Source organism: Chenopodium album, chromosome 14 (genome assembly GCF_948465745.1).
Source record: "Chenopodium album chromosome 14, dcCheAlbu1.1, whole genome shotgun sequence".
In the NCBI taxonomy this organism is placed as follows: domain Eukaryota; kingdom Viridiplantae; phylum Streptophyta; class Magnoliopsida; order Caryophyllales; family Amaranthaceae; genus Chenopodium; species Chenopodium album.
In genome coordinates, this window is record NC_137847.1 from 45426243 (window position 1) to 45498331 (window position 72089).

The following is a 72089-nucleotide window of genomic DNA, read 5'->3' on the forward strand; positions in this document are numbered from 1 at the left end:
CTTGAACTTTAGAGAACTAGAGCCATGGTTAGGTTACAAACTCATTGCATCATATTGTGACTATTTGACTACTTGTGCATTATTTGCTTGTGCATAACCTATATGTGTTTACACTAATCGTTTGTTTGACTTGTGAATGAATCTAAATGAACTAATTAATGACTAAAGGACTTTGCTAAATTAATTAATTAATTAATATAAATGATTAAAGTCTAAATAAATTGATCGAACTTGACTTAGTACGACTTTAGGCTTGTCCCTTTAGAGTAAAATACTAGAAACAGTCCCAGACTAATGTTCCAGCAATGGCGCAAAAGTTTGGGCTGTAGCGCCAAGCGCTAGTGATTAGCGCCAAGCGCTAGTGATTAGCGCCAGGCGACGATGTTGTCGTTTGGCGCTGGTCTTTAGCATTCGGCGATAATCCTATTGCTCGACGATAGTCCAGTTTTCTGCTCGAGTCTTCACGACGAGTCTAATTAATCAGTTTGCTTAATCGGTTTAACCAGTTTATTAATGACAGTAGTCATGTTTTTAATTGAGTCTAAGCACATAGTCCCATGGTCTCACACAAGAGTCAAAGCATGTCACTCACACTCACTAGTCTTAGCACACACTTTGTGTATATGTCACCATGACCATGTTTTAGGTTCATGCATGAGTCGTTTTTCCGTCATTTGAGTTGGGGGCCTATTCTATTCCTAATTCTCCCATATTTCTCTATCAACATCACTTTTTTCACACGTATCATTCTTATTTTTCTTCCACGATCTCTTCTCATTTATTGCATGTTGAGTAGAGCTTGAAGTCAAAAATAAAATTTACCCTCAATTTCCCTTTCCATAGCACTTGGTCAAGGAGAGAAGGGCGTTTAATCAAGGATAACACTTTTGTTCAAGTACTACTTCAGGAGAAAGTCGGTACCCTCCACGAAAATGACGGAAATTTTTGTTTTTCTGCGTTTTCGAGTCGAATACACACATAAGTCATGTACACATTGAGTCATAAGTCGACACTCTGCACACATGAGTCACATCGAGTTGAGTCGACCTCGAGTCGGTCAATCACATTAAGTCAAGTTTACACCTTGAGTCATGTCAAGCCATGTATGTCAAAACGCTTTGAGTCGAGTCATGACAAGTCATATGTGTATTATGCAATGAATCAAGCAACACTAAGCCTTAGGTCAACCTTAAAAAAAGACGAGCAAAGTCCTATAGTCCAAAATATAAATGTAGATACGAGCAACCTTTACAAAAGATTTGAAGCAAGAGGACGCAAATGGCTTAGCAAATCAACTAGAGTCGGCCTGTTCGCAGTTAGATTGACGATCAGCCTGATTGATTGAGCACATCCAGATTTTGATCAAGCACCTCGTTTGGAATAGTAATTGCTCATAATCGCAAATTTCCCAAGATGAAAAATCTCTACGGAAATTAACTTGGACTCGTTAAAATCTTGAAGGATAGGGTTTTCGACAGAGTTTAAAGGCATAAGAAGCTATCACTTCTAAAGAGAAAGCGAGCAAGGACATTCCCGGATTTTTCAAAAAAAAATAAAATAAACCGCCAATATAAACGCATGAAATTCTTCCAACATAAGAGGAGTTTGAGCAAAACTTACATGGATCGGTAAATTAGAGATGAAGAGCTTTAACTTGCAAAAGACTTGAGCGGATTTGGTTGAAAGGAAACGACCAAGTTGAAGGTTCGGAGCGAAACCGAGCAAACAAATAGCAGCAGCAGTAGAAATGGAGAAGAAAGGGGTTTTATTCGAAAAACCCGACTCCAGCGCAAGACGACAAGGTTGTCGCTAGGCACTAAGGTCTGTCCATTGTTTTCTGGAATGTAGCCCCTGCGTTTTTCAGCCCGAAGGGCATAGCTATGTGTAGACACCCAAATGTGTCTCCCCAAACCAAACCCAGTGATGAATACCTTTCACGTCATCTGATTATCAAACGAAGTGAAAGTGTGAAAAGTCTAGTGATGTGGTTGTTTTTGTTAAAAATACTTCTTTCTGTTTTTGAAAATATTTCTTTTATACTCTATTTATGAAAATAGCCAGTCCAATTTAGTTTGGTCCATGATATGTGTCCAATAATAGTTTAGTTGGATTAGGCTCAAAAAGGGCTTTCCAACGATATATTATAAGCCCAATTTCGATGAGTAATGAGGAAGTTATGGTCAAAATATTAAATTGGGCCCGAAATAAATTATATGTGGCCCAATGATCTTGAGGAGGGCCTATTAATTATTATTCCTAAAGTTATTAGGATTGATTTTAATCTTCTAGAATATCTAGAAGGTCCTTTTAAATTCTAATGAGATTAGGATTAATAATTATATTTAAAAGAGTTTTATTTTGAATAAAATATGTGATTTGTCACAAACATGATTTTTAATCAGATCAACGCGGAATTAGCTGCTTAATCGTATTAAGAAGAGGATTTCGCGTGGAAAGAGCGTTTTAATTCTGACTTAGCGCAAGACGACAAAGCTGTCGCCTGGCGCTAACAGTTGTCGCCTGGCGCTGAGCCTGTCGTTTGGCGCTAACTCCTGTCATTGGCGACATGAGGTATTTTATTCCGAATAGGACTTGATTTGGTTTCCGGACTATTTTTTCTATAAATAGGGGTCGTATCTCCCCGTTTTCATTCATTCACAATCATCATCTCTCTCTATTTTCTCTAAAGGCTAGAAGTTTTCTCTTTCTCTCTCTATCCCTCATACAAAATTCCACATTCATTAGTTCTAGATACACCTAGCCAAGTTCGAAGATGCCTTTGCCCTAGACGTGAAAGGTTGATAATTTCTGAGGGTTTGGTCCCAAATCCCTATTTCAATTATTTAATTTAATTGTTTGATTTATTATTTTCCTTGAAGTTACTAACGCGTGTATTTTGTTATTAGAAAGAGATACGAGGCATCCAAGTAAGTAATTTAATTACTTTATTGATCTTTTGATATAGAAAGCATGCTTAGATTATTTTGTTAATTCCTAGTATCATGTTAGGATGTTTTATTGCTTCCTAGTATCATGTTTAGGGTTAACTAATATTTCTGATATTATGAATGTTTATGATGCTTCCTATTTCTTTTCTAAAATCATGTTAGTATTATGTTAGGGTTAAAGCTTTGATTTTTTAATGTTTAGTGACATGCTAGGATTTGTTATTAATCTTGTTAGTATCATACCTAGGATCTTGCTAATATTATTATTCTTTGATGAGATTGAGGTTATTATTATGATGGTGATTGTTGTTATGTTGCTTGATATATATCATTTATTGTTATTGCTTGATTACGCCCTCTCTTGCAGGATTAAAGGGAATTTGTACTTGAATCACGCTTAATAAGATAATTAATAATCTTGTTTAGGCTAATATGATTATAATTCAAGTGATCACCAATAATAGGTTTGTTTGTGCATTAATATTCAACCAACATAGATTAAATAGGTTTAGAGTTAATCTATTGATTGTATGTTAGTCAGAAAGCGCACATGAATATGAGAAGAATAAAGTAGAGGCCTATTTTTAGGGCAGGTTCAACCTCTTTTAGGATGGATTTGTACCTTCATCCCCGAATATCCTGTCATGGTTCCAGACCACTATGGAGTTAGCGATCTCATGGATCGTGAAGGGTGTAACCTTCACCCTGTGGACGGTTTACAAGTTCTTAAAACTTGTTGGCGACTCTTTTACTCTAGCTTCCTTCCCTTTGGACGCCACCATGCTTAAGTGTATGATCACAGTGGGGCTCAAGTGTGGGATGCTTGAATTATTCCCTACACTATGTAAGTGTACACTCCCTCTTTGGTGATGAACGCAGTTTTCTGCTTGTCTGGTTTGTGCAAGCTGATCTGGTGATACTCTGAGAAGACATCCATGAAGCTCAGCAGGGCATGACCGCTGGTTGAATCTACCAACTGGTCAATCCGTGGCAGTGGGTAGCAGTCTTTTGGGCATGCTTTGTTAAGATCTGTGAAATAACCGCACATCCTCCACTAGCCATTTTCCTTCTTGACCATGACCACGTTAGCTAATCACTCTGGATAATCGCAAGGCTCAATGAACTCAGCTTCTAGCATCTTATCCACCTCTTCTTAGATTGCCTGATTTTTCTCCGTGGAGAAGCTTCGTTTTTTCTGCCTGACCGGCCTGATGTCTTATTTCACATTCATCCTGTTGATGGATGTTAGAACTGTCGCACATTCTACATTCAATCAAACACATTTATAAACAAACATCCCACAACCCAAGCACAATGATAAGTAAGAGTTCGGTCTACAAGGAATGGGATATGGTTGCTAAGGATCTTAACACTTAAGCTAATTCGAAGTCTTTAGTGATTTGGGGTTTGTCAAGTAGACAAACAAACTATAGTTCTAAATCAATGGATTAAAGACAGTAGGGAGTAAGATCCACTCAACCATGGCAATTAGGCAAATAGGGAGTAAATAGACAAGAGATAGCAAGGGCTATATGTAAGATCAACCTCATGCAATTAGGAAACAACTCACACTACTAAACTTATATTCCTCATTAGTTTAGCAATAGAAGATACATAATCAAATTACAATAAGTATGACACACTCAATTCACATTTCCATGTCAAACTAAGCATACTATGCTATCAAGCTCCTAAATCAAGGGTAGCTAATCCTATCACGAAGAACTAACAAGAAATCTCATACAATCAATTTAATTGCAATTCAAACATCAATACTTCTCCCAAATTTACATAACTAACCATTAGGTTGAGCTTCACCCAACCCCTAGCAAATATGACTACTCACAACTCATCTTAAGTGACATGCAAATGAGGGTTAGGGTTCTAACTACTTCAATAATTGGGGAAAAGTGATTAACTAATGAATAAACTATCATCCAACAACAAATTATCAAGAACTAAAGAGATTCAAGTGACATGCAAATACAAAATGAAATCAAAAATTAAAAAGATAAAGGTGGAAGAAATTACTAATTGAAGCTTCAAATGTTGAGTACAATGTGTCAAATCTTGAGAATAATCCTTGAAAATCACTATTACAATGATTAATTTGATGAAAACTAAGCTAAATTATTAAAATGAATTGTTTCAAACTAAGAGGAGCTGCTAAAAACTATGCTACTACTGTCTGTCCTACAAATGAACTAAAGGGAAAGTATTTATACTCCCCGAATTACATAGATTAATCTATCAAAATAAGACGGATTTCCAACGAGAAGCGCTCGCTCCTAAGCCAGGAGTGCCCGCTCCAAACAGCTGCGCGCCCGCTCTTGCTTGCCTCAGAAGAAGTCAGAATTCAAATAATAAGGGAGGAGCACCCGCTCCAAAGGCTCTGCACGCCCGCTCCCCTATTCTTTAGCATATGGCATATTCTACCTACTAGGGGAGGAGCGCCCGCTCCAAGGAGGGTGCACACCCGCTCCTCCCTACTTCAACGTTGTGGCAGAAAGTATTAGAGCAGCTAGGAGCGCCCGCTTCAGCTAAGGAGCACGCCCGCTCCTCACAGGATGGGATCTTAGGCAGAATGTCTTGATTTCAATGGAGCACCCGCTCCTAGAGAGGTGCATGCCCGCTCTACCAGAAGAGGGTTCTCCTTTCTCTATTTTCATGCCTTGAACTCCATTCCAAGCTTTGATTGCTTGTCAAAGTGAGTCATAACACCTGCAAAACATGGACAAACACATACAAAGAAGGGGCAAGGCCAAGACACAACTTTTATATACAAAACGGGTTAGAAAGAGGGGGAAAGGATTGCAAAACCGGGTTAGAATCACCACAATAAGTGGTCAAATAAACCACTTATCACTTGTGAACCATAATTCTGGGTCAATTCCTGGCATCTCATCTGCTGAAAATGCGAAGATGTCCTTATTCTCCCTCAGCAGCTCTATGAGGTGCACTTCTACTCCAGGGTCAATGCCTTTCCCAATGTTTATCGTCCTTGAACTATCGCCCTCTGTGAGCTCGACGGTTGCATGTTCTCCACTGGGTAATGGCCTGGCTACATCCTCTTTTGCGGGCTTAAAATTCTCCATTGTTAGATTTTGCTTATCTTTTTCCTAATGGTACTCATCTCGCTTCCTTTTTCTTGATTTCCTCTCAGCCTAATCCTTGGACCTTGGCTCTAGGTCAGGTTGTTGTTTGGTCCTGGCTGGCTGCTTCAAGGTTGTGATATAACATTGTTGGGCTGTCTTTTGGTTTCCCCTGAGCTTTGCATATCTTCCATCATTGGTTGTGTATGCCATGGCAAGGTGATAAGTGGAGACCACCCCGCCTATTTTATAGATGAGCGGTCTTCCCATGATCACATTGTAGGGCGACGGGGAGTCTATCACTAAAAATTCAGCTCGGATGTCACGCCCTCTTGATCTCTCTCATACACGGACTAACAGCTCTATTATGCCCTTAGGGACCAGTCTAAACCCATTGAACTTGGTGACTTTGTAGCTCACCTTTTTTAGGTCTCTCTCATCTAGTTTCAACTCTTTGACCGCGCTGATGTATATTATGTTGGCTCTGTCACCGTCAATTAAGACTCTATCCAACTCCCAATTTGCAATTCTCATTGTCACTACCAGGGGATCATCATGAGGGTAGATTATGCCTTTCTGGTCATATTCGTCGAATATAGCTCGTGGCTACGGGGGAAGTGGCGGCCATCTACGCGTTTCATTGTAGCCTATCTGGTGGATCATCGCTCGCAAGTCAGCCCTTGCTCTGTTTGCGGTTCCTCCATGTACCGGTCCACCATTGATGAAATATACCCTGCCCTCTGACTTAGTATCCCGATCTCTGCCCTCAGCTGGGCCTCTATGACCTCCTCTACGGTCATGGCCAAACCTATCTTCTTCTCTTCGCCCGGAGGAATCAGAATGTTGCTTGAACTGGTTCAGGTACCCTCTCCAGACTAAGTCCCCTATGTTTTCCTTTAAGTGTGTACACTCATCGGTGGTATGTCCATGGTCCTTGTGGAAGTCACACCACTTACTAGGGTCACGATTTCTGTTCACCATCATAGGTGGCCTCTGCCATTTGTCATCAGCTTTGTTCACGCTGAAGATATGGGATCTCGAATGAGTGAGCGGAGTATATTGATAAAACCTTCCAGCCCTGGCTCCACGCTTCTGGTCTAATCTTCTTACCCCCACTGCCCTGTCTGCATCCCTGCGACCTTGCTCAGCTATACTGGGCTGATCCACCCTGGCTATATTTTCTGCCTGGGTAGCTTCAGCCCGCTTGATTGGGTCACTTGGTGTTTTCCTGTTCAGCATGGCTCTGTCAGTTTCGTCTGCTTTTATGAACTCATGTGCTTTGCCTAGCGCTTCAGGCAGCGTTTTGAGGCTCTTTCGCCCCATGTACGCTCTGAATGGTGAGCCCGATAATAGGCCGCTCTGCATTGCCAGCAGCACTACTTCCTAGCTCATGTTTGGGATGGTTGTTGCCTCTTTGTTGAACCTGGTAATGAACTCTCGTAGGGGCTCATCTTTTCCTTGAACTAATGACATCAGCTTGGTGGTCATTTTTGTACGATCCACCAGGGTGACAAAGTGTTCCATAAACGGATCCTTTCGGGATGGCTCCGTACCACTCGGCTGCCAACCCCTCCAAGGTTGGTGGAAATGCCTTACACCAGATTGACTCTGTCATAGTGTATAGCACCATATGGTTCTCAAATGCTGAGACACGGTTCTTAGGTGTCGTGGTACCATTGTACTTGCAGCTGGGCATCTTGACTTTCTCCATCGACTCTTCCAGAATCTCCCTGCAAAATGGGGAATCATCCTGAATCACCTGGATTCGTGCTCGCTTCTTCCTGTCCAGACTTAGTCCTCGCTCAGAGGTGGGTGACCAGCTGCGAGCGACTCGAGTCTCCGGCTGCCCTTATCTTGGGCTGCCTCTTCTACACTCCACTCTCGATTCAGATTTCGAGCTTCTAGTTCCAGTACCTTCTTCCTCAGCTGGACCAGCTCTTTCTGCTCCACGGTGAGAGTTATAGGTGTTGCCTTCTTCGCGGCTGACTCCGTAGCGGTAGCTACTGGTGGAGAGCCCGTTCCTTTATCAAAATTGGTAAAGATTGTTGTCATGGATGCCAATTGCTCTTTACTGCACTTAGAGAGGTTCTGCAGGATGGATAACATGTTGACGGGCTGCGGTTTCTAGGTTATTGGTGTTGAGATGATGGGTTCATTATTCGCGCTTGTCATTGGAATCCTGAACTTAAAAGAAGAGCTAGACCCTACCGGATGTTCTGGTGTCAATATTGACAGTGACACCAGTCAAATCTACTGGTGTCACTGTAAAATTGTTAGGATGTGTCAATATTGCATGACTTTATTTCAATGATTTTTTATTTTTTTTATTTTATTTTTCACAGAGTTGCATGTGAAGATGTGATTTTAGATTTGCATATAAGAAGTTAAAAAGAGAATTTTAAGCTAAACCAATCATTAGTTATACCAAGCAGCCCTCAAATTTGTCACGTATTAATCCGTCCTATCTATATCTATATTATTATTAAAACTCCAAGGTAAGGAGTGTTATATTACCATGTGTCATTTTTTTTTGTTATTGTGCCACATCATATTCCAAGCTTGCCACATAATCGAAGTGTAGTAATGTTTAGTCTTCTTGGAAAAATCTTCATTGGTATAACGTCCGTGTATTAATGTTTAATTTAATTGAAAAAGTCTTCAAATGTATAACCACTACTTTATTTAAATTTCCTTCTTAAAAATTGCACAATAATATAATTTAATTGAAAATCTTTTCATATGTGTAACCACCCTATTTAAATTCCCCTTGAAATCCTTAGTAATTGCACATTATACTCCAAAAAGGCAAAGTGAAATAAAGTATAATTTATTTTTTTTACAGTGAGTACTTCATAAATAAAAGCAGAATTACATCCTAAAAGAACTAAGCAACACACCTAAACAAACCCACATAAGGGGCTTGCTACCTACCATTAGAAGAAGAACAAAGAGTACAAAAAACTGAAACAGCCGTGCAGCATTCCAATAACTGCGGAGCCTAGACAACCAAGAGGATCGAACCGCATCCATACTATGGACCAAGAAATGTCAAATTAACTGAAATAGTCGAGATGGACCAAGAGCACAGGACATAAGCATCGAAGGAGACCAAAACTGGCACTGACATCTAAGCAAAAACAAGATGGAAGATGTTGGGAGACGGAAGAACCGGAAATTGAATGCACCCTATTGCTGACAGACGAACCTTTGACACCATTCCACTCCTAGGGGTTGAAAACCATAGCTGCATCCTAGGAGTCTGGGAACCAAACCAATAAAGTCATATACTGAAACGACTCTACCCCGAGAAACCATGTGTCCAAATGCAGGTTCTCTTCTTGCACCTCTACCAACAGAGAATGTAAGATAATAGAGGACTTTTCTTAACCCAAACATTAAAGATGGGTAGTCTCCTACAAGATAATGATTAACAACGATGGCTGACTTTGCCATCACCAAAACCAACAAAGGGATGATTGCAGTTGCATGATGTAATACCCTGTATTTTTATACGTATTTTATTTTAAATAAGTATTTTGTGGGGTATTTAAATAATTTAAAATGAATTATTTATGATATTTTAATTATTTATTTTAAACAAGTTTGGAAATATTTTATAAAAGGAAAGTTTTATTTAATTTTATTTTTTTAAGAGGGGATTTAATTTAGGAAAGTTTTATTTTAGTAAAGTTTAATTAGGAAAGGGATTAGGAAAGAGTAAAAAGAGAAAGTTTAGGTAAGAAGGGTTTCTAGAGAAAGGGTTATAAATATTCAACACTTGGGCAAATTAAACTTTGTCCAGAGTGGAGAATACCCAAGGTAAACTTTCTCTCCCTTCTCCTTTATTTTTCTTTCTTTTTTTCTTTCTTTTTCCCCTTCCCCTTTTTCGTTCACCACCACCGGCCACCACCACTACCGGTGGGCCGCCAGCCACCACCAGCACCAGCCGGCAGCAGCGGCGGCGCCACTAGTAGGCTGGCAGCAGCTGCCTGTGGTGTCGGCCTGTTGTCCGGCCACCTTCTTTTAAAAAAAATAATAAATAATAAATCTTTTTGTTTTTAGTTTATTTAAATCCTAGATCTACTTATAAATTATGGGTTTTGTGTTAATTTTATGATGATTGATATTAAGTATGGTGCAAATTAATTTTCAGATTTTAATTTTAATTAAAAAGCCCCAATTTTGAAGCCCTAGATTCATAAATAATTGATTATTAAAGGATTATGATTTAGGGTGGTTTAAACCTTTAATTCAAGGGTTTTAAAGCATAATTACAGCAAGTTTTTATTAATATATATTGCTGGAATTTTTGGTAGTATGCTATAAATCAAGTTTCTTGAAAGAATTTTAATTACCCATTAATTGGGATTAAAGTATGAGGTTTTAAATAAATTTTCAGCTTGTTTTAATTAAATTATGAGTGGTTTAATAAGAGTATATATTGCTGGAAATTTGTGTAGAGTGGATTTTAATGTCGTATTATGATTTTGGTTTGTAGGAGACTTTGAAGTGAGTGATTTGTATTAGTCGTGGCGATTTTAAGATCGTATTCAAGGTACGTTCGCGTACTTAGCATATTTTTGATGATGTAGTAGCATGCTAGATGTGATTAATTAATTCCAAGTAGTATCATGCTAGATTATGATTGGAAATTGTGATTTGGTTGATATTGGTGATTGAATTATGAAACATGATTTATTTATGATGGATTATTGATTTGAAAATAATCGTTTGGCATGTTGAATATGAACCACACTTTTATTTATGGCATGATAGAAAGCATATTTAATTAAACTAAATGTTTAATTTGGTTTGGAATATTGAAAAGGAATTTTATTATGCTTCATATAATTTTTATTAATGCTATAAGCATGAGGAAGGAGCTATGTAAGTGTCTATGTACACGAGGAATAAATTGTATGTTGGTGCCTTAGTGCACTTAAGGTGTTTTTAACACCGAGGGATAGGATTTGTGGCGCATTATGCGTTTAAGGTGTCTTTGACACCGAGGTAGATTTAAAAAGGGTTCAACATTAAATATTATGTAGTCACTAATTATTCAAGAATTAAATTGGAATTTTTAATTATTTGAATAATTATAATGTTTGATTTTGTTATGGTTTGAGAGTCATCACCAAGTTTAATAATATGTAAATAACGTAAATTGAAAGAGAGTACGCACTAAAACTCTTAGAACGTATATACCTTGAGTATGAACATATAGGGGGAGTTATACGACTTTATATTTGACCATAACTTCTACTGGGAGTACAGGACCCTGTATTTTCCTTTTATTATTATGCGTAGAAATTCCGCCACTTACGAGTGGTTCTTTTATACTGGCACAGTTAGCTCCCGTGTTAGTACCCCTTCATTGGGGCAAGTTAGGGGAGAAACCCGTTCGATGCGTAATCAATACTAAATAAATTATGTAGTTACTTAGTTGAGAAGTTTTGTGGTGTGTTGTGTGCTTGTAAACAGGTGCAACAAGATAAGTTGTGTGTTGATAGGTAAAAGCATGTTAGTGTGTTTAACTACGCTTATGTACTCAGCTTTGCTGATTGTGTGTTTGTGTGTTCGTTGGCCTTGTCTTTACCTTGGCCCTATGATGACCCATTTTTAATGGAGAGTAGTGGAAACAAGTAGAAAGAAGCTTTTCAGGTGATGAAGCATATTCATGATGGGCATTGAGTGAAGAGCGATTCATGTTAGTTTCCATAAGTTTATGATATGTTTATCGCTTAAATTATTTTATGATATTAATGTTTGTGAGACTAACATGAAGGTTTTGAATTCGGTTTGGTTTTATTAAGGGCCTACAATGGTTCCAAGTTGTAGGTTGACTTTGTTTTACTTTGGTTTGACTTTACTTTTATTGGTTGACTTTTTAAGTTGAGTCGTTTTTAAATATTTCAAGGAGAGTCTTCCGCTGTGTGTCTTTGATAGTTGCCTTAGCCGTTTTCACGGTGGCGGTAATGTCTTAGATTTTCCTAATTTAAGTTTTAAACAAAGTAAACAGGTATTTTTAAAGAAAGGAATTTCTAGGGTGTTACACATGAATGCCCATATCATCCCATACCCAAGCAACAAGATCAACAAACAAACCTCTTTCCTCAAAACCACTCTCCTCCTGCAAACTCCATACGCAGGGAAACTCATCACCATCAACCTGTGCAAATAACTCCATCCCATGGAGAACCGTGTTGTACCAGGGGTACATAATCACACCCCGACAAGGCTATTAGAAGGACCACCGCCCAACTAACAAGGGATTGTTTAAACTAACAACCCTTAAAACCGACCCATAAGGCTCCAAAGACAACGGCAATACTTCGTTAACTTCCAAAACTAAAACTAACCCATGGAACTCTAACTCATAACCAAGCAAAGAAAGAGAATTATTTAAAAACAAACACCAAACAACAAAGCAAGCAAAATAAACAAGAACAACATAACTAAACTAAGGAAAACTAAAAACAACAGTTATAAGAAAACAAAAACCAAAACCTACGAGACGCAAGAGGAAGGCAGAACCCGAACAAACCTCACAGGCAGAAACCAAACCCTAACACCAAGAACAATCGTCAAGCGCACCATAATAAGAACCCCTCACTGATCCTACTTAACCTTGGGAACGCGAGGAAACCCTAGCCTTAACTTCACCTTTACCGTCGGGATATTAATTAACCAAATCCTTTCGACAACGGCGTTAAGAATAGCCTTTGGTTCTTGATTCATTAAGCCACCAAACACCTGACGAGACAACAAGTTCGACGAAACCACTAAAGAGGGAAAAGAAAAACAACTCTGCCAATTCCCCTATTATTCTCACCAAGAGACCAACAAAACAAAAATAAACAGAAGAAATAATAGGAAACTAGCTTAAAGGCTTTTCTTGCCGGCGATGGCTAGGCGGAGCGCGCCATTTGCCGGCGAGCAGGGGCTGAGTAAGAGGGAGGCAGTGAAGTCGGTGTAAGGATAGGGAAGGGTTAAAGAGAGAAAGAGTCGGTAAATAAAGTATAATTAATCGTGAACTAATTATTGATTTGTTTATGAACTAACTTTGTACGGCACAAAGCCAAATAAAATCAAAGCATACGAGATTATAATCCATGTGAAGACAATCATGGGAAATAGGCAATTTCTTGAAAGTTTGTTAGTGAACTCTCTAATTCTCTCAATTACATCATATTATCTCATATTAATATTTTAATGTCAATTTGTTTAAGTGTTTTTTAACATCATTATACTTTTTTAATAATATAAATGGAGGTGAGTGGGAATTTGGTTCCACTTGATGAGTTTTATTCAATGGTGCAAATCAAAGCTTTTACTTCCTTTTTTTTTCGTTCCTTTGACCTTTTTAATCCTTCTCTATCATTCATTGATTTAGTAAAATTCTTGCGCTTTTGCTTAATATATGTGATTTGGTGTATCAAAACTTAACTTGATACCCTAGAATTAGCACCTTTCTAGCTTCTCTCACCGTTACTATTGACAGTCTAAAAAAAACCATATTGGCAAGAGGAGAGGAACACATTAAAGTCCTTTATTTTATTTAGTTTATCATCAAGAGTTTGATTCATTACCTTTTTTATTGAAAGGTACGAAGTAAGTTTTAGTATATTTTAGAAAAATCACAACAATTTAAATTTTGTTGTATTCACACATTAACTTGATTATAGTATTTCTTTTTTACAATTTGTTTTTTTTAAAAAAATTAGTTATCATGTAAAATGTTGTAAATTATATATTCTGTACTAACAATGTATATAAATTAGTTCTCATGAAAAAAAAAAAACCTAGAGTAAGAGCAATTACTATACGCCTATACTAGTTATTGGCCCGGGCGATGCCCCGGATCACTATATATTTGTATATTTGAAAAAACTAAATTTAAAAGGGTAGTGTTCACCAATATTTATAAGTGAATAAGAATACAGTAATAATAATAAAATAATAATTTATGTAAATATTACGGAGTATTTTGTATAATTGCTTGGTTGGTGTTGAATCTAGGATTCTAGGAAATTAGCATCCAAGGAATCAACAAAATGTCTTAATGTGCAATAATTATTTAGGAGTTACATCTTATGGGGAAATTAAGTATAAATGCTATACATGTGAAGAGTTTTAGGGTAATGAATGATGACACATAAGGTGATACATATTGCTCATGTGGCGCCAAGTCATATGAAAGGAATGGTGACACATGACGGTAGCATGTTGTCCCATTGAGTTTTTAATAATATTATAGATAGAAGTGTATAATTTTATGTATTAATGATCATTTTTTGTCAAGATTTTTAAAGTTTGACCATGAGAACTTAAAATAGGAACAACAAAAAGAGACCAGAGAATACCTATTAACTTAATTTTTTTTTTTTAAAAAAAAATTATGAAATCTATATACTATGTATTAATTGATAATATCAATGATTTTATGACTGATATAGAAATATAAATTAACGAAAAAAATGATATCAAATATCAATAATGATATCATCATAATCATTAATAATAACAAATGTTGAGAAATGATTTTAAAATAAAAAAAAATAAAAAAAAAAACCCCTTAAAATATGACATATTAATTGAAAAGGTTGATATCAAAACTCTAAAGCTTTAATTATTAGTATCTTAAATTCAATAGATGCTATCTAATACCTTTGTTCTTTATTAAGAAAAAAAAAACTTTCATTCTTGAAAGTTCTTTACAGTTACTATTTGCACATAAATTAATATAATTTGGTGAAAATGTTGCTCTATATTTAGTAGGTGTAAGAAAAAAAAAAAGTGGATAAAGTACGAAAAAGAATGTAAAAAGATAGATGGGTGCAAGATAAATGTGTAAAGCGTAAGAGAGATTGTAAAAACTAAAAAGGAAGGTGGTGTAAGGAAATGTCTAACCCACATATGTTAAACTTAAAAACCGTGAAGGTGAAGGTTATAAATTGAAGGTCCTATTCCTAAAAAAAACCCTAAATAAAAGAGATAATATAAAATATAATAGTAGCTCAATTAAAATACTAATGTTCGAGACACACTCTAACAAAATGAATTTTGATTATTAAACCATTCTAATATTGTGTTGTTACATTTGAATCACGTTTAATTTGTGATAACGTTCGAATTACAACTAATCTTTTGGCGTCTATTTGAATTTATACATTCTTTTGTCAATTGTCAAATTTTTTTTTTTTTACCACATAAGTTTAACGTACTTGCTTTTTAACTCTAAAATTAATACTAACATTAATCACAACAATTTTTTTTTAAAGTCATAACTGTATTCTTAATAAATACAATATTGTTTTCAAACTCCATCCTTTAAACAAACAAAAACATTAAACAAAACTTTATACAACAAACGACTCATATTAAATATGCATGCATATGATCTAAAGACTCATATCAAATATACATGATGTAACGACTTAGAGCAACTCCAATGGTTATAGCTAGGGACTTGCTTGCAATTTTCAAAAGTCTCTAGCTATTAGCTTGACCATTGGAGCTAAAAAATACAATTAGCTTGGCAAGCAATTTAGCTTATCTAAGCTAATTTGCTTGACAAAAAAGTTTTCAAAATTATTAGAGATTAATATATTAAAATAATTAAATTTTTAGGGCTAATTGAGAAAGTCAAGCTTATTTAATTAGCAAGCTAGTAGCTAACCATTGGGCACAAAATAGCTATAAAGAAAGTTAGCTTGAAATCATATGTGGCATGACAAGCTAATTTAACAATTAACTTACTATTGAAGTTGCTCTTATATCTAACCCAAAATATCTAAATTGTCCTTCGTCTATAACTTTTCTAGAATTTTTAATTCACAAAATGGAAACGTTATTGAAATCAACAACCATAATTTAATTAATTTCCCATAGTCCGAATCCACGTATAATAACATATGCATTACAATTTACAAAATCAGTAATCTATTTAATTATGTTTTAAAATTTGGTCATATAATATGAGTGTTACAGATACGATGATGTAAATTAAATTCTAAGCAAAATAGGAAAAGAGAAGAAGAAGAAGTGGGCTTTTAACCAAATTAAACATCTCACGAGTTTTCTCTCTCTACATATTCTATGCATCTCTCTCTCTCCTCTTTAGTCGGTCGGATTTCCACCATTTTCAATTCAATTCTATTTCAATTTTATTCAATTCGATTTCAGTTGCATTACCCAATTGCTCAAAACCTTATAATTTTTGTTGTTTGATCGGAAATTTTCTCGATTTTTGGCAATAAAGTTGCGATCTGACCGAAATTTTTACTTCCGGTTAGTTGACTAATTTGATTTCGGAGTTTTAGCTTATGGGTGATAATTTTTAATTGAGGTAATGGTTTTTTGATTGATTTTGTACCAAATTGAGGTTTAAATTTGTTTAAACTCAGCCCGGGCCAATAACTAGTTATATATTAAAATTAGGTTGGGTTTGTATAGAGATTGTCACCATACCCAACCCAAATTGACATTGGGTCGACAAAAAACGAATATAAGTGGTTGTTAGTACACGAATTACGTAACACTAGTGTAAGCACTAAAAAAAAGTGTCTAGTTTCCTATTATAGATTAACGCTGAGAGTGAGGGATACCTCAAGTGGTTCGAGCTCCCTACTCGATTTTAAGTGATTCTGGGATCGATTCTCATCACTCCGCCCTTGAGGCTCTCTAAGCACCAAAAAAAAAAAAAAAAGTGTCAGCTAGTTTTCTAAAAATAATTTCAAATAATCTAGAATAATGCAAAGTGAACCACCCTTAAAAAGTTTATAATCAATCAATAACATAATACTAAAACAGACACCTGAAATGACACGTTTTATTTCCTAGCGCTGTTTTTTCCTCCAACAATCTTTCTTTTTTTTTAATAGCAAATTTAAACAACACTTATACATATATATATATATATATATATATATATATATATATATATATATATATATATATATATATATATATATATATATATATATATATATATATATGAAACTTATTTAGTAATTTAAGGAAAATTAATATAATCATGCTTATAAAACTACCACCAAACTACTATTTTAGGTGCAAAATATCGAATATTTGAAATCTATCTATATTAATTTAGGTGCAAAACATCAAACTAGTAGCTTAAGATCCGTGCCATGCACGGTAAGTCTATTTTTTGTAAGAAAATTAATTATATCAATAAAATAAAATTTGATAAAACATACAAATCAAATATATAGAAATTATAGTGTCATAATCTATATTAATAGGCAAAGCAAAAAAATTATCTAAAAATCGATTTTTTAGGCTGCCCAAACCCAAGAATTTTTCAGGCGGGACTTGGTTTGATCAGGTCTAGTGACCATATTAGTATATACTTATTAATAAATGCATTTTTAATAAACATCGAAAATCAATCAAACAACAAACTAAAACCTCCACTAAAACTATTAGCAAAAGTGTAAAAATACACAAAATTACAAATACTATATCCCCTTTTATATCTTAAAAAATCATTTGTCGAACACAACTTTTATTTTATAGCTATACGCCTATACTATACTCTATAAATCCTTAATTTGTGATAATATGTACGTATAGTAGTAAAATTTCAGAAACAAAATAAATTGTAATTAACTTAAATATATAGTTATATTAAATTGAAATTGAAATAAAACATTAGCTAGCTAAGGTATTTGAAAAAAAAAATAATTTAAGTGATGTTTTGAAGCAATTTCTATAACATCTATAATATGAATCAATTTATTATTACTTTTTTGGCAAAATCTAATAATACTCCATTTAAAAGATAATTAAAAAGGAGTTGAAATAATTGAACACCAAATAAAGGAATATATATTTGTCATAAAGATAATATAAAAGATTTGGAATGATATTATTATAGAATCAAATATTAACAAAAAAAAAAGTTAAAAAAGAAAGAGGAATTTTGGAAGGAAAAAACAGCACCAGAATGTGACATGTGTATTCCCGATGTCTGTTTTAGTATTAAGTTATTGATTGATTATCTCACGAATATATCATACTTTTTTCCCTTAATTTTGTATTTATATGGTAAATAATTGTGTATCATCACTATCTTGTAGGTAAATAACATTCAACAGAGATTTTTTCGGGACATATGCATACCTTACTATGTATTTCGGGACATATACATTTTATACGGAGTACTATTTAAATTTCAAAAATTATTCAAATTGATTTTCATAAATTATCCATTTGCATAACATGGAAAAATTAATATTATATAGTATATTTTGGGTGCTGATATTGCCAAGGAAAAAAAAACCATTTCCAAGGCAAATTATCTACCCGCTGCCCGTAATATTTGAGAATCTAAATATGTCAAACTTATTAATTCAATAATATCCTTTGTAATATTTTATTGCCTATAATGTTGCCAATAACAATTAAATCACTTTATTCTGGCACATACCAAATCGGCATATGATCTTCACCTCCACATAAACTAAATCACTACATATACACACACATGCATTATATTTTATTCTAATAATCAATACTCCAAGAAGAATCAAAACAATCGAAAGTACGAATTGATTATTGCAATAGGTATAAACCAAAACTTCCAACAGCTACAAATATGGTCCAAATTTTATTAAAAAAAAAAATTGCATTGGATCACTGATAAAAAAAAATGCAAATATTAAATTACAAATGTTTAAAAATAGCAAACGATAAACATAACTAATCCGGAGAGAAGTTTAGCGTATGTCCAACAGTCCAAGGAGTTCTACATCGTATAAATTTCATATGCATAACCCCTGCCACCAAAAGATATACGAAGTAGTAGTTAGTCAAATGTTAATGTTAAAAAGATTAGTACATCATTAAGACTAATAATAACTAAAAGAGTATAAAAACCACCTACATGATAGGAAATGAAGAACAATCAGTCTAGCCAAACAACAGGTGCATTAAGATCAATTAAATTCAGTGCACTTTCACCATGGGTTGGATAAGAAGTATATGACTCGTGTTCGTGTATAGGCACTTGAGACTTAGAACGTTTCAATGATGCTTCTACTATTTCAAATTGTGATGGATCTCTTCTTGTTGAACTTAAAGGTTCCTTTCGTTTGATAGAACCCTTCTGTGGGCGTCCTTTATGAGGCCGGGTATTTGGTTCCATCAATGTAGGTTCCACTGTATTCAACATAAGAGATATCTTGTTCCTTATTTCTTCCTTCTGAAAAATAGGCATATGCTGATATTTATCCCGTAGCTTGTCAGTAAGCTCTTCAATTTCATTGCTACTATCACTTATATTTGTATCATAAGCATCAAGTGACTTTAAGTCAATCCTCCATTGTGTATGTACAGACTCCAAAGACAATGCTTTCTCTTTCCATTCATACATCATATGAGCACAAGGTAATCTCATAGTACACTGAAAATGGCCTGTACAAATGGCTTTTGCTTTACCAAATTTAGCCATTTCATATTGCTCATAGAGCTTGTTCATTGCAAAAGTCGAAACATGAGAAACAAGATTTTTAAAGAATGGGATGCGATACTTGTGAGGTACACGAATTTTCTCGATTTCAAGTAGAGTCTTTATCTCTTGAAATTCATTATCAATAGCAAGAATGATTTTGTCTCTTACTTGTCGAAAGTCTCCGGTTGAAACTTGTAGGTAACCTTTCAATTTTGCATGTGCACCTTCTGCTCTTGAAGAGACGCGGTTGCCATAATGACCATATTTTTTTCGGTCCAAGCACTCACAAATCGTTCCTTATATGGTATCCATGTACTTCCAATGTAATCAACAATATCCTTCTTGTCCATGTATAACTCTTTGAATGAAGCCCAAGCATTGTCAAATGATTCATTTGTCTTAGCATATATAATAGTATTCCAATTAAACATAAAATCTTCCCAATCTTCATCTTCTTTAAAGTAGCTTTTGCACTTGGAGACCACATTTTTTTGAATATGCCACACACATAAAATATGAGTAGCCCTAGGAAAAACAATACGTATTGCATTCATTAAAGCTAGCTCCCTATCTGTGACAATAACAAGATGCTCACATGATATACCCTTAATGTTAGCAAACATTTTTAGAGCCCAGATATAATCTTCTTCTGTCTCTTTCTCTAGAAATGCAAAGCATGAATAAAAAGATTTATTAAAACTTGATACACCAATTATATCAAGCAAGGGCATCTTGTATCTATTAGTCTTATAAGTGCAATCCATAACAAACACATTTGGAAATGCTCTAGTCAGAGTGATGGACTTTGGGTGAGAAAAAAATACATGTGTCAGGTTTCCATTATCATCATGTTTATAGTTGTAAGTAAACCCCTCTTGACCAAGTTCATCAAACAAGGCTTGTAACATTGAACGTCCATCTAACTTATCTTTCCGAATCTTAGCCTTCATATTATACACATTTCTAGCTATGGCTTGAAGGCCAGGATTTTTTTGTCTAAGAGAAGACAAAATTTGACGAGGTTGAATACCCGACATACACATTTTATCAATATCTAAAATTTCTTCATTTGTAAAACGACGAGAAGAAGGATGACCAGACATATCAACATTAGCTTCATGGTTATGTGAATTATTTTGCAATTGAAGAGACCAAAATCCATCATTTTGTTTCTTACCTCATATTCGAAAAGGACAATCTATAAGACGAGTGCTTGTTTCCCTATCTTGAGATGTATCTATCATTTTATTACACCTGTCCCGATATATGCCGCCCCTATCACAACCAAAAGTCACATAACAATCCTTTCGAGAGTCCCTAATTGAGATGGCATATCCCTTTGACTTATACAACCTTCTAACAACATCAAGGAGTTCTTCACGAGTTTGATATTGTGTACTAAACACAGCATGCACATCCTCGTCCATCATTATATGATTAGCAATAATCTGTCAAAGAAATAGCTAAATAATTAAGATGCACTGTTTAGAAAATCTTTGTCTACCAATCCTTAAGATCGAATGTCCAACAATTAGATTTTAATTACAGTTTGAAGAATGAAGTATCCCAGGTTTATATACAAACATAATGCTATTTTTTTTTTGTTTCAATGGAAAATTTTATAATAAAGGTAGAACATTCATACGTATAATGTTGACATGAAACAGTTATACTAATAGTCATTTACAAATTAATTAAGCACTTGATAAATAAATAAAATTAATTAATAAACAAGTTTAGAGGTAGCTAATACCGGTAAAGCTTTGATAATGGTGTCTCTCCCAATAAAATGTTAAATTTAGTGAGTATATGGTGATGAATAATTTAATTAATTAATTGCATATTTTGACGAGAATAATTAGTAGTTGGAGTTGGAAAGATTTTAATTGGAATATTTAGCTACTAAAATTATAGGCAATAAAATATTACAAAGTATATTATTGAATTAATAAGTTTGACATATTTAGATTCTCAAGTATTACGGGCAGCGGGTAGATAATTTGCCTTGGAAATGGTTTTTTTTGCCTTGGCAATATCAGCACCCTATATTTTTATGCTATTACATAAAATATTCATTTGCCAAAATTAATTAACATAATTTACGCTATATAAAAGCCATAAAATACAACTCTATTAGTCATAACGATTTTCATTTCTTAACTATATTTTTAACCACATTTCACCACACTTTTTCATTAATGGTCGGATATTTCTACCTACCACAAAGAATATAATCTTGCAATGAAGTTAGAGTAGTCCATTTATGGACAGAGTCATTTAACAATTCTACATAATAATATCCTTTTCTATTGAAAATAGTGTTATTATATGAAAATGTAATGTATTATATTGTATTTATTTATTTATTTTGGTGTTTAGCCACAAGGACGAGTGGTGAAAATTGATTATAAGATCATCGAAAATATGGAGGAAAGGTTAAATCATTAGAGCTATCCCTTACTGTCATGTGTTGTTATTTGTTGTTTTATATTATGGATCTTACATATATAATTGTATTTCCACATATATATAATTTTGTTATTATATTTTAATTTAATCACTAGAAGTATTTTATACAATTGTATTTCCCTATCACTTTATCTTTCAACTTATAAAAATTATAACTCTATGTTTTCTTTTTTTTTTTTTTTTTTTTTTTTTTTTTTTTTTGTATTTTTTGTAAATTATTGTAGAACTAACTAAATGTTGTCATCAAGAGATAGTGCATGGGTACTAATCTTTGTTAAGTATAGGTAAAGATTAAGTAATTTTTTTATATGAAAAAAAAACCTATAACTCTCTATTTGTGTAAATTATTGTGTAACACTATGACTAATTAAATGTTATACGTAGTAGACAATATTCCCTCCGTCCCTTAATACAAAACTTCTTTAATTTTGGTACGGGAATCAAGAAAGTTGTAATTTTTATAAAACTAATGATTAAAAGTATATATGTGCATGTGGGGTTAGAGAGAGATAGGGAGAAAGAAAAAGTAGTTGAGAATAATTGAAAAGATAGAGAGAGAGAAAATGTTGGAAATTGATGTTAAAAGTACAAAAAAGTAAAGGAAAAAAAATGACAACTTATCAAAAAGAGGGTAATAATGTCAAAAAATACAACCTTTAAATAGAAAGAGGCATTGCATTTTGGTTTACCCAAAAAAGAAATGAGGCTTTGTATTAAGGGACGGAGGGAGTAATAAAATTTTGTTAAATCCGTGCACACATGGAATCTAATTTAGTACTCCCTCCGTCCCATAATATATTTCTTGTTTGAGTTTTTCACGGTATTTAAGAAATAGGAGGAGAAAGTGGATAAAGTACATTAATAAAAGTGAAAAATACAATCATAAACAAAATTTAAAGAGAGAATGTGGAAAAAAGTACAAAACATGTGCAAAATTAAAGGGTAAAAAAAGTACAAAACATGTGCAAAATTAAAGGGTAAATTAAAAAGTACAATGAATAAAGTTAAAAAAAGTAAGAAAATAATGATTTTTACATATTATTTAAAAATAGAAATAGAAATAATATTTTAATCCTCCAAAATAGAAAAAAAGGAATTATATTATGACACGAATGAAGCAACTTTTAAAGAGTAGGACTTACAAGACATACAACTTGCATGTAGCCACTCTTGTGAGTCTTGTCATCTCCGGTCAAAATTAAACAAAACACAAATCAGCCTTTTCCCTCAGTTCTCACCCTGACCCTAACACTCTAACAGTTACAGCCAGTGTCAACTGCCGCAACTGTCATCTTTCATATTCCACCACCGGTATACATGTATGATCCTCTCTTTCCTGTATTTTTCCTTTTGTATTACTGATAATGGGGTTATTGTTTTAATTAGTAAGTAATTAATTAATTAATATTTAGCGACTTATATTGTTGATTTTTTCAAATGGGTTTTAAAGTTCTGAACTTTATAATGAAACATGAATTACTATCGTTTGTTTTCTCCTTATTATGTGAAATTTGGTGATTAATTCGAATGGGTTTGGTGAATTAGTCTGTAAATTGATTGAACTAGTGTGTTGATTTTTGTCTTGTTGAGTTGTACCAGTTCCTCAATTTGCTTTCAATTTGTGGGTTGTTTAGCTCTAAGACACTGAAGAATGTTTTAAGTTTTTCCTTTTTTATTAATATTTGCATTCCCCACTTTTCCAGTATTATAGATTGTGAATTTAATATGAAAAACCCTAAAAGTTTGCACATTTTCTGAAAATGCAGCAAGTCCAAATTTGTTCAACAATGTCGATTTGTTTCCATCACATTTCTGTCAAACTTCCAGGATTCAACAACAAAAAGGTCTGCAATTGTTTTTGTGAATTTGTTTGTTTGGATAATTTCTTAATTGTAAGATTATTATAATAGTCAGCTAATAATTAAGTTGCTCAGATTGGAAATGATATTTGTATGGTGTTTGGATTACCCTGAATCATTTTATTTCAAATACATGTTTTATATCAGTTTTGCAGACCGTCTGGGTCTAGGAGGGAATTGACAATAGTCTCCATGTCGTCAGTTGCTACTGATGCGGTGAAGGACGTACTTGAAGCGAATTATATATCTGCAGCTCCTATACTTATCCCCGAAGGACCATGGCAGCAGGTTACTGATTGCCGAATTATATTTGTGTTTTCTTGTCTATCCTGAACAATATTATCTAATTTGCAGCACATGGAATGGTACATGAACGCAGTTTAATATTTATATTATTTGTTCAAAAGTGTCTCACTATTTTATAAGTTCTTAAGTGTCTCATTGTACCAATTCGCATGTTTATGATCATAGTTTTTGAGGGGGCTGGGGGAGTGGGGATAGCGAATTAGGTCATGCTGATCCTGAATATTGAGTTAAAATGACAGCAAGACAGATTCTGACGTCCATTTCCATATCTGAAATGAAGAAAGAAAAGCTAGAAATCTCAGTGTTTAGTTTCTTTTTTAGATTTCTGGGGGAGTTACAGCTGCGAAGGGATTCAAGGCTGCCGGTATTTATGGTGGTTTGAGGGCCCAAGGAGAGAAACCTGACCTTGCCCTAGTCAGTTGTGATGTAGATGCTATATCTGCAGGTGGTTTTTCTTTCTTACAAGTCTTACATGTAATATCCATGATGTTATGTTGTTTGCAGTACTTTTTCTTTGTGAATTTCTGAGATGATGCAATTTCCTGTGATGAGTTTGTTGTGTGCTTTGTATTGGAAACATAAAGATTAAGGAATCATTTTCCAGCATTGTGCGTTGCCTTTTATTTATTTATTTATTTAAATGACGTAGATTGTTAGAGGTGTTAATAGTCGGTTGACTTGCCTGTCTTTGGTCCTGGGAAACTTTTAGGTTCATCACATTAGTTTTAGAAGCATAAGGAGATGAGAAATGTGTGTTGATAACTGTGCTTTGTTATAATGTGGGTGCTTTACCGTTTCCTCTCATGGAACCTTATGAAATTTAACTGGTGTTCCTGGCCTCTCTATGGACATATCCCACTGGATTTTTTTTGGTTAGATGTGGTCTGTGATTGACATGGCTGTTTCTATATTCTGATATGTTTTAGTTACTGAATTCAACCTTTTTCCCATCCGATATTCGAGCTCTTTCATTTTATACTGGAGTTTTTCTACGCCTTGTATCTTAAAAAAAGGGGCAGAGACTATGTGATAGGCCTGATCCCTACTTTTTTTTTTTCAAAGAATAGCATTAATTTTCAGTTCTTAGAATGCTATCATGAATGTTATTCTAGTGGAGTGATTTGGGCAATTATTTTCTATGAGAGTATCTGTAGGATATAAGAACAGTCTAAAGCTGCTTCGTACTCTTTGTCTTGTGCTGTATTCTTGAGGCTAAGACTGTCACTGATTTTCTAGTTACTATTTATTTGCTTTCAGGCGCTTTTACTACCAATGTGGTTGCTGCTGCACCAGTTGTGTATTGCAAACAAGCTTTAGAGAAATCAAAAACGGTATGGAACTTTTGTTTCAGGTGCCTTAGGCCTTTAGTTGACTTTTTTTCTTTATTTTTTATTTTTATTTTTTTTATTTAGGATCAACTACCAGTTGAAGAGTTATGAGCTTTACTTTCTTTAAGGCTTATAAGTTTGTCACTTGAATATTTGATGTTTCTCGTGATTGGATTTTTGTTTCAATAACTTATCTGGAAAAATAAACTTGTTTTACCATAGAACTTATCCACTACTATCTTCGTATGAAGCTTCAATATCTGCTGACATTTCTACATTTGAGTGCATCTCAAATCATTTAGTTAATGTCCTAACTTTTTTCCCTTGCTAGGCACGTGCAGTCCTGATTAACGCTGGTCAAGCAAATGCAGCCACGGTAAGCACTTTGTGGTCTTTGTCCTCACTGCATTCAGACTTTAAACTGATAGGTTATCCTTTTGTTTTGTGATCGATGACTAAAAATCTCTAACTCATTCATCTTTATTTGCAAAAAAGGGCATTGGATAAGATATTTGATGGCGGTATACTTTCTTAATTCTTCTTGCAGGGGGATGCTGGATTCCAAGATGTAATAGAATGTGCAAGTTCCTTGGCTGAGGTAGGTCAGTAGATGCTTGAGTCAATTGCAGGATACTAGTCATGGTGCTAATAAAAAAAATTATGTGTTGCCTGCTTATATCTTCTGAGTTCTGATGATATTTTTCTACGATTGTAGATGCTCCAATTAAGGCAGGAGGAAATACTTATTGAATCAACAGGTGTAATTGGTCACAGGATTAAGAAGGTAAGGAAAGAAAATAATTAGGTACAATTTTATTGGTTTGCTTGTTGAAATTTATACTGCAAAGCAGATGTTAACAAACCTCATGATAGACCAATATGTTTGGCTGGACCTATTCATGGAAAGTAATTAGTGTGAATGTGTGATCTATTATGAAAGTATTAATAGCTATTTTGGCTTTTGGTTTTGCAGAAGGCTCTACTTGAGGCACTGCCAAAGCTGGTTGGTTCTCTGTCGTCTACGATTGAAGGGTATGTGTTTTTGTTTCCTTTTCAGAACTTGTGTTGATAGGTTGACATATGGTTATGAGAAGAGGATTCTTATGTATCCTCGTTGCACCTATCGTCAACTAGTAATTTTATTTCCTCTGTTTTATTTAAATGTTTTAAAACTTACGTAGAGGATCTATAGGGCAGATTCTGCAGCAGTTGCAATCACGACTACTGATCTTGTAAGGAAAAGTGTTGCCATTGAATCCATGGTATGTAACCTTCATCACTTGTGTGACTTTTTAATATTGGTCTCGGTTAGAGTGTTGAACAGCTTGCAAATGTAGCATTGATTTTCACTTCTGCGTAATAGCATGATGGCCTTGGTGTGTTGGTTTGCTTACAGCAATTTGATATTTGCTGGTTTATTAACCAAATGTACAAAGTTAATCCTTTATTTGTAGTTCTGTTTTACAAGATGTTTTTTTTTTTTTTTTTATTCTTCAGAATGCTCCCGTGCTAATGCACAGGATATATCAAGTTTGCAAAGTAAAAAATGTTAGACAGTAAAAGCTAAAGTTATGGGAAGTTAATGGTTTTGTTTTAATATTTTTTTTAAAAAAATAAAGGAGTTCGCAGTTGCGCACTACACGGATTTTCAGGATAAAGGGTTTGGAGGGTTGTGCTTACAAGTTGAATAAATGACATTCTTATTTATAGATAGGATTACTGCACTAGCTGTATCATAAGCCAGACTGTTTTAGACCTGTATAGCTGAAAATTAAGCACTAAAGACACCTCTTTCAGTCTAGCGACCATGAGATTTGTTTATTTACTCAAAAAAAATTGTAAACCCGATGGTATTTACATCGAATTGAAGTTGGAAACAAGTTCTTAGAAGTCAAACTCTTCCATGTGGTGTTTGTCAAGTGTTGAAGCAAAAATTTGAAGCTCTTGTGTTATAATTAATATCCTTTGTGTGCTTTTTTCCCCTTAGCTTCTAATTCTTTTCACTTAGAAATTATAAGTGTTATAAGGTTTATTTGGCCCTGTTAAGATCAATATTTTTCCAGCCTTATTCAATTTCTCAAAGAAGGTAAGTGTTGCAGTCACTTGAATTGTAAAATCTTCACCTGTATCTTTTTTATGTTAGGCCCTATTTACTTAACCTTAAAAAAAATAATATTTAGTAAAAATAAGTTCAGCAGTAAAAATAATTTCAGTTCCGTAAAAATAATTTAAGTTCAGCAAAATTAATTTCAGTTCAGTAAAAATAATTTTAGTTTAGCAAAAATAAAGTGAACAAGGCCTTACTCTGATCATGTTTCTTATGAACATGCCTTTCCATGGGTATGTCACTATTGTAACCTGTCACAAGCTAAACGATGTCTTAGTTCTTAGGCATGGCCATCCCTATAGTTTCAAACATATGGCTAGGAATAAGTATGCCTAAAACTTCCTCTACCTAAAAATACGTGATTCACATATTGGATATATCAAAAAGGTGTTTAAGCACTTACTATGAATATGAAGCTAGATCTGATTGATTTACTACGGAATCAGAGAAGGAATGTTCCTCACTTATGAAGGACTTTAAGGGTATATTTCTGGGGCACTTCCAACATATTAAAGAGGTTTTGTGGAGATATTTTTGGGACATTCTAGGGGATATTCATAAGGATATCTTTAGAGTATCCAAGGGATTCCAATATTCCATCGTATCTTTGTGAAATCACTATCAGTGGCTTTGAGTATATCCAAATGGCTTTGTTATGAAGTATAAGTTGTGCAGAACTTGTATGGTTGCATCATCCTATTGCAATTGGGAATAATATTATGTAAATTTTAGGATGTCTTGGAAACTCTAGGAATATTTAGATAGGCAACTAGAAATACTTCAAGTGAGTTGCTTCTTAACCCCTTGTGTTTCCTCTATTCTCATTTATACTTCTTTGATATCACTGCAAAAGTTAGATGCATTCAAGGGCCAATTTGTTGGGGATAACACGTGGCATTTTATGCTTCTAAGTTATTCACTAGGCACATATAAAGTAAATTGCATGGCTCAAGGCTGCTTAACCTAACATCAGGAGCTAGTCAAACACTTAAGCAACTTACGGGTATGGCTTCTATGGATCACTTAAAAATGTTAATGACACATGTGCTCGTAGTTCCATCTTGATTACTAGTGAACATGTTTTGACTCTAAAGGCATGGCCAAGAGGGGCTAATGGGCTATTATGATTAAGGGTTTCGGGTTATGACCATGTTAAGCAAAGCCATCAGCAGTCAGCATTACCTCCACAACCAGAAATACAAGTGATGCAAAAGAACAGGAGGAAAGGGTAGGTATGGTAATGAGGAATACCTTGTGAGTAAGATGTGGTCTTACTCTTGATGTGTATATGTCGTTTGGAAGTCAAATAAAACAAATATGGAGTAAGAGATTTCTTGTTTTCAGGAGTGGGAGGAGTAGAGAGCTTTTACTGGGTTGAGAATCATTGTACTGATCAAAGGAAGTAAAGCCTGAGATTTAGAGATTTCTTCTTAGATTGTGTCTAGCAATGCATGACCAATTATCTCGAATATTTTTCATAGACCATAGTTTATTGGTATGTGTTATTCTAGATTTCTAAACATTACATTTTCTTGTACATGTTTATCAAACTAAGATATGTCTTGTAATCTGTAATGTGCAGCAGATGATGCTATGGTGACACACACATGTTTTTTTATTTTTTTATTTATTTTTATTTTTATTTTATTTCTGGGTGGAGCATAGGACTTTTAGGATCAGTCATCAGTGACTAATGCGATTCAAAATGCTTTAGAAATAGCTTCCTATGATGAACTTCTCTGCCTCTTATATACTTCCTCCGACCTCCGTTTCGATTTAGTTGACGCGTTGCATTTTGGCGCACATATTTAGGAGAAGTGAGAAAGAAGGTTAAAGACAAAAATACCCTTATGATACCCACCCACTCTTACCGGGTACCACCTAGGAGTACTACCTTTCTCTCTCATCATCACCATTCACCATCATTCTCTTTCCTCCCTACTCACGGTCTGCACCTCCATTCTTATCATCTCACCTTCTAAATTTTTTTTCTTTCCTATTTCTGTTAGCAATTATAACAAATAAGCACAAATTAATTAGCTAGCCGATGAAAATTTCATATTTTTATATACAATTTGGGTGGTGGTGGTTTTCGGCGGCGTTGGTTTTGGGAGGCGGCTTCTTGGTCGGCGAGGTTGTAGTGGTTGATTGGTGACGCAGTCGTGGTTGGCGTAGTTACGGGAAGCAGGATAAGCTTTGGGGTTTTAATGGGATTTTCTTTGGAAATTTGGGTATGTTACAAGGAAGAGAGAAGAGAGAAGTGGTGGTGGTGATTGCTGCGATGGTGATGAATTTGATAATGGAGGTGGTGGAGTGGGGAAGATAATGAAGGAGCGAGAAATCAGTCTTTGCTAAAGGGAGGAGAGAGAAGATAAGTTGGGGACATTGGTGATGAGTATAAAATTGACATTTTAGCATATAGAACTTACCTAAAATAGAAACGTGTCAACTAAAAAGAAATTTCCCAACAAGGAATACGTGTCAACTTAAAAAAAAACGGAGGTAGTAATATATACCATACTATAGCATTAGTCCAATGCTTCTTACTAGGCTCTTATCTAGAGGGAGGTTGGGGAGTTTTCAATGTAGGAAATCAACTTACATCATTGCAAAGATTCACTTTTAGCCAATCTTTTCTAATTGTGAAGAGACTGTTTAGGCAACTCATAGGTCTCTTACTTCATAGAGACCATTTATGTAGTCCATTGTAATTCAAAAGTTGAAAATTACCCAATAGGGGTTTTCTCAACATTGTATGCGGAGTTGATAACCATTTTTGCATATGAACTTACTGCCAACCATACTTTTCTTCTGCCAGTTGGTTATGCATGAATTTTGATAATCTCATTTACCCTAACTAATAAATTTTTCCTCTCTTCGATTAATGTTTCTTTCCTAATTAATTCCAATAAATGGATATCTCAGGTTGGAGGGACTAGTATCCGAGTTGGAGGCATGGCTAAAGGTTCAGGGATGATCCACCCCAATATGGCAACTATGCTTGGGGTATGTATTATCTGGATGCTCTTGTATGTTTTTTCTTTCAAATTGTACTTTGCATTTAAGCTACGATATGACTTTCAGGTTATTACAACTGATGCTGTAGTTGACAGTGACGTTTGGAGGAAGATGGTGCAGGTTGCTGTTAGTCGAAGTTTTAACCAAATTACGGTTAGTTGCAACGTTGTCTTTAATATGTGGCCTGTGTTTTCGTTGAGAGATTGAGCATCTCTTCAATTCTTCATTAATGAACGAATTTTCCTTTTTTCTTTTTTTTTTTTTTTTTTTTCCCTTGAAGAGTTTACCAGATAATAGTTATTAACCTTGGTCTTCTCATCTCATGTTTCACATTGCCATATCTTTTCTATCTTCTATGATTGCTTGCTAATATTTGGGGCACTACAAACTAAATATCTCCCCCTTTTGATGGTGAATCTGAATATGGAAACCCTACAAATATACAGACAAGAAATACCTATTCATACTACTACACAACAAAAATGAGTTCACTAATCATTTGTTTACATGGACACCCTGAGAGAATAACTGAAAAATTATATATCTCATGCACCAAATTATAATAATTTTTATGAGTCAAAGTTCTTATACAAATATTTAACTGAAAGTTTTAATTTGATTCCAGATTAAAACTTGTCTTTCATTCCATTCCATTTTCAGACTTACTTTACTGACTTCATTAAATGGATATTGAATGGATTTGCATTTGGTTTACTCCAAACCAATTAAAATTCCATATATGGTTACATATGCAATGTTTGATCCATCTAAGCTGTATCAGCCAAATGAGAGTTTTGCTTTGGCTTAAAATAAATGCCTCAGTTTGCAAGGGACCAAACTTGTTCTTCAGTAAATCTGAAAGAGCTCTTTCTCCTTGGCAATCTCTCAATTTGTTCAACGATCTACTCGTTGAGAAAAGTTGTTCTGCTCCTACATATGTTTTCTGAAAGACATTGCTTGTGGCTGAAAGCTGAAATGCTAGTAATGGGTTTGTGATAGGACTGTTTGAGGGTATTAACAAGGAATGAAAGTTGTAGAAAGATGATCTTCATAAGGTTCAGGCATTCTTCAAAAGCCTTAACTATAAATCTTCAATGGGGCAGATTTCTTGTATTAGGAAGATATGCTTTGACTGGTATGCTTCTGCATAATGCATTGTCTATACATCTTTTACTCTTAAGTTCAATGTAGGGATGCATACTCATTTCTTGTTGTGCTGTAAACATGCTTAGTGAAGTAAAGTGATATATGTTTCATTATACTTGTGATTTATACCACATACTCCAGGCCTGTGAAAAGTTACATGAATTGCAGGTAGATGGGGATACTAGTACCAATGACACTGTTATTGCTTTGGCTAGTGGGCTTTCTGGTGCGTCAAGGATATCAAACCTGAATGGTCCTGAAGCATCACAACTTCAGTCATGCCTTGATGCTGTATGAGAACTTCCACTGTATTATTTTTTATTATGTATATTAAAAATGAAATGTCTTCAAATCTCTGTGTATTAAGAGTTGTCTAATATAATTGATGCTCCACGCCTCCAATTTCAATACGAAACATCTTTTGTTTTGTTTCCCCTATCCACCTTTTTTTCCACAGCCAAACTTATTTTCTCTTGGTAAGTTGTTTTATCAATGATCATGTAAACATGTGAATTTTGGTTGTTATCTTTGTCCTTAATATGCTTGCGACTTTTGATCCCTTTTATTTACAACTTGCTTCATTATTCTTGCTAGCTTTTTTAGAGTTAATCATTATTGAAAAAAATTGAACTTTTGTAGCATTTTTTTTAATTAATACTCCAGAAATTAAAGAATTTTTTTCTGGACAATAAAATGAGATAAATTGGCAGCATCAAGAAAAACCGCTTTTGACTCTGAATGTTTAGTTATGTTTTACTCCATAGCAGTTGTCATTTGATGTGAACATACTTTCTTTATCAGGTAATGCAAGGTCTTGCAAAGTCGATTGCTTGGGATGGAGAAGGAGCAACCTGTCTAATCGAGGTCTGCACTTTTACTGTAAATTTTGAATTTTTGATAAGTGATAGACCCTTGAGAAAATGTAGTTGGAGGTGGAGCTATGGAATCCAATGGAAGATACTTTTGATTTCTCATTTTAATCTATTTTTGTGGGTTATTTTACTGGTCTAGTATGTGCTTGATATTTTCTAAAGTAGATATAGAATCTTGAGCAGTTTCTTAGATGAAGCAAATGGAATCCATGTCAAAGCCACGACAAAGATCCCATGCTTATATAATTGGCTCCTGGAAATTCCTCTCATGAGCTCCCTTGAATCATCATGGTTCTAGATGAAGTAACTAGACCAATTCATGATGAAGTCCCATGGTGTATGTTGTTTGCGGATGATATCGTTTTGGTGGATGAAACTAAAGATGGAGTTAATGCCAAGTTGGAGCAATGGAGGCAAAGATTGGAATCTAGAGGGTTTAAGCTAAGTCGTAGTAAGAGTGAATATTTGGTATGCCGCTTTGGTAAGTAGTGGGGGACAAGCAATGAGGTGGTGAATTTGGATGGAAAGGACTTGACCATGAGTGAATGCTTTAAATATCTCGGGTCTGAAAAATGGTGACATTGATCAGGGCATGGCCCACAGGATTAAGTCGGGGTGGTTTAAGTGGAGAGCGGCCACGGTAGTGTTATGTGACCGAAGCATTTCCTTATAGTTGAAGGGAAAATTCTACAGGACTACCATAAGACCAGTGTTGCTTTATGGTACATAATGTTGGGCTTATAAGAGGGAGCACATTAAAAAGATGGAGGTTGCGGAAATGCGAATGTTAAGGTGGATGTATGGGAACTCTATAACAAGTAGAATCAGAAACAAGGTTATTCGCAAGAAGGTAGGTGTGGCAGACATTGTAGATAACCTAAGGGAAAATCATCTGCGTTGGTTTGGGCATGTAAGACAGAGACCCGAGGGTGCACCGGTGCAAAGAGTGGAAGTGTAGGACCATGGAGGGGTTAAACAAGGGAGAAGAAGACCGACAATGACTTGGTTGGAAGTAGTATAAAAAGGATATGTAGTTTTTGGATTTGCATGAGGATGGGGCATTGGATCGTAAGGGATGGAGGAGGAGGATTTTTGTCGATGATTACACGGAATAATCAAATTTGGTTCATGTAGCCGACCCTATTTATGGGATTAAGGCTTTGATTGATTGATAGATTGATCGATTTAGTCACACGATGAAAGTCAGCTTGTTCAATCCACCTAGAAAATTGGAAAAGTTTTACAAACTAGCCTTTACCTTGGCCTCGGCCTTTTGATTGATTATTCCAAAGTAAAGGCTTTTGATCTTAAACATGGGGTTTTCTACTTGATTTCATACTGTGAAAGCATTCAAGACATGGTACCCGAGTTGTAAATGTGTCAAACCCTAGAAGAATTGCAGTCTCGTTACCAGCTTGCTCTTGTCTCCATCATTTTTAACATGGTCATTTTGCAAGTGGTGAAAGCTATTAGAAAAAGTATGCCCCATATCTTGTACTATGTTGTTGTGGAACCAGAGACCAGACCAGTTATATTGAGGATCCAATCTCTGGGGCAAATACCTGCATGAATACTACCATCATCCTCACAGGTTCCTGGACTGATGAGTACAAAAGCCTCACTTACATTATATGCTCCCTTGGGAATACACTCTCACCTCATGTGTCCCGAACTGTAAGATTTTATGCATCTAATTTTTTCTGAAACCCTCTTCAAGGCTGGTTCCATGGGGATCCAATATCTGTACACCGCCATATCTTTTGTAAGTCTATAGTTGACGCTTTTCACCCTATAACCAAATACAAACTCTTTGAGTTTCTTTTTGAGATTTGCTTGGATTTAACCGTTGTTGACCATTGTCAGTAATCTCAACACTCTCTTAAACCTCTGCTCGCATTACCACCTAATTCTTAACAAAATTCACTTGTCGTCCAGTCAATTCAGAAAATATAGTGTACTAACTGAACTTAACCCCTAAAAGAAAACCCAGGTTATGAAATTTACCTTTTAAGGGTGAGTTGGTCTTGATCCATTGTTCGCGAGATTTCTTTCCATTTGCAGATCACTTTACACCTATGGATGACAGGACAAGTATCTCTATTCTATACTATCCTGTGAACCATAGCTTCCATCACAACCATCCTGTGGTTGAAGGGTATGCTGATAATTATATGTGCTTTGGAGGAACAAGGGTGGAAGTTTCATTGGAGGTGGGCAATGATTGGATTTTATCAAGTAGAGAAAAGTGATGTGGCAAAGAGAGTATAAGACAGAGGATCAAGCTATGAGGTTCCTTAATAAAGTCGATCTATGGAGCCCTTGTGATTTAGTGCAATGACTGCATTGAGTAAAAGATTCACTTAGTCTTTTATCTTCTTTTAATTGACTCAGTCTGTTCCAATACTATGCTGCTTCTGGAAGTGTTTTACACCTTACTAACATTCCCTTGCTCCAGCCCCCTCCTCCCCCTCCCCCTCAAGACTGTGTGTGGGTAATATGGTTAATTTGCACTACATAATACGATCATTAGATTCTTTATTTTGCAGCTTGTAATACACTGATAGCACAAGTTTTAAAATATTATTTTAAATATGCCTGCAGGTATATGTAAAAGGTACCAGAGATGAGGCTGAAGCTGCAAAAGTTGCACGCTCTGTAGCATCTTCTTCTCTTGTCAAGGTAATATATCTGTCACGTCTTGCATACTAAATTCATGTCTCTATTAATCACGCTTTACCTTACCTAGTCTGTTGTACCTATGCTTCAAGGCTGCTGTGTATGGACGAGATCCGAACTGGGGACGTATTGCCTGTGCTGCTGGCTATGCAACAGTCCCTTTCAACTTAAGCAAACTTCAAATATCACTCGGAGATATTCTGCTTATGGATGGTGGACAGCCCCTTCCATTTGATAGGTATGGACATAATTATTTTTCAAGCCTTATTGTGAGAGCAGCAGAATTGCTTAAAAGAAATCTGTTTTAGCATCCTTCAGCCTTGAATTAAAGTAAAGAATATACTTCATACAATATTCTGACTGTTATAGATGGTTTCAGTCAGTGTGGCAAGTGCCATTTCATCTGATTCAAACATATTTAGAAATTATGGTTTTGTATCAAAGATTTTGAATTTGAAATCCTTGGTCATTAAATAATAAGGCTAATTTGAGTTGGGTGCTTTTTATTCTTCCCTAATGTAACATCGTTAATATCAGCTGACTAATTTCAGTTTGGCTAATTCTCCAGGGCGGCTGCCAGCAGTTACCTTCAGAGAGCTGGGGAGACACATGGTACTGTTGAAATACGCATTTCAGTGGGTAAGTTGAGCATCAGTGCATCTATCTAAATTTGCACGCGGCTCTTTTTATTTTCATGAAATTAAATTGGTGGTGTGGGGGAAGGAAATATCGTAGCTATTTCTGTTCCCTCTGATTGAACACTGACAGTAGATTACAAATTTGGATACATCTTTGGTGTCATAAAGTTGAGATCCAGGTTTGATATTCAATTCCATCCTTTTGGGCTTTATGGGGCATCACTTCACATGACTTAGTGTTGGAAGGGTTCTAGCCACTGTAATTCTGGAGTTCATTCAAGTTATTGATGTACTTAGTTAATTAGGCAGTACTGCAGTAGTATATACTATATAGATCATGTCATTGGCTCTAGGCGCATCTGCATTGTAATGAAAAGGGATTGGAAACTGGAGTGCAGTATGTGTCTATGTGATGACCGGGTGAGATAAAAAAATAAAAGAAAACTATGGTAGACGTAGCATATACTCTATATTGTTAGGTATCATGAGGTAGAAGGTTTTGATTTTTGAAGGGGACAACTTTTCAGAACACTGCCTTGCTCACTGAACTTTTCAGGATACTGCACCATAATCAATCATCTCCCTTCCCTTCCTTCCAAATTCCCACTTCCGAACATTGTTAATTCTTGGAATAGGAGACAAACTGAGAACACTGAACATGAGTTGAAATGGTGGTGCAAGAAAGAGGAAAGCTATTGGGGTTAACCCCTAAAGGAGGGTAAATATTCCCCCATTCTTCCCTATTCACAAGCTCACATCATCATATCCTCATCTCCTCTACCACCACGTTCACCCACCTACACTTTAGAAAGTCATTGCCCCCTCTTTGATGCAATACCCTCAATCTAAGCTTGCCCTTAGCTATTATATTTCCGCCAAGCTGATGAGCTAATGCTCAGAGGGTGCAGTTGAATCTTTGGTAATTCCATTATGGCAGTGAAATACACGAATTTTACACGTGCTCCTCATAGCTTTTGAACTATATGTATTTGTTATTGTCACATTTCCTCATCAACTCATGACCAATTGTCTTGCTCTGGTATTTTCTGTTACAGGTGATGGGCCAGGAGAGGGGAAAGCATGGGGCTGTGACCTGAGCTATGACTATGTCAAGATAAACGCAGAGTACACCACATAAGATCAATATCAACGGAAATGAACTGCAATTTCTGCCCCATACTAAAGGCAGTTACCCTTGGGTATCTAAAAGCGTAACCTTTCTTATCTTGCTTATGTATGTAAGTTCATTGATGTAATAGAGGGTAATATGTCAGTTGTATGTTCAACTCGTGATTGTTTTGTATCAATGATGCATCATTTAGCACCTATTATGTCATGTGCTTCGTCTTGATCAAATATCACCCGAGCCTTGCATCATCTTGGCTTGATCGATTTTCATTGTCAACCCCCGGCCTTAATTTTTTGTCAATTAAACCATTGAGTTCAGTGTGAATTCATCTTTCCTTTGAACTGATGACAAGCGACGAATCTGAATCAAGTAATTTGATCAGATCTGTTCTAAAAAAAAAAAAAAAAAACTTAATAATAAATTTTTATAACGAACATCAAAATGACACATGATTTTGTCATTAGTGATAGCCATATAAAAAAAATCTAAGAAATTTAGTGGATCATGATCCGAGGCAAAAACAATTATACTTCAAATGATTGAACAGATTATTTAAATTTGAAACCGGCAATCAATTACCCAACGGTAAGTCAGGAAGAATCAAGGATCTTAGCTTACTTTAGATTACTAGAATTATGTTCTTAGGCATCAACAATTCTACCTACAAGTATGATTGAACCTACGAATTTTATAATTATGCTATAGAAATATAGCTGTCAATTCGGGTAAACGAGTTGGATTTGGGTCGGGTAAGAGTGGGTCGGGTCAACTCGGCTCGGCTCGGGTCAATGACGTAACCTATGCGGGTCGGGTCTGGGTTGGTCATGCTTGAATCGGGTCACGTCAGGTCATACATCTTATCGGGTTTGGGTCAGGTTTATGTCGGGTTACATTTAGGTCGGGTGAACAACAGGTCGGGTTTAATTCGGATTTTCACGGGTTAAGGTAATTCTCGGGTTCGAGTCGGGTTCGGTTCAAGTCAATAATTTGCAGGTTAGAATCAGGTAAGGTCATTCTCGGTTTGAGTCGGGTTCGGTTCAAGTCAATAATTGCGGGTTATAATCAGGTCGGGTCATATTCAAGTCGGGTCATTCTCGGGTTCAAGTCGGATTCAGTTCAAGTCAATAATTTGCAGGTTATAATCAGGTTGGGTCATTTCCAAGTCAGGTCATTCTCGGGTTCAAGTCGGGTTATGTTCAAGTCAATAATTTGTGGGTTACAATCAAGTCGGGTGTTGACCCTAAGTTTTGATGATGACTTAAAAGAACCTAAGCAAATTCATAATAGTTTAACTTTCTATTTTAGCGTGATTGATGACAGGTTCTTAGCTGAATCAAGTTGTATGCTACGAGTTTGTGAAGTAAGAAAGGAGCATGGAACAAGGTCTAAGTCTGCTAAAGAAGGATAAAGAAGAAAATCAGAAGACGAGTTCCTTGAGTGAGGAACTGAAGCTCCAGAGTCGAAGCTTCAAAGAGAGATCAAGGAGTCTAATTTATTTATTTTGTATTTTAGGCTTCTTATGTTTATGCTGAGTACTTTACCAACAAGAGTTGGCTCAAGTAGTAAGCAACTTGATGTCGCTTAAGGGAGGTTTCGGGTTCGAGCCTCACCGTATGCAGAAACTCTTGTTGGGAGACTCACCCACCATAAGCCAGGTGTGCTACCCAAGTCAGATCCGGATGTAGTCGGAGCCAAGCTCCGGTGAACCGGGTGGGCATCCTAAAAAAAAATGCTTGAGTACTTTGATGATTAATAGGAATTGAGTGGATTTTATTTTATATGATAAAGTTTTATTTTCCCTATGTTAACTTGGTTATCTTATTTTTGAAAGTAATTTTGTGAAATATCTTTTTATAAAATATCTTTTTAGTTAAGAGATTTTCTGTTTTTATCAAAACTTATCTTTTGGAAAATATTTTTAAACGTGTGTTTTACCTTGTCAAAGAGGTTGAGAAAATTAGGGAAGCAGTAAAACCACTCCCTGTAAGTTCGGTTTTGCTTGCTGCCCAAGATCCCACTACTTGCACTTCCTAGTCTTAAGGAAGTTGTGACTTAGTGGTGATTGAGCAACGACAGTTTTAACTTCCTCTATCTTCTATAAATTGGCTTGGTTTTCTGTTGAGAAATACACATTTGAGCATTGCAATATTCTAGTTTTCGAAAAGAGTCATAATCCACTTAAGTCCTTGAGTGTCTTAGTACTTAGTATTAGAGTTTAATCTTGAGTTGTATTGGGTTAGAGTTTGGGTAAACTCTAAAGTGTTTTTACTTTGAGTGAAGTAAAAGAGAAAGAGTTAGAGAGTTCAACTGGTTGAGGGATCAGTTGAAGGGAACTTAAGTTCGTTGAGGAACTTGGGTTAGTGTGTTAGTTTGTAATAGGTCGTTTGCCCTATTATAATTAAGAGTTGAGTATAAAATCCCTTGTGGTGGAGGTTTTTCTTCTTAATTAGGGCCAAGAAGTTTTCCTCGTAAAAATCTCTCTTTGCACTTTAAGTTTATTTTACAAATTCTGCAAAAATTATTCTAGTTTCTCTACAATACAATTCACCCCCCCTCTTGTATTGTTCATTCGAGTCAACAATTGGTACCAGAGCGAGTTCCTCGAAGAAATCAGGAAACCCCGACGAGTTAAGTTCCTGGAATCAAGATGAACAATCACGAGAAGTTGGAAGAAGGTTACTCTACGCAGCGACCTCCTATGTTCAATGGGAAATTCTACACCTATTGGAAGAACATGATGGAGATTTTTATCAAAGCTGACAACTACCAAGTCTGGAGAGTTATTGAGGTTGGTGACTTCGAAATCACCAAAACCACTGCTAATAGTGAGGTAGTTCCTAAACCCATGTCTGAATTTGAAATGGAAGATTTTGAAAAAATGGAAATTAATGCACTTGTTGTTAAACTGCTTCACTGTGGTCTTGGACCTCACGAACACGATCGTGTTATGGGGTGCAAGAATGCTAAAGATATTTGGGACTTACTTCAAGTTACACATGAAGGAATTAACGAAGTGAAACGTTTTAAAATCGATTTACTTATGTCTAAGTATGAACGTTTCGAAATGCAATCAAAAGAAACTATCCAGGAAATGTTAACCAGATTTACTAACATTATTAACGAGCTAGTTTCTCTTGGAAAACAAATCCCAATTGATGAGCAGGTTAGGAAAGTTTTGAGAAGCCTCAAGAAGAGAGATGGAGAGCCAAGGTGACTGCATTACAAGAAACAAAAGACTTCACTAAGTTCAACATCGAGCAGCTGGCTGGTTCCCTCATGGCTACACCTGGGAACCAGCAACAGTGAAGGGAACAAAGGAAAAGGCCTTACTCTCAAAGCTGGAGAACAAGAGGATTCAGAGGTAGACGAAGAAGAGGCTGCCATGTTGGTGAAAAGGTTCAAAAGAATGTTCAATTGAAATAATCGAACAAGGAACTTCACCAAAAAGTCCTCTACTTCAAAAGCTGACTCTAGATGTCACAAATGTGGATCTCTAGAACATTTTATTCGAGAATGTCCTCTGTGGGAGACTGAGAAAGGAAAAGGGAAGGCCAAGGAACAAAGCAAGAGCAATAAAACTCCTTTCAACAAGACAGACATCAGGAAGGCTATGATAGCTACTTAGGGAGATTATGAGAGTGAAGATGAAGAAGAACAACCTGTAGAAGAAACTGTCAATCCCTGTCTAATGGCCAAGCGCGATGAGAAGGCCTATAATGAAGAACTGGCTAAAGAGGTATTCATCGATCCTAATCACCTTAGAACTCTCTCTAAAGAAGTGCTTATTGATTTTCTTTTAGAAATGGAAGATGATTGGAGAATTGATATTAAAAAGCTAAATGAATATGAAAAAGCTCTCAAAGTTTGCAAGGAACAAAGTACCTGGATTGAGAACCAACGTACTGATGTTCAAAACAGATTCTTATATCTCTTTGACAAGAATCTCTTGCTAAAAGAAATTAGTGAAAGACTCAAGTATGAAAATATTATGGTTAATGTAGAATTGACTCAAGTGGATTTTATTTTATATGATAAAGTTTTATTTTCCATATCTTAACTTGGTTATCTTATTTTTGAAAGTAATTTTGTGAAATATCATTTTATAAAATATCTTTTTAGTTAAGAGATTTTCTGTTTTTATCAAAGTTTATCTTTTGGAAAATCTGTTTTTGGAAAATATTTTTAAACGTGTGTTTTACCTTGTCAAAGAGGTTGAGAAAATTAGGGAAGCAGTAAAACCACTCCCTGTAAGTTCGGTTTTGCTTGCTTCCCAAGATCCCACTTCTTGCACTTCCTAGTCTTAAGGAAGTTGTGACTTAGTGGTGATTGAGCAACGACAGTTTTAACTTCCTCTATCTTCTATAAATTTGCTTGGTTTTTTGTTGAGAAATACACACTTGAGCATTGCAATATTCTAGTTTTCGAAAAGAGTCATAATCCACTTAAGTCCTTGAGTGTCTTAGTACTTAGTATTAGAGTTTAATCTTGAGTTGTATTGGGTTATTGTTTGGGTAAACTCTAAAATGTTTTTACTTTGAGTGAAGTAAAAGAGAAAGAGAGAAAGAGTTAGAGAGTTCAACTGGTTGAGGGATCAGTTGAAGGGAACTCAAGTTCGTTGAGGAACTTGGTTTAATGTCTTAGTTTGTAATAGGTTGTTTTCCCTATTATAATTAAGAGTTGAGTTTAAAATCCCTTGTGGTCGAGGTTTTTCTTCTTGATTAGGGCCAAGAAGTTTTCCTCGTAAAAATCTCTCTTTGCACTTTAAGTTTCTTTAAGTTTATTTTACAAATTCCGCAAAAATTACCCTAGTTCCTCTACAATACAATTCACCCCCCTCCTCTTGTATTGTTCATTCAAGTCAACATCGGGTCATATTTGGGTTCAACTAACTATATATAGATGATTATCACTTTTATCAAGCTAATTATTTCCTTTGACTATAATATATATGGCAACATACTAGGGAATAGTCTATAATTTAGGAAGATAATTATCTCCTTTGACCATACAACAAATATATACTATATTTAACTCTTAAATTTGGGGATGATGCTCCTTTCTTTTGCTGGCCTGGACCGACTTGGTCTCTCTAGACAAAATGATTTGATCAACAATAATAAGGTGGTCTAAATTGAATTTAAGGTGATTTGAAATCTGGTCAGGAACAATTTGGGTGAATTTAGGTCGGGTCAATAACAAGTTGTGTTGATTTTGAGTCGGGTTAGTAACAGATCGGGTTGAATTTTTGGGCCGGGTTAGTAATAGGTCAAGTAAAATTCGGGTCGGGTCAATAACAAGTCGAGTTGAATTTGAGTTAGGTCAATAACAAGTCGGGTTGATTTCGGGTCGAGTTTGTAATAGGTCGGGTTAAATTCGGGTCGGGTTAGGAACGGGTCGGGTTAAATTCAGGTCGGGTTAGTAACTAGTCGGGTTAAATTCGGGTTTTGACAGGTTAAAACGGGTTTGGGTCAATTTCGGTTCAAGTCGGGTCATCTCCAGGTTGGTTCATGTTGAGGTTCGGGTCTCACATACTCGGGTCAACTCGGGTCTAGGGTTGGTTTCAGGTCGGGTTTGGGCCGCCATTTTTTCGGGTTCAGATGGGTCGGTTAATAATCGGGTTCGGGTCGGTATTTCGGATCGGGTCAGCTTTTGACAGCTCTACAGTATAGATTACTAGTGTAGTATCCGTTAAGCAAAATGACTAATCAATTAGGATGCAATCTAATTAAGCACACCAAATAAATTAAAGCACATTTTTAGATCCATAATGTAGACCAATTTTGCTTTGTCCACATTCCTTAGTTCAGGCATGCATCATGCTTATACAGACTTAAAAAAGTCCTTTAATTTGTATTTTAGCTTTGTAACTACCTTTGGATACTTACTTAAAAACATGTACCGTGTCAATTCTTCACTAACGCACTTGATGTAATTACCTTTTGTCCCATTTGACTTTTCACGATTTATAGATTACGCCTTAAAACGTAAATATTTATAACCATTCAATAATTTTAAAGTTTGACTCATAGAAATACAACGGACCGAACAAATTGGAACATATAGAGTATCATGGTATTACAAATTACAAATTTTACAATATCCTTTAAGCACTACAATTGGACTGGCACATTTTACAACATGAATTTTGATCAATTTTAGCTTAAATTATTAATAAACATATACGAAGTACTTGTATAATATTTTAAAAAGTTTATACCTCAAGATGATTCCAGTTTTCAGCATGTATTCATATAATTATATACAATATAATATTATGTATAAAGTATAAACATTGGTCAAAGTTAATAAAACACTTAAAAAACACCGAAGGAGCAGATAATTGTAAATTTGTCTCATGTATAATGTTAATTTCTATCAAATTAAGGAATGGGGAAACTAAAATATTTCAATCTTTTTACTCTTTAACCCGATTATTGAATTTTAATTACTTACGTACTTTTTTCCCAAAGAAATTGGATTCAATCTCTTTTATTGTTTTTGTTTCAACTAAGTACTCTAACTATATTAAATTATGTCTCATCCTTGAGAAGTAAACCATGTCATGAAAATTGATACAATAACACCTTGTAATATGGGAAAGCTTTACATTGATTATTATTTATTTAAACTTGGAAAGATACCATCTTCATGTAAGGCTTTACGTTGCTCCTTTTGATACGAATGTCTCTATTGCTTCAGCAAAAGTACGAGTATTGTATTGAATATGCAATTCTACGTTGTGAAAAAACTTTGCTGAAACGTTAAAATTCAGCAACTTATATGATATGGACTAATAATACTAGTAATACTTTGGATCAAATTTTATCCTGTAAGGTTAGTTCTCTATGGTGTTACTAAAAGTTTTAGAATCAGTAAGCAAATATTCCGTAGGAACGAGTTCTTCATGATTTCGATTTCTTATAATTCTGCGAGTTCTAAAGGTACTTAGGAATTTTACGAAATTATTCATTATATTTCTCGATACAGTTTCATTGTGATATCAGAAGAGCCACTACAACAAATAAAGTAAATTGGGCAAAAAACATGTATAAGCACAAAAGGGCTACTTCTGATGATCACTTCCACAAACATGACATTTTTTAACTTTACAACAACAAAAGAATGATGATATGATGAATTTCTGAAGCTGAGTTTGCTGCAGAAGAATAATCTAGCAGGGCATAGATCGGTACATAAGCCTCTGTTGCTGATGCGGCTGCTGGTTCTGGCAATGTACATGGCACGATCTTGCCTTGTCTCTCAGCTCCTTGAATGCTCTCATAGTTTCTGTGTCGAATCCTCCTGCAAACTGATCGCACAAGAAGGGAAAATTAGTTCATTTAAACACCATTATGTACCACGAAAGCAAATCGAACAGCTTATATATGCAGTAAATATCTGAATTTATCTTTGAGACTTTAAACTTGCAAATATTGGTCACTGATTAATTTAATCTAAAATCAGATCGAGTCAGGAAAAAATTACCTGGTGTACCCGGAAAGCAAACCTGACAGCTTGAACAATTAACTCCTCTTCCTCGGGACCACTACCAACAACTTCAAGTTCTGCTGATACTCTTTTCATATAATTCATTGCCAATTTTACAGATGCTAACTTGATCTGTCAATTGAAAAAGCTTTAACATCAATACAACGATGAATGATGTAGACTGTTTCTACGTACTGCGTATATGACTATTTGTTATGGTACAATTATACTTCATAACTTTTATCAGTTGTACTTCATCATTTTCAATTCACAAAACAAGTGTTGTCTGGCTATATTTGGTTTAAATGTTGATGAGGTTTAAATGTTGATGAACATAGATATAATCACATGATTTTGTTCATTTTACAATAATTGCTCTATATAGTAAATCAACCAACATTCAAAATGCATGCCATAACACCCATTAAAAAAGAACCCCAAGTCCAAGTAACATAGGTTGGATATACATGACAGGGTATGATAACCCACAATCAATTCATCATCTATTATAAAAAAAACATACGACATAGGACATATCCCACAAGTTTTTACAAAAAAAGCACCCATCAACCCAGATTACAACACAAACACAACCCGTTTACTCGAATGACCAAGCACACAAGCAAACAAATAAAAACTCGACATCAGACAAACTCAGCATGGTATTATTATATTAACAATCTCCTTCCTAATTAACTCAACCAAGACATGAATCTAGGAACTTTCAAGATCCCTGGTCGCAAGTGTAGGAAGGATCCTAAAGTGTGGCTTTTTAGGTGTTTGGGGATTCATAAAAGGTCAACTTTCTCACCCTAAGAATCTGATACTCTTACTATTTTCCTAAGCTAATTAAGCTAAGCAAAGATCCAAAACAAACCATATTACTACAATTTTTATGGGATTACCCATGTGCGCATGCATGCATAATTCTAGTTTATTTAACCCACATTATACTATTTTTATCTTTACCTTTATTTTGTCACTTAGTTACATTATTAATGCTAAGTAAGATAATATGTTTTTTTTTTATTTTTTTTTATTTTTTATTTTTTATTTTTTATTTTATTTTTTATTTTTTTTATAGTATGGTTTAGTGGACCATGTTCCAACAATTATATGTAGCAAGAACTACTACAACGGTCATGTATATCCAACATTTCAACCTAACTTGTGTGGGATTAATTAATTTAGTAATTTTATACTTCATATTGTGCCAATGGACCATGTCTAAACAAAATATTAAACATAAATTAAAGAACTCAATAATGGGAATACATAACATTCCAATTTCATGCTTAAGGACAATAATTACAGTATTAAGATTCTTCGCCAATGAATAATGAACTAATTATTCACCTTGTTATTCGACCAATATATTTATTTCAAAATACAGCAAAACGGAAAGTGATTTTAAGAAAAAAATTCACCTGGCTAACGAATCCAGTATCAAGCATCCAATCGACAGGAATGTGAAATGACTTGAATCTGTTGGCAGCTGATTCTCTCAGTCGCGATAGATTATAAACTCCATGCTCTAATCTATTTCAATTAGCAGATAATGAAATAACATTAGTTAGTTGTATCAACATGTTATTCCATAATGTACATAGAATTGCAACAATTGAACATGAGGCAATGAATATTCAATGTAGTACTTTTCTAGTAGAGTTTGCATTTTTTTGAGAGTGGTGGAACAAGCTTGACGAGCAACATCCCTAAAGGACGAAGCCTCAGATTCGAGCTTCTTAAGATCAGAATACTCGAATGCAGCTTCCCTCAATGCATCAGCCTTCTGCTCCGGCCAATTGAAGTGTTTCAGAACCGCCCTTTCATCAACCTAAACACACAATTTGTAAGCATTTAGCAAACACAATCTCATATTCTCATATAAATTACAAAACACATATTTAGGGTCTTTGATTGAGTGGGACATACCAAGTAAGAAAGTTCATCATCAAGCCATTTCACAAAAGAAACCACATCTTCAATGTCTGTAAATGCAGCCGTTTCGACCTCCTTAATTAAAAACCTGATGAATTCTCCTTGTGTTTCCACGTCTGTCTTAATCTAGATTTCAATCCAAAACAACCCACAAAACAAAAATTAAAATCAACAATAATTAGCTACAAACAACAGTGAAGTAAATAAGATACGCAGTACAATCCAGATCATTGTAAATTTGTAACCACCCGGATACTTTAATCAATTAAGCCAGTTAATTAAACGATAATCTAATTAATCCCACCAATGTCATTAATTAGCAGCATCTGCCTCAAATTTCAAACATTTAGTACAATTACGTAGTACAAATGATTTTAAGATTTTTAACCAATGTTGGATTGTTGGACAATCAATCTCAACTTAAATGTATATGACTATATGTTTGACAATTTGAAACTTGACCAACAACAAGACTTCTCTTTTCATTTTTTTTTTAATTCTATTTTATGTAACAAGAATTATTGGTATAATAAAATCAAATTAAAGCAACAAAAAAGTGCAACTTGTTAGTATAAAAGTTCTTTTTCAAAAAATCAAATGGAATCAAAACAAGCAGCTGGAATTAAAACAAATTAAACCAAAATCCAAACCAAAAAGTTCATAAATAAAGACAAGTACACTCTTTAGTCTTGTCAATGTCAAATTTAAACCCAGAAAAAAGGACTCCTCAGTGGCAATATGGTAAATAACTCAAAACACCCTCCAACGGACATAAAAATATTATTTAAAAAAAACCTTACCGCAAGTAAATAAACCGACCGATTCTCAATCTCTCCGACGAGATCACGTGCACTCGATGACGTAACTTCCGGCGTACCGGCGCCGGAATCTCGCCGGGAATCTCTCCTCATTAACGAATGATAAAACTCTACCACTTCCGGCACTCGCTTAACTTTCGAACTCATAACTTTTACACCTTTCGCCGGAGCAGGTGGCGGCGGTGGAGGTGGTGGCGCCGGAGATTTTTTCGCCGGAGGAGGTGGTGGTGGTGGAGGAACTGATTTCAACGTTGAAGGTGGTGGTGGTGGTGGTGGTGGTGGAGGTGGTGGTGCTGTGATGCTGTCCGTCGATTTACGAACATCCGACGACGAAGATGAGCAGGAAGAATGTGAATGTGAATTGGAATTAGAATGTGAGTCGGAATACGAACGCTTGGGTGGAGGTTTTGGTACTCTCGGAATCCGTGATCGAACAAACGAAGAGGAATATTCTGAAGTTTCTGCAATTTCATCCGCCGAGCTACACCGCGAATGCCGTGGCGGTTCAATCTCCGCCACCGCATACGACGGCGTCAGCTGCGGCGGATAATGAACATGAGAGCGATGATCGTCATTGCCGCCTTCCTTAGCAGATACGGTGGCAGAAGAAGAGGAGGTAGAAGCCGTTGGGGTGGTAGTTAAAAATCCGGATTTCCGAAAACTCAAATTCTTAATCAAATTAGACTTTCCAGAAGCTTCGATTAACCCCTGGAACCTCTGAGACGAGGATAGCTGCTTCACATCCTCAATTTCCGACAATAACTCCGCTATTTTCACATCCTTTTCTCTGGTCTCCCGCTCGAAGATATCCTTCATGATCTCTCTTTCGCGAATGAGCTTCTCATTCTCGGATTGCAGCTCTACCACTCGCTGTACAAGCCTGTTAGTTTCCGCCCTCTTCGAAGCGATCTCCGCTTCGAGGGAGGGTACAATGGCGGCGGACTCACGGAGGAGTTTTTGCTCGACGAGTTGGGTTTTAAGGCGGGACTCACGGTCGCGAAGGTCTTCGACGAGTTTAAGGAGTTCGGTGACGTCGGGGGGTTTGGGTTGGACTTGGGCGGAGGAGCGAGGGAAGTAGACGCCAAAAGATCGGTTGAAGACGGTGGATTTTTGGGAGGAGGATTTTCCGGCGGAGTTGTGGGAGGGTGACGGTGGTTTTGACGGTGGTTGTGGTTGTGGTGATGGTGGTGGTTTAGAGGGTTTTGGGGATTTTTGTAACCCCATTGCTGACTTTACTTTGCCTGCTACCATCTAAAATTAACACAGCCGTGTGAGTTGTTGTGAAAAGAGTGGTGGGTTTATGGAGTGATGGTGGGAATTGAAGTGATGGGGACTTTGGAAGTGAGGAAGGGTTTAAGGAAGAGAGAGAAAAGGTGCAGAGTTAACAGAGAGAGAGAGTGAAGAAGAGGAACACAGAAACGGTCGTGTTTATGTGGATACTAGTTTGAATTTTAGTGGGGAGGGAGGAGAGAAAGATACAAATATACAAATAGAAAGTTGAGTCATTTATTAGAGTTTTAAATTAAAGTCGGAGAATAGAAATTATATGATTCATACTCCGCATAAAGGAAAGATTTATCTATGGTCATGGGGACTCATGGGTTTGGTCGGATTGGGTTGGATCAGTGCAGGTTGGACTGAGTCTTTGTGACCAGTTAAGTCCGATGTATGAGTTACGTGTCGTTTGTGTCTAAGGATGTTAATGGGGTAGAGGCGTAAAACGGTATAGGACGGGGTAAATTTAGCCTTATCATTCTCATCCCTACTTAAATTATACTAAGTACATTAATATGAATTTAGTACTGTAATACTCCATCCGTTTTTAAATAATTGCTTCGTTTCTCCATACGCGAAGTTTTAGGAGAAATTGGAGACAATAATAAAATATGGAGGTAGTGGGGTTAGTGGAAAAATAAAAAATTATAAAGAGCAAAAGTAGTGAAGAGAATTGGAGGAGAGAGAATATGAAATTAATAAAATTTGATTTATGTTGGCTCCATTAGGTGAGAGAAATTAGTTAAATACTGTAAAACCTTTCTAAATAAGGAAATAGAGCAAGTATTTAAAAACGGCCGCAAATGAAAAGTGAAGCAAGATTTTAAAAACGAAGGGAGTATTTTGTTTGATAATTTTTTTCATCAACAGTTTAATTAATATAGATTAAAGTTTAATCACATTAGAAAATCAAATCATTGTAGAGCACAATTAATAATTCCTTTGATTTTTAATTACGTGTTCAAATTAGTGTTGCAATAATATTATCACATGAATTACTCAAGTACGAGGTCGGTATATCAATTATGACATCATTAATAACTAGTTTTAATTTACTCCGTATAAAAAAGTCTTTTAAGTTGTTTGATAAAACTTATTTTATACGTGTGATACCATTACATAAAAAGTACAAATATGATATATGAATAATCCTATCACGCACCGTATTACAGATTTGACTACAAGATGTTAAAGATGGAATAAATTTAGGGTGAATATTTCTTTATTATTGCACTGGTAAGTTATGTTTTTTCAAATTTTAATTTTATTTTGACTTGTCAAAAAAAAAAAAAAAAAAAAAGAAAAAAAATGGTTAAGGGACTAGATGAAGTCATGAAGCAGTGTGATGGTCCTGTACATAGAAATTTTCAGTATAGGATGTTTGTCTGATCCTAATTACAAAAGGTAGTTTGTTAGTTTATGGGAATATTTATGTGTACAAATTTCTGGTTTAAAAAAAAAAAAAAAATGTGTACAAATTTCTTACTCGTATTATTAGTGGGGGAATTAGATATGGTCATATGGACACAATTTGAGCCTTGAGGTAATGAGGTGGCTCCACGCTCTTTTAGTCACGCTTTATGTTGTGTACTTGTTATAATTAATAGGATTATTATTTGACTGGTTACTGTGTTGTCAACGGTTACTTTGGTCACCATTTATCCATGACTTCAACATTATTTAGATCTTTATAATTAATTTGTCCATGCCATAATCTAATTTTAACACAAGATCTAGCTAGCCTGGTTAAGTACTCGTGTATAGTTTCCGTTTCTCTGTTTTCTAGTTGGTGGTTTAACATTTAACGTTATACTTCATTCGTCTCATAATATAGTTTCTGTTTTCCTATTTTGGAGAGCCAAAATATTATTCCTGTTTTTATTTTTGAACAATATGTACAGACCATTATACCCTCACTTTTTTTAACTTGATTCATTGTTCTTCCTAATTTACCCTTGAATTTTGCACATATTTTTTACTTTTTTCACTTTCTCTCTCCAATTTTTGTCTATAATTGTACTTTTCACTTTTATTAATATTTATATACTTTCTCCTCCTATTTCTTAAATACTGTGAAAAAACACAAATAGGAACTATATTATGGGACAGAAGGAGTACAAATAACTTGTATTTTCTCTTTTCATTCTTAACTAGAGCGTGTCCTAGCCAATGTTTTGGATCGTAATCTTTAGGAAAATTTGCCAATTGCAGCCATTTAAAGTTTGTATTTTGTAAATTGCATTCATTTAAAAAAATAAATTAAATTGCAACCCAAAAGTTCTTATAAATTGTAAATTGCAACCCAATTCAACTTTTCATCGGTTTGCGTGTTGAAAAATATTCGATGAGGTTTTAAGGGCCATTTTAGTTCTTAAGGATCCGATTTAGCTCGAATTAGCAAAAAAAATAACGTAAGTGCCTCATTTTGTGTTACGAAAATGTATCGATTTATGGAAAACTATTTATTGCTATAAAAATGAGGCACTTACTTTCATTTTTTGTCAATTCCGAGCTCAATTTGGATATTTAAGAGTTAAATTGGCCTCTAAAACCTTACCGAACAATTTTCGACACACAAACCGATTAAAAATTGAATTAGGTTGCAATTTACAATTTATAGCAATTTTTGGGCTGCAATTTGCAATTTTTTTTTAAATGGCTGTAATTTTCAAAATACTTACTTTAAATGGTTGTAATTTGCAAATTTTTCTAATTTTTATTTTATTTTTTTTGTTTTATCAAATGGATGTCATATTATGATTATTAGCTGCTTAATGTTTAAAGTAAATACTCTTAAAATTTTGTAAAAGAGAAATAATAACATATATTAATATGATTTCTATTGTGAATTGCGCGAGGTGAATGTCTATACTACTTGCATGTTATTGCTTAATTAAAGTATTGAAGCTAAAAATTACTTGTATAGCTCTATTAGAAAATCACCTATATACGAAATATCTTTCATTTTAAAACAAAAGGCATTAGTGTCACATTAGAATGGTGGTTAATTAAGTTCTCACTTTTCATTTAACTAGGGTATCCTACGCGCGCGATGCCCGCGGAGGGGCTAGCTCTTGCGGAGAAGTTGTGTGGGCGTGTATTTACACCTTTGGTTAGGGTGGTAGACCTAGTAATTTTAATACTGACTATTTGATTTATGTGCATGTGTGGTGAATTTGTAGAATTATAAGAAAACCACCAAAATCTTTTAAGACAATTATTTTTTAAATCCTGAAAAGTTTGATAGTGTTATATCAAAATTATCATTATTATATAATATTTGATTGTTTTCCATCCCTTCATATTTTAAGCGGCCATTGTTAGTTTAGAACTCTTAATTGTTGTTCATGTTTCAATAGTACTTAGTATAATATTTCTATCGTGTTTTTCTTCAAATGAATTTTTTTGTGAGCTTTGGTCATGTGGAGTAATAATATGTAAACAAGTTCTTTAATGTTCTACGACCACCATCTAATATCTATATCAATACTAAAGCAATAGCCAATTAGTTATATTTTTCATCTTAAATTCTCTTCATAATTAATACCATTTTTTTCTACCACCGATTTCCCTTGATTTTAGGATATTTAGTTCTTTATACCTCTTGATCTGATAGCATACGCCTGCTCAAATATCACCAAACTATTTAATATATGAATCCCATTCAAATTCTATAATGGATGTTGTTTATATGTAGACTTAAAAAGCTAATAAACCACATAGTGAGGGATAACTCAAGTGGTTAGAGCTCCCCTCCCGATCCAAGAGATCTTTGGATCGATTCTCATCATTCGCCCTTGTGGCTCTCTAAACACCAAAACAAAGCTAATAAACCTTAACAATAGTTGCAATTAAAAAACGACAAGATTTTTTTTTTTTTTTTTTTTTTGGGGGGGGGGGGATAATAAGTTAGTAGGATTTTATTCCAAATCAAAGTTCGCAAGAGTCAAGAGACTTTGCGGAAATAAGAAGAGCAACTATGAAAAAGTAAAAATAAACAGTCACTTGGTGATAAACCGTTTCATTGTACATACAAATTTTTTCTTTTTAAATAATAATAATAATAATAATAATAATATCATATAAGTGTAAAGCATTAGAATTTTTTATTTTAAAAAAAATCATTACAAATTATTTGTTAACAAAAAAAAAATTAATTGATGATATGTTTAATGATAAAAAAAAAAATTAAATATATTAATGATAGTAAACATATTAATGAGGGTATTAAAGTAAATACACATTTTGTACATAGTTTTGAGGGTATGATTGGTAGTACACTATTCCTAAGAGAATGTTTCTACTTTTTATAAGGTAGGGATTGGTCATGTGTACCTTTTTAGGAACGTGTTTTACTATATTATATAGATACGAATATATTTGCTTGAATTAGGATTTTAGTCTAAATATCATACTCTAATCATTAGTAACATTTGTTTTTATAGAAATTGTACGAACTGTAAAACTTAGACATTATAATATTATATAATTCAATCATTTTTGTATAATAAAATTTGTGGTTTTAATAAGCTTGTGACAATATTTGATCAAAATAATTAATATATGAATAATGTAAAAGTTCAGTTGTTGTGAATTGTGATTTTTAAATAATGCAGAAATAATATTAATTAGAAAGATTTGAATTCGCTAAACACGACCTTCAATTATAAACAACAATTGCAATTTTTCTCAAATGGTTTCGAATTGTGATAACTTTTTAAACGTAATCTTCAATTTAAATGATACAGAAACATCATCAATTTAACAGGTCCGTAATTTGGACCATTTGGTATTGATATTTTGAACAAATTTAGGATTAATACGTTAATGTAAGAAAAAATATGAGCCAATGGATGCCTAGAGACATCGGTCGACATTGAATGTAGAGAGATTTGTTCAACACAGACAAAGAGTAAGAATTATGTGAGATGATCAAGAGGTGGGAATGAATGAATGTATGAGGAATAAATGAAGGGTGGTCATGGTCCTTAATAAAAACACTCATGTAAACGAATTGAAGGGACTAAAATGGAGGTTGCCAACTAAGCAAGGTGGAAGTGAGTAAATGTATGGCCAACTAAGCAAGGTGGAAGTGAGTAAATGTATGTACTACTATGAAGTACCCTAGTTCCAAGGGACTCCACCTTTATTATATTTTTAGGACAATTTATTTGGCGTAGTATATCGATCAAGTAGTTGATGTTTTCCTTCTTACTCGTTCATTTGCTAAGGTGGTGGGGTTCTAATTTAAAGATTGTATCCGTTTGCATGGCCATCTTTATACTAGTAATTTATAACAATATGTTTATGCTACGTTGCTTTCTCCTTATTATTAATTTCACCTTAATAACACAACATTTGATGAACTAGTAATATGATGATTAAATTTAACCTTGTAGATTTTTAAACAAAAGTCACAAGGTAAAGTCAATGTTAAATTGTATTTTTCATGGATAGAGTGACATCGTTATGTTTTGACGGAATAGTTGGTTTATTTATTTTTTATTGGGTTTTGCACCTTATTTGAATCCTAAAAAAATACTACCATTGTTTCTTTTTATTTATAACAAAGTATTTTATGTCGATACTATGTGTATATTGAATGCACTGTAAAAAAGATTGTATTTTAAATGTCTTGATTTGCCTATTGCATTTGCACAAAAAAAAAACCTATAAATTTGAGTTTACTGTAAATAAGATTGTATTTTTTTAAAGATTTTATTTAACCATTTTAATTATTGATTTGCCTATTTCAATTTGTTTGTCAATGGTATTTGTTTGTTTATTTGATGATAAAATGAACAATAATCATCAAAATGAGAAAAAAAATACTCTTGGATGCACCATGCACCCAGGTGCATAAAACAATTCCTAGGCTACTTTTGGGGGCTTCTGAAAATTGAGGATGACATGGGCAGTTGGCAATAGGCCTGGCCCAATTGATGTGTTGAACTTTAATCTCTTCCATGATTTTTGGACGCAACGAAAAAGTCGTACACTCTCACTATTGGCCTATTGGGGTTAAAGTGTGATTGTCTCGTTGTTTGTTACTCCCTCTGTTTTTTTTTTTTTATTTGCATTAGTTTGACCGGTATATTTACCGAAACGCAACTTTGATCATTAATATCTTTAATTATCAATTACTAAAAATTATAACAAAATTTTATTATGAAACTAGACATTATGACGAATTTAATGATGTATTATATAATAGTTATTTATTTTATAGACTTGAAAAAATCAAGTCAACCAAGTGCAAAAATCAAAGTGATGTATTTAAAAAAAACGGAGGGAGTACTTTGTTCGTACTAGATTCGTGCTTGCTTGTGACCATTTGTAAGTTTTTGTTGACGAAAAACATAGGTTTTGGTGTTGAGAGATAATTCATATTGTCTTCTGGACTCCTGTTAATAATCATTCCACCTTCTTCAATCCGATTGTTGTGTTTCTCTTACACACATATGCACTTGGATTGAGTTCGGAAAATGTTCAAAGCTTAAGTTAATAGATGTAAATATGTAATACAAAGTATTTCTACAGAAATGTAAGCAAATGGACATTAAATAAACGTACCTTGGTGGCTATTTACAGTGATCCTAAATGCCCTTTGGACTTGACTCACTTGAGCCTATTGAAAAAAGATTTGTATGCAAATTTGGTTTTAATTTGCAGTAAATAATTACTCTAACTGTTTCTAAATTGAAGTCTTATTGAAAAAAAATTCGTTTCACCTAAAAGCATGTTGAATGAAAGTCTTATTTCATCTCTATCTATGGTTTATTAACTTTTAATCATTCAAATCCCTCTATATTTTTTACACCAAGTTTTTAGTGCAACAGGCCACACCATGCAGCAAGGGTCACCCGAGTTTTTTTGTTAAGGGTTACCTGAGTTTTTCACTCAGGGGTTACTTGAGTGTTTCAGTCAAGGGTTACTTGAGTTACTCGGTCAAGGGTTACTTTGAGGGGTTCAGACAGGGGTTACTCAAGGGGTTCACTTAGTTAAAGGTTTCTCAGTCAGGGGTTATTTGAGATTCTCAATCAGGGGTTACTCGAGCTTCTCGATCAAACGTTACTTGAGTCACAATTTTTTGTATGCGGCCTAACCAAGAAACTTGAGTAACCCCTGATCGAGAACCTCGAGTAAAATTGTGACTCGAGTAACCCCTGACTGAGAAACTCAAGTAACCCTGGCAAATCGAGTAGCGTTTGACCGAAAAACTCGAGTAACCCCTGATTGAGAAACTCAAGTAACCCCTGGAAACTCGAGTAATTCCTGACCGAGAAACTCAAGAACCCCTGACTGAAAAACTCAAGTAACTCCTGCCGCACAGTACAACAGGCTACATATAAAAATTTGTGTATTTTTTTTTAATGTTTTCATTAATCAACCAAACCCCACATCTTGTTTTACCTTTCATCTTCTTAAAAGTATTTCAAAAAAATAGATGAAACTTTTACTTAGGTAGGAAAGGAGTATAAAGTGCGAGTAAAGTCGTGATATGAAAGAGAAATAGTTAATGAAGCATTGCTAGTGAAGTTTTATAATAAAGCTTTAATAAAGGATAATTACAGAAATTTCATGTATGAATTAGCCTAGATAATAGTTGGGCTTTCCATTTCACAAAGTTCGTATGATATACAAATTTTTAGCTAGACTCTAGTTTAGGATGAAATCCCTGCACCCCATTGCAAACGACGCTGCATCTTTGTTGTTTTTAATTTCTTTCACCTTCAAACTACAGGACAACCTAACTTGATCTCCATTTTACATCTCTGTTGATCTCACTGCCATTTTCTACTTCTCCGTCGAGCACAAAATAGTTTTCGGTAGAATCGCTACATTTGCATGCTTTAAATATATTTATGAATTGCAGAGATCTTTGTGTATTAATTTGATCAAAAATTGATTGTCGTAACTTACGATCAATTAGTTCAACAATCAAATAACAAGCTTAATCAAACAACCAAGCCATATCAAGAAACTAACACAAGAATTATAAAAATAATTTGATCCAATATTTCCTTTTTTTTTTGTGGGATGAAGATTTGGAATTATATATACTGGTTCACTGTTGTGGTGGAGGTGATGACGAGGCAACTAAAGTTGTCGATTACTTAATGTTCCAATTTTTAATTTACAGATATGAAAGTAATATAGAAGGAGAGAGAAAAAGATGAAGAATGAAGCTTAGAGGATTGTAGAGTATTAAGAAGGAGAGAGAAAATTATGAAGACTAAAGCTCAAGAAAAGATAGCAGAAACATTGTACTGTATAATGAATTTGTTCATGAATGAAAGACAAACATAAATGAACATATAATATTTTGTACTTGAACATTTAATTATGGTTTGATAGAACATTTACTTATTTTCATAGATGATAAAGAATTTATAAAAGTTATATTTTTTGTATTATTAAAGGAATTTGAGGATAATTGTAGAGGCTTATATGAAAAATTAACATATATTAAAAATTAGTGGAGTATATAAAGTATATGAATATTTATACATATGAAAATGAACATCAAATAATATATAAATGTTTTTTTTTATCATTTTCATGTAAAACTATAGAAAATAACAAATTATTTTTGAAATTCCTTATTAAATCTGTAGAAAATATTTTAAGATCGAAGATGGCAAAAGTGTGGACATTTATCATATATCTAATGATCGTCTATTAATATGCGAATAATGATCATATACTAATATATAAATGAACATTTATCAAAATGAAAATGAAGATTCAACAAAAAAGAATTTTTCGTAGTTATTAAGTAAACACTATAGGTTGTGCAATATGAGTTTATTCTCTTGTAGCTATTGATTTACCTGTATTGTCAATATATCAATAACTCAATAACTTGATGTACATGTATAAATATGACAATGAACATGCATCCATTTCTAGATGAACATATTTCAATACAAGAATGAACATTTATTAAATATCAATATGAAATTCAAACGAAAATTAACAAATATCTTGACCGTGCATTTAAATTATGGGGTTGAAAAATTGCAATAATATCTGTATAAACATCTACTAAAAATTCGAAATATACATCTATTAATATCCTGGCTATGTATCTACATGAGAATGAGCAAAAGACTTTGATAAGAACATTAACTTTATTTATAAGTAGTTTAAATATAGTAAATATGAACATTATATATATATATATATATATATATATATATATATATATATATATATATATATATATATATATATATATATATATATATATATATATATATATATATATATATATATATATATATATATATATATAAAATAACACATGAAAAAGTATTTAAAAAAACAAAAATAATATATGCATAAAAATGAACCTAAAAGAGTATAGAAACTGACATGATCAACATAATATGTAAATGGGCATCTACTCATATATAATGAGTATATATTGGAATGATAATGAACATGGCATAAAAATTAATGAGCATTAAAAAATATATGTGGCTAAACATATAATGCTCTACTCAATGTTTTTAGTATCTTAGTGCTTGCATAAAATATACTTTTATGTTAGGTGCGACGTACAAACGATACAAACAAGCTAAGTAGTAAGTACTACATATACTTAATTACTTACTAGTCCATACTACATAAAAAAGAGTACGTATTTGTAACAATCAATACACATTATTTACAAAACGTGAATGAATGTCTATCAAAATTGAAATACTAAACTTATCAAAATAAAAATGAACATTTATCAATACGAAAATGAACATTTATTAATACGAAAACGAACATACACCATGTATATATCAATATCGCAATAAATATATATTAAATAAAGTGATCATTTATCAATATGAAAATGAACATTAATAAATTTAAAAAGAAAAATAAAATAAAAATAAAACTACTTTAATAAATTTTCTTTCATGATTTGGGAAAGAAAAAGAAAGCAACTATGCTTATGATAACTGTCAATTAGAAAGAGAAAGTAGAATTAGAGACTAAAAAATTTAAGAGGGAGAAAAATTGATGGGAAATTCAATCAATGAAATTTTTGTTGATTGAATTTTCCATGGAAATGACCAGTAGAAGAACAAATCACACACTTTTAAGTCACATACACGATTAATCGATTATTCATCTCCACTACCGTCGCCGACGGCGACTTTAGCGTTGGAGGTTTTGGAATGCAGCCATGACGGTAGTTTGGGGAGTGTTCAATTGTTAGATCATTACTTGCTAGAAATCTCATTGTCGACGAGCGATTTCGATGGTTTTATGAATTGAAGCGTGTCATTTTGATGGGTTTAGATACTAGGTTAATAGGGGGCTAAACGCATCGTTTTAGAGGGAGTGTAGGTAAAGCTACATACACTAGAGTTTAGGGATATATAATTACGTATGATATATGTAAATGAGCTGGGCCGTTATCCCGTGTTAAATATTTATTGAATCAACAACTTGTAATTACTACTACCTACACCCTAGTGTAGATCTAGAAAATGGGTCATTTGGGTCGGGTCATTTCGGGGTCGGGTCAAGTTCGAGTCAAAAAGTTATCGGGTCGAGTCTGGTTATTTCGGGTTTTGGGTTGATTTCGGGTCAATTGATAATCGGGTCGGGTCGGCTTTCAGGTCAACATTTCAGGTCGGGTCAGGTTTAGGTCAGGTCAGTTCGGGTCGGGTCAATCTTCTGGTCCAATTTTCGGGTCAACTTCGGGTCGGGTCATATTCAGGTCGATGAATTGGGTTAAATTCAATTCTATATACTACCTCCGTTTCATATTATTTGCAACGATTTGACATAAAGTAGAGAGGAAAAATGTCTAATCGTTGCAAATAATATGAAACGGAGGTAGTATATATTTATATATTTTTTGACGAGAAACTCACTATATTTATTAAGGCTACTTTTTTCATGGAATAAAGTAATTGTTTGACTTTAGATTATTTTGTAATTTCATTTGGTATTGAACATTATGAAATGTACGCAGCATTATTGTACTATTTTTTTTTCTAGACTTGTGAGAATTGTGACTTTTAATTCGAGCTTTAGTTAATTTTTTTAATCTTATGGACAAATTCCGTAGAATAGTCGTTAAATTTCAATATTTTTACGATTTTTTAATAACTTATAGAGATAGTAGGCCGAAGAAATCGAGAAAAGTAATGCTCAAAATATGTAAATTACTTACACTGTTACACATTACAAATTAACAAAAAAAATTAAGTCAGTTGGATTGCGGTTTTTTTCTATTTCGGTTTGCTCAGGTCAAGTCTTTAGCTTAAATAGATTTTGGTCATTTAAGGTATAAGATAATTTTGGTTCGGGTCACTTTGGGTTTCGAGTCTATTTGGGTCAATTAATTCAAGTTAAAGGTCGGGTCACTTTGGGTATCAGGTCAACTTCGGGTCTCGGGTCACTTCGGGTTGGGTCATTTCGGTATCGGGTCAACTTCGGGTCGGGTCATCCCGAGTCGGGTCGTTTTGGGTTGGGTCACTTCGCATTTCGGGTTAAGGTCGGGTCAATTCCACTTCGGGTCGGGTATGGGTCGGGTTGGGTTGATTCGGGTTTTGGGTCAATTTTGGGTCACTATTTTCGGGTCATGGGTTGGGTCATCGGGGCTAGGTCAAAATTGCCAGGTCTACGGCCTAGTGTAGGTAAATATACCTACACCCCCTCCCCCCTACCACCACCACCACCAATTAACCTCCCTTCCAAATAAATATAGATTATATATATACCACCATTGTTATCTTCTAAAAACTTCATTTTATGATTTCTCTCTCCAAAAATCATCCTCCTTTATTTTCTCTCCAAAAAATTTCATCATATTCATTTTCTCTCTCCAAAAACCTTCATCTTTAATTTTCTCTCTTTAAAAACCTTCATATTTTTCATCATAGAAATTTAATCATCATCTATTCATGTCACTCCTTATGGGAGCTTCATTGTTGACGCGAATTATTGATGAGGTACTAATTTGTCTCTCCTTTTTTCATTTTAATGATTTGATATAATTATTAAATATTGATGTGATTACTCTAATTTTTTTCCCCAAATTGATTGTCAAATCTTAGAAAAAGAAATTAATATATGGGTTGAATTATATAAATATTTGATGTACTCTTGTGTTGAATTAATTTATGGTGTGTTATTATATTATATAATTATTAGACATAAATAATTGAAAACAGAGTGTTGTTGTCCTAATTTTCTGGATAGTTTGATCTATTTCGTCAGATTATTAATATGTAAATTTAGTTTAGTGTGGAAAATAATTGTTGAGGAATGTTTACTTTCGTTATGATAGATGTTCATTAGCATATTAGCAAATGATCATTCACATATTAATGTAAGAGCATTAGATTTTTGATATATGTTCATATTATTGTCATCTCCATCAAATTTTTTCTCTCGAATTAAAGATTTTGAGTAAGAATTTGTGACTTCTTATACTTTTTTGTGGAAGTAAGTGAGTCTTATAATTGTAGTTGAAATATGTTATTGTTTGATATTCTTTAATTTTGTGTTAAAGGCGTGATTTTATATTATTAATTTATTGGTCTAAAATTTTAAAAATTATGTACAACTTGTTTTAGTTCTTATGATTGTTATGACTAATAATGGAAATTTCTTTTTTATATCATCCATTATCATATTGATATAAATGCTCTTTATGACCTATATATATGTTCATTCACATATTAATTGGTGATCATTCGAATTTTGATAAATGCTCAATTGGATTGTTATATATGTACATCTCATATTGAAAAATAGTCACTTAGATTTAAATTCACGTTTATTTCATTCTCTTATTTAGAAATGCTCATGAGTCTCAACTAATTTGGATATTGATACTACATGCATGAAAATTGTCTATTGATAGATGTTTATTCAAATATTAATACATAAATTGTGCATCCTTGCTTGGATATATGTATATTCACATATTTATATAATGCTCATATGTAAAAATCATAAGGAATTATGAAATTATTTGCCACTGAAATATAGAGTATAATTGTGCTAATTTTCAGAATTAGTTGAGCTTTCATAGAATTATTGAAATTTGAATTAGTTTATAATGAAAATGACTTTTGGATAAATGTTCATTTTCATTTTGATAGATGTTCATTATGATATTAGTATATGATCATTCACATTCTTACCTTAGATAAGATCAACTAGGGTCCAGTCTTGAGAGAACACTACCCTAGTTTTGTTTATGATAATTCAGATATTAATGAATTTATAATGGGATTTAAACAATTGTTCATTTAGATTTAAATACATACTTGTTTATTCTCATATTGAAAATAGTCACATAGTGTAGGGAATATTTCAAGCATTACCCCAAACTTGAACCCCACTGTGATCATACACTTAAGCATGGTGGCGTCCAAAGGGAAGGAAGCTAGAGCAAAAGAGTCGCCAACAAGTTTTAGGAACTTGTAAACCGTTCACAAGGTGAAGATTACACCCCTTAACGATCCTTGAGATCGTCAACTCCAAAAGGTCTGGAACCAAATAGGGTTTGGGGATGAAGGTACAAATCCAACCTAAAAGAGATTGAACCTGCCCTAAATAGGCCTCTACTTCATTCTTCTCGTATTCATGTGCGCTTTCTGACTAACATGCAATCAACAGATTAACCCTAAACCTGTTTATCTATGTTGGTTGAATTTAAATGCACAAGCAAAACTATAATTGGCGATCACTTGAATTATAACCATATTAGCCCTAAACAAGATTATTAATTATCTTATTAAGCGTGATTACAAGTACAAATTCCCTTTAAACATGCATAAAAGGCGTGATCAAGCAATAACAATAAAATATATCAAGCAACATAATAATCATAAAAATAATAATCATAACAATTATAATCATGTTAATAATAAAGCTATAATAGCAAGATCCTAGACATGATACTAACAAGATTAATAACAAACCCTAGCATGTCACTAAAAAATAAAAATCAAAGCTTTAGCCCTAGCATGATACTAACATGATATTAGAAAAGAGTAAAAGGCACCCTAAACATGCTACTAGAAAGCAATAAAGACATCCTAACATGATACTAGGAATTAAAAAATAATAAACATGCTTTCTACAAGAATAGAGCAATAAGACTACATACTTTGATGCCTTGTATCTCTTTCTAATAACAAAATACACACGTTAGTAACTTCAAGGAAAATATAAAATCAATCAATTAAATTAAATAATTAAAATAGAGATTTGGGACCAAACCCTCAGAAATTATAACCTTTCACGTCTAGGGCGAAGGCAACTTCGAACTCAGCTAGGTGTTTCTAGATCTCATGAATGCAGAATTGTGTAAAAGGGAAGGTTTAGAAAAAGAATAGAGAGAGAAAGCTTCTAGCTTTAGAGAGAGAAAGAGAGAGATATTTTAATAAAAACATCCTCATCACTAGACTTTTCACACTTTCACTTTGTTCGATAATCAAATGATGTGAAAGATATTCATCACTGGGTTTGGTTTTGGGGAGACACATTTGGGTGTCTACACATAGACTATATTAAGACATGTTCAACTTCATATTAAATTATATATACATACATTTTAACTCTAATATTGATAGATGTTTATTCGAATATTGATACATAGATGTTCACTTGTATATGTGTAAATTCACACATATATTAATGTATATTTACACATATATTAATGTATGTTCATTCACATATCATAAAATGTTCAAAAATCATCACATATTGTTCATTCATTGTAGAAAATATATTATTAATTTATTACTTTACAGTGTGTTCCTTTTCGAATTCGTTATTGTTATTCATTCGTAAATGTTCAATTTTGAATCCTTACATGTACTTTTGTTTGGAATTTGTTCATATGTTTGTTATGATTTTTTTTTTAAAAACGTGATCTCTTATTGTACAGGATAATCAAGCAAGGAAGTTGAAGGCGGAAAATATATTATGGTAATCGGATTATATTTTTCATGGAAAACACACAAATTTCTATGATTAGAGGTGCAGCAAGGAGGATATATCTATATAGACACTTTATCATACCAAATGTAACAATTAAAAATGTTCATTTAACAAGACACATATATACATTTAGGATTGAATGGTTCATTTTCATGTTTATGAAACAATTACATGAAATAGAATAGAAATGTATTATTATTGTAATTAAATTAAATTAAATTTATTTTATATTGGATATTGTTTTTTAACAATATTTTATTTAAATAAATAGAATACTTAGATGTATGTATTTGCATACAACTTGATGATATAAAAAAGAACATATGTTGAAACATAAATAAACAAAAATGAACGTTTGATGATGAAATATTTCTTATAATAAAAATGATTTGAGTGCAGTAATCCTTATAAATAAACTTGTTTTCAGTTTTATCTATAAAAAATTCTAAAAATAAAATTTAGAAACTATACAAAGTATTAACTAGAATAAAAAAACTCCTTGCTAAAAAATGAGCATTTAATAATACAAAAATGAACATTTACCAATACAGAAATGAACATGTTATAAAAATTTACAGGAAATTCATAAATGAAAAGGGAAGGGCGGGACACGCGTGGAGGATTTGGGGGGTGTAGGAAAATTTGTAAACAACTTGGCCTAGATTGGGTCATGTGGGCCGATATCATGCAATCCGTTAATAAACTTTTGCAGTACTGCTAGTGGCTATGCAGTCCTTTTTTTTTTTCAAATAAAAGGATAATGTCTTACTAAATCAAAACCTTGTTTAGGTCAACTAAACCCAAGTTAGGGAGCACCGGAGCAAAGACCACTTGAAAGCGGGGGGAGGGTGGAGGAGGGCTAATGGTTTGTTATTTGTGAGTTTTTTTTTTTTTTTTTTTTTTTTTTTTTTTTTTTTTTTTTGACAATGATAACTATATAAATAAATGTAAATTACAACCTAAGAGAACTAAAACTATGAAAGAAAGTAAAATACAAAGCGTACACACTATAAACTAGCTCATACAAACCAAAATGACCCAAAGCATTAAAAGTTGGTAACTTGTGCTTGCTGCGGCCCTGATCAGTAGACTGAATCCACAACGGATAGCGGTGAAACCTGTCAACACAAACTACACCCGTGCTATGCGATAACATGAACCCAAAACATTTGTTGGTTGCACTGTTGTAGGAGAAAGTGTAGAAGCTAGGGAAGAAGACTTGGAAAGGAACCATTAACCACCAATAGAACTCGACGAAGGAAGGGAGTAGTGAAAGGAACGAAAACCTACGGTCTGATTGAGACAAACTCATGAGCAAAGCTTGATGCTCACAATAAGAGCAATCCCAATGACCCAAAGTAAGATTTGTCAAGTGGGATTCTTGGCTCTTTACCACAACTGGAGTCACATTTCCTTGTGACTTGGCGGTACCCATACAAAGGGGTACAATTGGTCTATCCTTCTCAAAAGGGATGAGACACAACTTCATTAGAGCGCTATGAACCCCTAAACCATTTGTAAGGGGAGCCTCTTTCAGATAGAAAATTTTGAAAGCAATGATTTTGAACATCATTGCTACCCAACAAAGGGAAGTACCTTTCCTTGATAATTCCCTCATGACCCTCCAATACTCAATCATAGACCAAGAAACACAGTCCTTCGTTCTTCCACAAACAACTGCTAGACTCCTACCTATAGACACCCTACTATCTAAACGCTCAATCTTTGCAGAGTGAAATAGGCAAACAAGAAAACCTAAAAATCTAGCACTAAAGAGGATAACACAACCCAACCTCAAAACCACAGAAAGAATAACAAATACTTCATGTGAATTAAACCAAAGAACAAGGATCTCCCTAGACCTAACAACTAAACTCGAAAACACCTCCATTAGCCCATGAACAGTAGACCAAGGAGCAAGAACAAACAATCCTCCAAAGCCGAGACAACTAGAAAGCCCCGGGCAGCCAACCACAACCACAAACAACAAGACTCCGCCAACTAGAAAGCTAATTACCAAGCTTATTAAGGATAAAAACCTAACAAAGTTCAACATAAGACTGAAATACAACAAGAACAGAGCAAAATAAAGAAATAAATCAAAGAAAGGCTGAACCAACTAAAACAAGGAAAGGAACAAAGAGGGGAGCAACTAATTGATCAAAAACACACAAACCCAAACCTATCTTTACCATTGTCGAAGTCGTTGTCAACGAGAACTCTAGACGACGGCGACAGGGGAACCTTGAGAAGTAGAAGTCGAAATCCCCAAACCTTAGAACCAAAAAACCGACCTAGCTTTTCCAAACACGAAACCCTAACCCCCAACTTCACCTTTACCGACGAGGTTAACTTTTTTCACAATAACCACCAACGGCGGCGTTGGGAGTAGCCCGTTGGAATTAGATCGCTAAATACTCCTCGAACTGGCCCTGAAGTAATTCCCTCCTTTCAAAGCACGGTTAAGCCGAAAAACTAAACTAAAACCTAGAAAACAGAAAGGACGATAAACTAAACTAAGAGGCCTAGAAACTGCGCTCCGGCGACCTGAGACAAGCGAAGTTGCTCAGGCCACCGGCACAGTGAAGGATAAAATTTTGGGGTGACTTGAAATTTAGTAAAATGGCGAAGGACATTACAAATGCACATATCTCTCAAAATAGAAGTGATCTTAAGGTGATTTAAGTTAGAGGTGATATTAAGAGATTTTCAAATAACGATTGGTCGTATGCCCAATTCGATAAGAAATAAGAAAATTATGGTCGTTGCACGAGGTACTGCCAAAGCTAGAAACATTACGACGAGAAGTTCGACTAAACTTTCCTTTTCTTCGAGTTCCTTATTTTATCGTGATATTGTTTCGTAATTTTGGGTATGCTTATGACGTCTACTTATGTTATTTTTTGGGGGATAATTTAGGATTTCTTATGTTATACTTCCTCCGTTTCCCTAATATTGCAACATGGATGAGGCTTGTGAGGGACACATATTTTAATTTAAGAAGAAGAGAGATATAGAGAGGAATATATATGGACGATCCCATGTGATGAGGAGAGAGAATAAGAGAAAATATGTACAAATGGGGAAATGTTGCAATATTATTGAAACTTCCTAAAATGATAATTGTTACAATATATGTGGAACGGGTGAAGTATAAGTAATCATTGGGCGAACAATTATAAGTACTTATAGCTTTTGAGCCTAGCCAATTCAAGCTAAGATGTTAATTGAAAGATTTTGTGAGATGGAGAGCATTATATCTCCTTCATTGTATCTATACTATCCTCTCTTTTTCTAGTGTATTTCTTAAATTTATGTTTTATATATTGTTGTATAATACACAACTCAAACACAGTACCTACCTAAGACACCCCTAAGCCCTTTTGCCTTTCCTCTTATCCGCCGCTATCTTCCCCTGTACCCCTTCTTTAGCATCTTGTTCAGCAACTTGCAACTACTCCTATCAAAATTTTCACTATGTCTCCTCCATTGTTACATCTTATTTCGTATGATTAAACAAAGTTTCGCCTCTAATATCATAACCCTTCTTTTTGTTAGTATTTGATCTATTATGTTTCGTTACTACCTCCGACAATCGATGGCTACAACTATCTCTTGACTTTGGTTTCAACATCATCTGCTTTCAATTACGGTCCGGTCACCTTCACAAAAGGATGTCGCACTCCGCTCAGCTCACTCCAATTGTTGCTGACCTTCTTTGCTTTCAGAAATTGTTTCCAAGCGGTAATCGTTTCTTGTATCTCCAATTACTGTGTTCATTTGGGCTCTTTCTCTTTTCTTTCTACTGGGAATTTCAATACTCTTTGTCCTTCTTCCTTGTATTTTATCCCTTAATTCCTTTTTCTTTCCTCTTAAATTTTTTTCTATTAACCCTATACCCAGACACCACCAGTTCTCGACTGATTATGGGGTATTCCTATTTTTATCCCTTTGTTTTAGAAAGGCTTCATCCTTTCTTGACTTTTATTCCCTTCTGGAATTTGGTTTATTATAACTCTTTTGAGTTTTGTGACATATGGATTTTAAGATGGTTTACTATTATAAATCCATGGTGGTTTTGTTTTCCAATTTGTAGCTTCATTCTCCTTGTACTACTACAGATGGCATCTACCCCCTTCTTTAAGTATGTCATTTATTTATTACTTTTATGGTTTTGTTGTATACTTCTATGGATTTGTTCCTTCCCTCTGACTTTCTATACTATATACTGTGGGTACTTTCTTCCCTTTGTTTTCATAGTTTGGATGCCCCCTGTTCTTGGCTCTTGTCAAATTCTCCTTTTGGACCTTTTTTTATCCTGTTATATTGATTTTTATATTCTTCCACTATTTTATCAGTTTTTCTTTCCTCATTTTAATTTGTTTCAGATACTACTTATGCATTCTTACATTATTGGCTTTGTACAATTCGTTAGTTGTTATTCTTCTTCTAATTTATTTTCAGTGACATTTACTGGTTGGAATGTTATAGGAGGTGCTAAGTGTTCTTGGGCAATTAAGTTAGCCCTTGTACATTTATTTCTCTTGCATTATTTTCTTTTACGGAATATTGTTCCTTCTGGAACTTATGAAATGGGTCTTTATAAGACTTGGTGTTTGGATATCCATTATCCTTTTGACATTTTGCTTGTATTACCTAATTCTGTATTTTTGCTTGATGGGGTTTTCTCTTATTTGTTTTATTTATGAAGATCATCAGTTGGAATGTTAGAGGAGCCAAACGTTCACAAGCAATTGGCGAAATGATATTTCTTAAGAAAAACTGTAACCCAGACATGTTTATAGCTATAGAAACTATGGTATCTACTTCTAATAGCAGGAGATTAAGCAAAACTTTGGGTTATGAATCCGTTCATATTATTAACCCTGAAGGTCAATGTGGGGGTATGTGGATCTGTTGGAATTCCACAAAAATTGATGTAACAATTGTTCAATTAAAACATCGAATTGCTTCTCTTCTTGTTCATGATTTGTCTATGGATAAAGTATTTATGTTATTTGCCATTTATGCCCCAGCTCAAACGTCGCAAAAAAGTTTGTTTTGGACTGAGCTTTTTGAGCTTTGCAGTGATTCTGCTCTCCCTTGGTGCATTATTGGAGATTTTGACGATCTATTTTTGCTTGCTGATAAAACTGGTGGGAAGCCACCTTCTGCTGCTCGTTGTTTTCGTCTGCAAAGATTTGCTCAATTTTCTCAAGCTATTGACGTTAATCCCTTGGGGAACCCTTTTTCTTGGAAACGTATAACCTCCTCGCATATCATATATGAACGTCTTGATAGATCATTTGTAAGTCCTCAATGGGATAACTTATACCCTTCTGCAACTGTTTTATATGAACATTTTTCCATTTCTGATCATGCTCCTATTGTTTTAGTTACGGATAGTAATTCAACCCCGAAATTATCCTCCTTTAGATTTCAGAATGCATGGACTTCTGATATAGAAGCCCAGCATATTCTTGCTAAAAATTGGAAACATCGTTTTACTGGTTCTCGTTTCTATTGTATTCTGCAAAAGTTAAAACATGCTAAAACTGAATTAAAGCACTGGAATCATGCTAAGTATGGGAATGTTCAAACTAAGCTGAAACTCAATCAGGATAAGTTACTTTCCGTAGAGGCCCAATTGCTTCTCTACCCAGACAATTATCATATTCGTCAACATCTTACCCGTCTTATTCGCCAACTAGAAAAGCTCCTTCTCTTTGGCCAAAAATTTTGGGGCAAGTATGCTCGAAAATTATGGCTAACTAAAGGTGATCGTAGCTCTAGATTTTTTCATGATTCTATGAAATTCCGTTCAAGTAAAAAACAAATTTTTCGACTACAAAATGATGATAACCAATGGGTTGATACTCCATCCGAAATTACCAATCTTTTCTTTAAAGAATTTTCCTTACGTTTTAAGTCTGCACATCCGCATGGAAGAGCCATCTCCCTCCCGTGGATAGCGCCAGTTATTACACATAATGATAACCTTGATTTAACTCGTTCCTTTACGGATGAAGAAATTAAAGAGGCATTTTTTGACATGTCTCCCTATAAGGCCCCTAGCTCTGATGGCTATGGCCCTAAGTTTTTTCAGCATTATTGGAATATTATAGGACAAGATATATGTAAAGCCATTAAAGGTTTCTTCTATAATGGTATTTTGTTAAAAGAGCTCAACCATACGATTATTACGTTAATTCCTAAAATTGTCAATCCTTCCAAAGCTAGTCAATACAGACCAATTAGTCTTTGTACAACTCCAAATTGTCAATCCTTCCAAAGCAATCTCGAAAATTTTGGTTGCTCGTCTAAAGCCTTTTCTGAAGAAAATTATTGGTCCTCACCAAAACGCTTTTGCGCCTGAACATGCTATTCAAGATAATATATTGCTAGTTCATGAGATTTTGAATCTCTTTACTAAGTCTAAAAATAAGCAAGGGTGGCTAGCTCTTAAATTGGACATGGAAAAAGCTTATGATCGTATCGAGTGGGATTTCTTATGGACCACTCTAGCTTCCTTCGGTTTTAGTCCAATTTGGATTAATTGGATCAAGTCATGCGTTACCACTGTCTCTTACTCTCCTGCGATCAATTATACTACTACAAACCTCATTAAGCCTTCTCGTGGATTGAGGCAAGGAGACCCCCTTTCTCCTGCTCTATTTGTTATATGTATGGAAGTTCTTTCGAAAAAACTACTTTTACTTAGCCATAAAAAATCACTTGGCATTGGTATAAAGATTGCTCCTTCAGCTCCAATTATTCCTTGCTTACTTTTTGCAGACGATAGTCTTTTATTTTGTAAAGCTACTCCTACATCTTGTAATGCCTTGCGAAGTACGTTAGCAGAATTTGCTACCCTCTCAGGTCAACTGATTAATTTTCATAAGTCCTCCATAGTTTTCTCTAAATATGTTACTAATCGAAACAAATCTAATTTGGCAAGCTATTTTAATATGACCCCTAAATCTTTCCTTGGACGTTATTTAGGTGTGTTTTTTAACTCTGCAACTTTCAATAAGGAAAATTTCCAGCATCTCCTTTCTAAGGCCGATCACAAAATGAATTGTTGGTCTTCCAACTTAGTCTCCAAGGCTGGTAAGGTTGTTCTTATTAAGAGTCACCTTGAGGCTATACCCTCTTATGCTATGACTACTGCTCGTTTACCCGCTTCTGTCACTTCGTCTATTGATAAAATAAATAGGGATTTTTTTTGGAAACAATCTCCAACAAAGAAAGGCTTACCCATGATTGATTGGGATACTATATGTCAACCTAAATCACAAGGAGGCCTTGGTCTTCGTAAATCGGAAGCTATTAATACTGCTTTCTTAGCCAAACTTGGTTGGAAAATTATGTCTGACCCAACTAACCTCTGGGTTCAATCTGTCACTGCTAAATATTTACGCAATTCTCATTTTCTTCATTACCGTCCTCAACCTAGGGACTCCTGGATTTGGAAGAAAATTCTACATATTCGCCCTCTCTTAATACGAGGACTTCGTTGGAAAGTAGGTAATGACTCTTCTATTCTTTTTTGGGTAGATATATGGTGTGCTCACACCAATCTTATTGCGCTTCTCAATCTAGATCCTGATCAAATAGCAAATATCAATGTAACGGTTGATATGTTCATTAAAGATAATAATACATGGGATGTCCCTCTTCTTCTTGATGTTCTTCCTGATAATATAGTTCAAATTATTCGAGGGATCCCCCTTCCCTTTCACTCCTGTTCCAGATGAACCCTGTTGGGGACTTTCTAAAGATGGTCAATTCACTGTAAAATCTGCTACTTGGCTTGCTCACTCCCATTCTTCGTCTAAATGGGAATTCAGTTGGATTTGGAAATTGGATATTCCCCCAAAAATTCAGATTTTCCTTTGGCAAATCCTCCATAATAGTCTTCCTACCCGTCATACTTTATCTTCCCGTCATATTGATGTCCCTAGTTTTTGTGCTCTTTGTACAAATCACCTTGAATCCCAGGATCATTTATTCCTCTCTTGTCCATTTTCTATAGAACTTTGGTCCTCTTCCTCCGTCCGTCAGTGGCTTGGTATTCTCCCTCAGATTACTCAGATTCATGATTTATTTCGCTTTCTTAAAGTCACTTCATCTAGATTCCTTCCTAAAATAGCTATCTTGTTTTGGGGTATTTGGAAACATCGTAATGCAGTCATTTTTAAGAATTCTTCTGCTAATATTCATAGTGCTTTTATACGAGCTTTCTCTTTATTTAAGGAATGGGAATCTCGCTCACTTCTTGATGCCATCCATACTCCTACTATTGCATCATCTCAGCCACCTCCTCCTACCCCCCCTCCCATCATTTATTGGGCTCCTCCTCCATTAGGATTTTGTAAACTTAATTTTGATGGCTCGACTAATCAGAATTCTGCTACTGCAGGCGTGGTCATTCGAGACAACTTGGGTAATCATGTGGCAAGTCGCACTTACAATTTAGGCTCTTGTCCGGCTTTCCTTGCAGAAGCCATTGCCCTTCGCAATGGACTCCTT

At 34.4% G+C, this 72089-nt stretch overlaps 3 protein-coding genes across 4 annotated transcripts; 1 reads left to right on the forward strand and 2 right to left on the reverse strand.

Moving 5' to 3' along the window:
* Window positions 1–18968: 18968 nt before the first annotated feature.
* LOC145578150 (uncharacterized) lies at window positions 18969–20617 on the reverse strand. Its single transcript, XM_081635527.1, has 2 exons — window positions 19831–20617; window positions 18969–19741 (listed from the first exon to the last, which is right to left on the reverse strand). Exons 1-2 carry the CDS (start codon window positions 20615–20617, stop codon window positions 18969–18971), a joined length of 1560 nt encoding a protein of 519 aa, XP_081491653.1.
* Window positions 20618–23142: 2525 nt separating this feature from the next.
* On the forward strand, window positions 23143–37314 carry LOC145579327 (arginine biosynthesis bifunctional protein ArgJ, chloroplastic-like). 2 transcript variants are annotated; one of them, XM_081636568.1, is made up of 18 exons: window positions 23143–23302; window positions 23750–23827; window positions 23990–24130; window positions 24470–24593; window positions 25406–25479; window positions 25808–25852; window positions 26024–26074; window positions 26192–26260; window positions 26450–26508; window positions 26669–26738; window positions 30509–30589; window positions 30668–30754; window positions 31916–32038; window positions 32549–32611; window positions 35221–35298; window positions 35388–35533; window positions 35864–35934; window positions 36989–37313. In XM_081636568.1, exons 2-18 carry the CDS (start codon window positions 23771–23773, stop codon window positions 37069–37071), a joined length of 1422 nt encoding a protein of 473 aa, XP_081492694.1. In that variant the 5' UTR covers window positions 23143–23302; window positions 23750–23770; the 3' UTR covers window positions 37072–37313. The 2 variants fall into 2 exon arrangements, with proteins under 2 accessions (XP_081492694.1, XP_081492693.1); XM_081636567.1 differs by lacking the exon at window positions 23143–23302 and having other exon boundaries at window positions 23744–23827; window positions 36989–37314.
* A 6672-nt stretch (window positions 37315–43986) lies between these two features.
* Window positions 43987–48822, reverse strand: LOC145579328 (protein INCREASED PETAL GROWTH ANISOTROPY 1-like). Its single transcript, XM_081636569.1, has 6 exons — window positions 47292–48822; window positions 46486–46617; window positions 46206–46387; window positions 45978–46089; window positions 44548–44682; window positions 43987–44371 (listed from the first exon to the last, which is right to left on the reverse strand). The coding sequence occupies exons 1-6, from the start codon at window positions 48558–48560 to the stop codon at window positions 44234–44236; spliced, it is 1968 nt and encodes a 655-aa protein (XP_081492695.1). The 5' UTR covers window positions 48561–48822; the 3' UTR covers window positions 43987–44233.
* Window positions 48823–72089: the final 23267 nt, after the last annotated feature.

Excerpts from the sequence above, each read along its gene's own strand:
- LOC145579328 (XM_081636569.1), bottom strand. The coding sequence starts at position 48,560 with ATGGTAGCAGGCAAAGTAAAGTCAGCAATGGGGTTACAAAAATCCCCA. Across the intron at positions 46,388-46,485 it reads ATGATGAACTTTCTTACTTG|GTTGATGAAAGGGCGGTTCT; the intron begins GTATGTCCCACT and ends TTGTGTGTTTAG. Across the intron at positions 44,372-44,547 it reads TTGCTTTCCGGGTACACCAG|TTTGCAGGAGGATTCGACAC; the intron begins GTAATTTTTTCC and ends TTGTGCGATCAG.
- LOC145578150 (XM_081635527.1), bottom strand. The coding sequence starts at position 20,617 with ATGTCTGGTCATCCTTCTTCTCGTCGTTTTACAAATGAAGAAATTTTA. Across the intron at positions 19,742-19,830 it reads TATTGTTGATTACATTGGAA|AAGGTGCACATGCAAAATTG; the intron begins GTACATGGATAC and ends CTTCAAGAGCAG.
- LOC145579327 (XM_081636567.1), top strand. The coding sequence starts at position 23,744 with ATGCAGCAAGTCCAAATTTGTTCAACAATGTCGATTTGTTTCCATCAC. Across the intron at positions 30,590-30,667 it reads ATATGGCAACTATGCTTGGG|GTTATTACAACTGATGCTGT; the intron begins GTATGTATTATC and ends TATGACTTTCAG. Across the intron at positions 35,935-36,988 it reads TGAAATACGCATTTCAGTGG|GTGATGGGCCAGGAGAGGGG; the intron begins GTAAGTTGAGCA and ends TTTCTGTTACAG.